Here is a 72,089-nt window from a genome sequence, read left to right on the forward strand (position 1 = left end):
TAAATTTATATATTATTAATTTATCGATAAAATAAAACTGCTATAAATTAATAAAATTTCATGGTCCCGACCTTATTAATTTATAGAGGTTTTACTATATTTTGCTTTAAGCGAGACTATTAATTTGTTTTTTGTTTTTTTTTTTTTTTGCCTAAGTGCGATCGCTAATTTTAAAATATAAAGAACATAAACCCAATTAAAATAAAGCGCGAGACAAAGAAACAGAGCATATAATAGAAACACAATTGGATAACAATAATATTACAGAACGACACACTTTTACCAACAGTACGATCTTATAAACATAAAATATGATGCAATTTATCAGGAGTTCAATCAAAGTAGTAGCACAAACGACTGGAAATCTAGTTATTGATATCTAGCAAACCTGGATGCGAGTTATTGATATTATGATGCAAATAAACAGAGACTCAGTTATCACATAATAATTATTAGACCTTTCCTAATAATAATTATTATTATGCATCTCTGAGCAACTGATCAGAGACTAGGAGGAGGAGGGACGGGAATGGTCGTTCCAGCCTCAATCTGACCACGACCAATCAGACGCCAATGTCTGTCGACACGGCGGCTTAGAGCCACCTTCTCACCTACGGTGGTGCAGACAGGCACCGTCAGTTGCACTTTCATCATCTTATTCTTCACTCCTAGAACCTTAGCTCCCGTCGACATCGACCCGATGTTCACCATCAGTATCTCTCCCTTGCTTAGCTTTGCCACCTTCATTTGCTTCTCTTTTTCCTTTGTCCTCACCCCAATAAGACGGATCAGAAGCTCGGTACTCACCTCAAGCTCAACATAGACCTCAGGGAGAGAACCCATTTCTCCAAGCACTTGACCAACCAACCTATCAGCACGGGTTAGCATAGGGTCCATTGTTGTCCCAACTCCGATCAGACCTCCCGGCACAGCAAACTGAAGCTCGTTCTGTTCTGCGTACAATGACGTGATACGGGTGTAAATGGGAGCGCATTTGGGGTTTCCAAGCAAATCTTTGTCAACCATACCAGGTCGGATCTCAATCAATTGGTTGACTTTCAAAACACCCTGCAAAGAAAGCAAAAGATCAAATTGGACCCTGCAATACAAACAAAGGGATGACTGCAGAAGCAGAAGCTACCCAAGCCATGATAAAAGTCATTTACTTTGATTTCCTAATGTTTTACCAATTAAATGGAGGACTGCAGAAATGAAAAAACTACACAACTTCCAGAAAGAAGGCACAAGATAATTTATTTGAACACAGTCCAAGGTAGAGAGAATCAAATCAATACCCGGAAGATACTTCCACCTGCCACTCCACCTTTGATATCATCAACCTCATAGCCAGGTTTATTGACATCAAAAGAACGAATGACTATCATCTTTGGCGGTGACACAAAATCCCTTTTAGGGATTGGAATCTTCTTGACGATGTACTCGCACACAGCATCAATGTGTATTTGAGTTGTGCTGAGACAGGAACAATAGGGGCATCCTCGGCATTTGTGTCCTGCAACAGGTTTATAGCTTAATCAAATGATGAAGAAAATATGCTAACTGATTGATGGGAATATTCAAACCTTTATAAATCTCTGAATTGCAGTGTGCTGTTCGATGGCGGATTTTTCTTGAATGAGATCAATCTTGTTCTGAAGGATTATTATATGCTTAAGGTGCATCATGTCGACAGAAGCAAGATGTTCAGCTGTCTGTGGTTGAGGACAGGCCTCATTCGCAGCAATTAAGAGTAGAGCACGATCCATGATGGCTGCCCCATTGAGCATTGTGGCCATGAGGATATCATGTCCCTGTTGAGAAAACATAAAACACCTCCTCAATGGGTTATAGGACAAGTAAAAGTTTATATTTTGTGAGAAGTGTAAAACTCATCATACCGGGCAATCCACAAATGAGACATGCCTCAGTAGCTTCATCTTGCAGTTCTCAAATCCAGGGACATCGCAATTTGGGTTGTCTTCTTTCCCGCTCCCATAAGACCTAGAAATTTCAACAGATAAGTTGCTAGCTAACCCTCATACACCAAAAGAAGCAATCCAGAACAAAACTCACTTGTAGCACATTGGTCTAGGGCACTTGTTATCCTCGCATTTGAAAATCTTGGCATTTGCATATCCAAGTTTAATGGTAATGTTACGCTCCAATTCATTCTTAAAACGGACAGTCTGCAGAAACAATTCATACCAAGTTAGAAGACCCTCGAGTGACAGAAAATAACTTCATTAGAAACAAAAAGTCAATAGTCCACTACCTGCACACCAGATATAGCTTTCACAACCGTAGACTTTCCGTGTGCAACATGTCCGATGGTTCCTGAAATATATCGATCACAGTTATAATTTAGCCAGAGCCTAAACTGAAACTTAAATAAAGCAGAAAAGGTAATTAAAGCAGAAATTACCAATGTTTATCGTTGCCTGGCGGGATATGACCTCGGGAGACAGAGGATGCAGCTCATTTACATCAAGCTTGCTTAAATCTTGTTCAGCTAAACCCTTGCTCCGCCACATTATGACAAAAAGGAACCGCCTTTATCCTGCTAAAACCAGAATCAATCAATCGAACCGTCTCCACCGGTAAGCTAAAGTCGATTCTAAGGTACCTTAGGGTTCTATACAACCATAGTAACGAAAATCCATTGCCTAAATATCAAAAATAAAAAAAAAAACAAAAAAAAATCTGATTTACTTTGAGATCGACAAACCTGATGGCTTGAAGCCGATTGGAGAAATTTGAGAGGATTAAAATCTTTCGCCAAGACAATCAATCCCTCGTCGAGCAGTCGCCGGAAACCAAAGAGAGAAACAACTTTTATCTTTAGGGTTTTATATATACTTACGGGAGGTATTCGTTTAGGATTTAGAAAAAACTTTAATGACTTTAAAAGTTATTTAAAATATATTGTTATTCAATCAAAACTTTTAAAAACTCTTAAAAAATTTAGTGTTATTGGTTGTGGATTTGTAAAAAGTTATCTAAAATCTTGATAAATCTAGTGTTATTGGATTAAGAGTTTTATAAAATCATTAAAAATTTTATGTTATTCAAGTAAAACAAAAGAATCTTGGATTATTAATGAATTCTAATTTTATGTTATTGGTTTAGGATTTTTTATCATTTCCTTCATAACAAAAGTCATGAAAACTCTTTCATCAAATAGAAAGATTTTACAAGATTAGAAAAAACAAATCATCAAGATTTTAAAAAACTTCCTAAACAATCTCTTAGAATCCTTCATTTTTAATTTTCAATTTTCTATGATTCTAACAATCAGCAAGAACATAAAGTCATTAAAATTCTTTCTAAATCCTAAACCAATACCTCTCCCTAAATCCTAAACCAATACCTCCCCCTTAAACACTAATGGCATGAATCGTAAATAACACAAAAGCAACAAAAAGAAAACATTTATATATATATATATATTTTTTTTTATCGGCAAACTTTCATTAAATTAAGCCCAAGATGGGCCGAGAGTTACAAGTGAAAACGGAGCCCAACAAAGTAAAGCCCATTATAAACTTAATAATCTAAAGCCCATTATAAACCTAATAATCTAAGACAAAAAAACAGCAACACACAATTAGGTTTAGAAATTGACACGTATTGGACACGTGTTAATTATGAAGTTGGGGTGGAACAATGATTGAGTCGCGCCGCCTTCCACCGGAACAGAGTCTCCGATCAGACCCAAAATTTTCCAGCCGAAAATTCATCTTTTTCGCTACAGGGATCCATCGATCTTCAGCTTTTTGCTCCGAATCTCACCACTTTCCTTTTGCATCTTACTCCAGGTGTTAAAAACAAAAGCCCCATAAATTTTCAGATCTGTGAAGCACCAAAAAACGGGATATGGCTAGATGTCAGATTAGTCGCAAAACTTTGCTCTCCTAAACTGCTCTTCACCCTCCACAAAATTCCTCCCATCACGAATCCCAAAAATTAGAAGAAACCATCATACACAGCCAATTACGGCCACTAGGAAGGGTATGAGGATTTACTCTCCTTTTCCTTGGATTCAAGCAATCTAATGATCCAAAACTTCTGAATCACCCACTCGGCTTTGATCTCTTTAACTTGAAAGAAATCAATCTAGCTCTGCAAAAAGAAAAGAAAACACAAAACTTAGCCATAAGAGCTAAGAAGAAATCGCATCTGAGCGAGAAATAAAACCGGACTTAGCCGGAGACAAAAAACAGACAACAAAAGTCGTCGGAATAATATACAGTTGCTTTCTCTACTTGAAAGATTTGAGAGAGAGAAGAGAGAGAAAGCTTTCATATTTTGCATGTAAAACAATTGACATTTATATATATATATATATATATATATATTTAACTATAATGACATGTACCGTGAATAACACAAAAACAAAAACAGTCATGGTCTTTTCATGAGCTTTTATGTGATATTTGAGTACTACAAAGCTTTCTTAGAGCATTTCTATTGGGAGATTGGGTACTTTTAAAAAATAAGAACTTTTCAAATTAGAAGATTAATTAAAATTCTCCCTTCCAATAGTAAAATTTTAATTGGATTCTTAATTTTGAAAAAATATTATTTTCAAAATAAAAATAATTTAAGTAAAACATTATTAGTTTGTTTAAACATTTTAGATTTTACAAAAATAAAAAATTATTGCATAAAATTTTTAAAATCTAGTAACTCTAAGACAAAATATCACCAAAGGTAGCATTTTTAAAAGCTAAACAATGAAGCTCCTGGAAATCAAAAATTAACAAAGCTACGGTTAAAGATATCATCAAAGGTAGCATTATCATGATGTTGAGACTGTCATCAAAGAGCATCCATATCAGAGAGTACAACACTTGTCATTTTCATTGTCAAATTTTGAGACTGTTCATTTTCATCAAAGGTAGCATTATCATGATGTTGAGACTTGTCATTTTCATTGTCAAATTTTGTGTTAATTATCATCGTATCTTTTACCGTTTGGTTATTCGTTATACACTTTTTCTTCTTCTTCCTCGTCAACTTCTTCACATTCTTCCACTGAAAAACTTTTTTTAGACTACCACACAACTTGTTAACCCATCAAACTCCAAGAACAAAATCATTTCTTTTCTCATAAATTTGTGAAATTCATGATTACTAGCATAGTCAACACATGCACCCAATTATTCACNAAAACAGACAACAAAAGTCGTCGGAATAATATACAGTTGCTTTCTCTACTTGAAAGATTTGAGAGAGAGAAGAGAGAGAAAGCTTTCATATTTTGCATGTAAAACAATTGACATTTATATATATATATATATATATATATATTTAACTATAATGACATGTACCGTGAATAACACAAAAACAAAAACAGTCATGGTCTTTTCATGAGCTTTTATGTGATATTTGAGTACTACAAAGCTTTCTTAGAGCATTTCTATTGGGAGATTGGGTACTTTTAAAAAATAAGAACTTTTCAAATTAGAAGATTAATTAAAATTCTCCCTTCCAATAGTAAAATTTTAATTGGATTCTTAATTTTGAAAAAATATTATTTTCAAAATAAAAATAATTTAAGTAAAACATTATTAGTTTGTTTAAACATTTTAGATTTTACAAAAATAAAAAATTATTGCATAAAATTTTTAAAATCTAGTAACTCTAAGACAAAATATCACCAAAGGTAGCATTTTTAAAAGCTAAACAATGAAGCTCCTGGAAATCAAAAATTAACAAAGCTACGGTTAAAGATATCATCAAAGGTAGCATTATCATGATGTTGAGACTGTCATCAAAGAGCATCCATATCAGAGAGTACAACACTTGTCATTTTCATTGTCAAATTTTGAGACTGTTCATTTTCATCAAAGGTAGCATTATCATGATGTTGAGACTTGTCATTTTCATTGTCAAATTTTGTGTTAATTATCATCGTATCTTTTACCGTTTGGTTATTCGTTATACACTTTTTCTTCTTCTTCCTCGTCAACTTCTTCACATTCTTCCACTGAAAAACTTTTTTTAGACTACCACACAACTTGTTAACCCATCAAACTCCAAGAACAAAATCATTTCTTTTCTCATAAATTTGTGAAATTCATGATTACTAGCATAGTCAACACATGCACCCAATTATTCACAATTTTATCCATATACTTATTCGGTTTTAGATCCACGCGTTTAGAAACTTCTCAAACCAAAATCCTTCCTTGTTTATAATATTTTAAAAACATAATAAAATATACTAATAATTATTTATTTAATATGAATCGTATGATATATAGAAATATGAGTACACTATAAGAACATATTAATTATAAATAAATAATATCAATTATATTAAATCATCAAATAATATCAACCGTATCATATTATCAAATAACCGTGACCGTATATAACAGTAACCACTTGAACCGTAACCGTATTTAAACGTAACCGTTTAACCGTTTGTTAAACGGTTCTGGTTAAGGTTACAAAAATTTCTAACTATAACCGATGGTTAATAAACCTTAACCGTGACAACCGTAACCCTGGTCATGCCTATGTATAGCTAATAAAACATGTGTGTTTGTCGTCCATCTTTCTTCTTTAAACCTCAAAATTTGACTCAAAAATCAAATTAAGGTCTTGCGATGTCAATCCTTCTTCCTTAGACCCAAAAATAAAAAATTAATGATAGAATATCAAATCATTTATAAAATCATACACAAAAATTGAAAAATATGTTTTACAGCTCATAAGAAATAAAAGCACAAATGTAGATAAATAAGATAATTTATGTTTTGCATCAATATTTATAATATTTTAAACTTTAAAAAGGTTTGAAATATAAAATTTGAACTTTTTAAAAAAATTCAATATTTATAATATTTTAAACTTTTAAAATTTAAAACTTATAATATTTAAAAACTTTTTAAAAGCTAATAACTTTTAAAAGTTCTAATATTTATAATATTAAAACTTTTAAATTTTTTAAATATTATAATATTTTTTTTGAAACTGTTTAAAGTTTTAATTTGATCAAATAAAAAACCAGATCAAACCAAATAAAACTTTTAAACTTGGATGCCTGATAAATCAAGCTTTCCTGCTCATTCGTTGTTGGAAGCATATTAATCTTATTTATACTGGTTCTGAACCATTGTCTTAAAAATCTATAGCCGATATGGGATATTGTGGTTAGTTCTTTGATTTCCATAAATTTAAAATTTTCCTTTTTCTAAAGATTCTGTAAATTTTAAAAATGTTAATGAATGTCATGTCAAATCCTAATTGGTCTTTTAGAAAATATCTTAATATATAAAATTTTGGAGATTTTAAAAAATGTTGATTAATGACATGTCAAATTTCTATTCGTTGTTTAAAATCCTATGTGAACGGCCTTAGGAGCTTATAGCTTCTACTTTTTATTAGTATAGATTTGAGTACTACAAAGCTTTCTTAGAGCATTTCTATTGGGAGATTGGGTACTTTTAAAAAATAAGAACTTTTAAAATTAGAAGATTAATTAAAATTATCCCTTCCAATGGTAAAATTTTAATTGGATTCTTAATTTTGAAAAAATATTATTTTCAAAATAAAAATAATTTAAGTAAAACATTATTAGTTTGTTTAAACATTTTAGATTTTACAAAAATAAAAAATTATTACATAAAATTTTTAAAATCTAGTAACTCTAAGACAAAATATCACCAAAGGTAGCATTTTTAAAAACTAAACAATGAAGCTCTTGGAAATCAAAAATTAACAAAGCTACGGTTAAAGATATCATCAAAGGTAGCATTATCATAATGTTGAGACTGTCATCAAAGAGCATCCATATCAGAGAGTACAAGACTTGTCATTTTCATTGTCAAATTTTGAGACTGTTCATTTTCATCAAAGGTAGCATTATCATGATGTTGAGACTTGTCATTTTCATTTTCAAATTTTGTGTTAATTGTCATCATATCTTTTACTGTTTGGTTCTTCGTTATACACTTTTTCTTTTTCTTCATCGTCAACTTCTTCACATTCTTCTACTGAAAAACCTTTTTTTAGACTACCACACAACTTGTTAACCCATCAAACTCCAAGAACAAAATCATTTCTTTTCTCATAAAATTTGTGAAATTCATGATTACCAGATAGTCAACCCATGCACCCAATTATTGAGAATTTTATCCATATACTTATTCGGTTTTAGATCCACGCGTTTAGAAACTTCTCAAACCAAAATCCTTCCTTGTTTATAATATTTTAAAAACATAATAAAATATACTAATAATTATTTATTTAATATGAATCATATGATATATAGAAATATGAGTACACTATAAGAACATATTAATTATAAATAAATAATATCAATTATATTATATCATCAAATAATATCAACCGTATCATATTATCAAATAACTGTAACCGTATATAACAGTAACCACTTGAACCGTAACCGTATTTAAACGGTTCTGGTTAAGGTTACAAAAACTTCTAACTATAACCGATGGTTAATAAACCTTAACCGTGACAACCGTAACTCTGGTCATGCCTATGTATAACTAATAAAACATGTGTGTTTGTCGTTCATCTTTCTTCTTTAAACCTCAAAATTTGACTCAAACATCAAATTAAGGTCTTGCGATGTCAATCCTTCTTCCTTAGACCCAAAAATAAAAAATTAATGATAGAATATCAACTCATCTATAAAATCATACACAAAAATCGGGTACTTGTTATGCATCTCCTAAATGGTCTCTTCGACAAGTATGACAACATCATCAACGTCATCAAACACAAGACACCCTTCCCAACTTTCTCGACGGCACGCTCAATGCTTATCATGGAGGAGGATCGGCTTGCAAAACAGAGCAAACCAAAACAAAACAACAACGATAGCTCCTCTTCTCCCGCTGTTCTCTACACGGCATCGGAGCACCAACACTTGAAACATCCACCTCACCAAGGTCGAGGAGGCTATAACAACCGTGGTCATGGCATGCGAAACAACCGTGGTAGGGGGCGTCATCACGGTAATCATTCTTGGCAACATCACTCATACGGACCACCACAATGGCCGTATGGACCTCCTCCACAATGGCCACTGCCGTATGGTTTCCCTTCACACCAGTCGCAGTTTCTGATGGCTCCTTCTTACCCACGTCAGCAACCTTTCCCTCCTACCAACGACATCATCGGCCCTGCTCCACAACACCGCTCTCCTACTGAAGCTCATATGATTCAGTCACCGTATCCTCCGCCACAAACCGCATCACCATATCTGCCGTCGGAACTCACTCATGCTCTCAACACAATGATGTTACAGGATCCGAACAGCAGCTCTTGGTACATGGACTCCGCGGCGACGAATCATATCACTGCGAATCTAGGTACTCTTCGTTCTGTTTTTAATACTAGCGCTTCTCCTCCTGTGACAGTCGGTAATGGATCCTTTGCCAAAGTTACTAAGCTCGGTAATGGTATCATTCCCTCCTCCTCTCCTCCTCTCCTACTCAAAAATGTTCTCGTTTGTCCCTCTATTATTAAAAATTTGGTGTCGGTTCGTCGTTTTGTCACTGACAATCTATGTAGCATCGAATTTGATCCTTTTGGCTTTCTTGTTAAGGATCTTCGAACCAAGACTCCTCTTCTCCGATGTGATAGTCAAGGCCCTCTTTATGCGGTGACTCCAACCAACAAACTCACACCACCGCAGGCTTTCATCACCACATCTAGTAGCACTCTCTGGCATCGTCGCTTGGGACATTCCAGGAGCTCTGTTCTACAATCTCTTGCTTCTTCTGGTTTTTTAGTTTTTAATAAAAGCGACATGCCAAATTTGTGTCACGCATGTGAAATTGGCAAAAATGTTCGCCTTCCCTTTTCTGCTTCTTCGTCTATTATTTCTAAACCTTTTGAAATTGTTCACTCGGATATATGGACTTCTCCTGTACGAGTTTTGGAGGAATAAAATACTATGTCATTTTTCTTGATCAGTTTTGTAATTATGTTTGGGTTTACCCTCTCAGGCGCAAAAGTGACATGCTGAGCAAATATATTAATTTCTCTTCCTATGTTCGAACTCAATTTGGCTGTCCCATTCAATCTCTTCAATGTGATAACGGTGGAGAATACAACAATCGACAATTCCTTTCTAACCTTGCAGCCGAAGGCACTAAAATTCGATTCTCATGTCCGTACACCTCTCAGCAGAACGGACGCGCGGAGAGAATGCTTTGTACTCTTAATAACTTAGTACGCACCATTCTTTTCCAAGCTCATATGCCACCAGCATTTTGGGTGGAGGCCCTTCACACGGCTGCTCATACTCTCAACATTCTTCCATCGTCGTCCATCTCCAATGTTATCCCATTCACCACACTCTTCAACAAACCACCCCCATACACTCACCTCCGTGTTTTCGGTTGCTTGTGATATCCTAATCTTCTTCCTCAATCTCAACATAAACTTGCCCCTCGCTCCACGGCATGTGTCTTCCTCGGCTATCCTACTGATCACTGTGGATACCGTTGCTTCGATTTGAACACTCGCTGAATCATCTTCTCGAGACACGTTCATTTCGATGAAGACACATTTCCTTTTCATCAACCTCTAGTCATGACCCCAACTTCTGAACCCGACATCATTTCTCCACCCCCTCCTATCTCTGTTTTACCGCCTCCCACTACTCCGCCTACACCTCCCCTTCCAGCTGACGAGGCCCCTCCTCCGCCTCCTACAACATTACCCACGCATTCTATGGTAACTCGGTGCAAAAACGGCATTGTCAAGCCCCGACAACGTCTTTGTCTTCGCACGTCCGTTGTGTCTCCCCTTCCTTTGACACACGTACAAGCAGCTAAGGATCCTAACTGGAATGGTGCCACGGGAGATGAACATAGCGCTCTTATTAAAAAGAGAACGTGGGACTTGGTTCCGTGGCCAGTTGCTACTAATATTGTGCGTTCTATGTGGCTTTTCAGGCATAAATTTAACGCGGATGGTCAGCTTGTGCGGTACAAAGCATGTCTCGTTGCAAACGGCAAATCTCAACAGCTTGGAGTCGATTGTGATGAGACGTTTAGCCCACTTGTCAAGCCCACCACTATTCGGTCTGTTCTCCATGTCGATGTTGCAAAGGATTGGCCTCTCCATCAACATAACGTAAAAAATGCGTTCTTAAATGGCGACCTTAATGAAACGGTCTACATGCACCAACCTCCGGGTTTCATTGACAAAACGAAGCCCGACCATGTGTGTCTCCTCAGGCGTTCTCTCTATGGGTTAAAACAAGCCCCCAGGCTTGGTACAATCGTTTGGCGGTATTTGCCAAAAATATTGGTTTCATTCAGAGTGTAAGTGATCCGTCATTGTTCATCTACTGTCACAACAACTAGTATGCTTACATCCTGCTCTATGTTGATGATATTGTCCTCACCGATTCTACTTCGCCTTTGTTTCACTCCATCATCGCCGCTCTTCACAAGGAATTTGAGATGACTGATCTTGGGCGGCTCCATTATTTCCTTGGCATCTCGGTCACTCGAACTACATCCGGTTTGCTTCTCCAATAGCAAAACTACGCCGCTGATATCCTTCATTGTGCTAACATGACATATTGCAATCCCTGCTCCACTCCCGTGGACACCAAGTCTAAGCTCACTCCCGATGGTGCACCTGTCTCTGACCCTATGTTGTATCGCAGTCTCGCAGGTGCTCTCCAATATCTCACCTTCACTCGCCCTGACATTGCCTTTGCTGTCCAACATATATGTCTCTTTATGCACGACCCTAGGGAGCCTCATTTTCAAGTCTCAAACGTATTCTCCGCTACATCAAAGGTACCATCTCTCATGGCCTCCAAATTTTCAAATCCTCCATCACTCAACTAACTGCCTATACCGATGCTGATTGGGCTGGTCTCCCATCCACACGTCGTTCTACATCCGGTTATGGCATTTTCTTGGTGATAGTCTTGTCTCCTGGTCATCTAAACGCCAAGTGACTGTTTCTCGTTCAAGTGCAGAGGCCGAGTACCGCGGTGTTGCGAACGTTGTGTCTGAAGCAACTTGGCTCCGCAACCTCCTCTTTGAGATGAAATTTCCCCTGCCTAAAGCTATGATCGTGTACTGTGACAACATTAGTGCCGTTTACTTATTGTCTAATCCGGTCAAGCATCAACGTACGAAGCACATCGAGATTGATCTTCATTTTGTTCGGGAGCGTGTCGTGCTTGGTCAAATCCGTGTTCTTCATGTTCCCACCAGTTTTCAATATGCAGACATCTTCACCAAAGGGCTCCCAACATCACTCTTCACCGACTTCCGCTCCAGTCTCAACGTCCGGAAACCTCCCGATTCGACTGCGGGGGCGTGTTAGTGAATATATGCAAATATATTCTTCCCATTACTGTCATTGTGAATATTCTCATATACGATCATGTGTAATACACTATGTACTCTATATATATTCTTGTCAATAAGATTACTAGGACATCGAGCTTTATTTAAGCTTACACAGATTTTGCTCGATCGTGTTCTTATTTCTTCAGTATGTGGCAGTAGTTAAGCTGGCATAAGAGATCACATAACAAAAGAACAATCAATATCTGTTTTTTAATTCTTGATGAGAAGAGAGAAACAAAAGAACTAACTAATTCCTTGATGACAAGAAGCTTTTTCCAATGCAATTGATTCCCCCATGTGAAAAGGGTCGACCACCAACATTGTCCAAGTGTTGATATCCTACATGCTTGTCACCAAGGCTGTTGATTGGAGAGGGAAACAAAAAAGCACAAGAAAACTTTTCGGAATGTGTATCTAGTAAATCAAAACCAAAAACTACATGAACAATGATAGAGCTAGCTAAGGTTAACAAACAGGAAAAAACCAAAAGCTATCTTTTTGCAAACAAATCAAGAATACCAAAAACACACATTCCTTTGTTTCAACCAATAAACACTCTCTCTACATCTATTTCCCGGAGATGGGTGTCACAATGATCACTCTTTCCTCTAAGTATGGCGTTCCCGTAAGAAAGTCCTAATCAAACAACTTGATAATTATCTCAAGAAGCTCTAACATCGAAATAACTTTGAGCGATGTGCATTACATACCAGAGTTGCTAAACAACTAAAAAAAAAACAAGCATTGCAGCAGCATCGTTTACATTACATGTAACAACACAAGAATACCAGGTAGATAAACTAGAAGAGCAAGCAAAATCATATGTGGGTGATATTGACAGACAACCAAAAGCAGTATTATGATTAGAATTACTAGGAATAAGTCGTTATCTACACCTAATAATCATCGAGATCAACTGTGGAATTACCTTCATAAATGTAATCTCCCAGGAGCCAAGAACCATATGATTGCGTAAACCATTGAAGTTCTCAAAACATATCAATTTTTATAGATTAAGCATCTGTTGGTGGCATAAAAAGCATAATTCAAGAGAAGCAGAGCAATAAAACAGAAAAGAGAGAGAGGTAAGAGAATAAAACAGAGACTTTGATCACATACTACAAACAGATTACCCTATTTACTATCATGCCTATGAACACAGATAGAAACAGATTTTGAGAAACCCTAATTTTCAAAAATCAAAGAACCCTAATTTCTATACCCTTACTAAACAAGAATTCAAAGGATCATAGAAAATAAATTATATGTATAATAGAGATATGTCGTTCCAATTGGTTAATCAAAATCTCTGATTTCCGATTGATTAATCAAAATCTCTGATTTCCGATTGATTGATCAAAACCTCTGATTGCCAGGTTTCGATTTTGTCAAAAAAAATTCTTCGTTTTTTTTTCATTTGTGCTAATGATCACATTTTCAACTTCCACATACCTATTATGATCATCTCATTTCAAAACTGTTATTTGCTATGACTCATCTTGGTTTACATCAATATTTTTGGTATTGTTGTTACCAATATTGATATATCATGGTTTTTACGGTTTTTAACCATGATATAAATGTGCTTTTGGAGTCTTTTGATTTGCTTTTTAGGTTGTTTTTGACTCTTTGTAGGATTAGGTACCTATTGGCACGAATGGAGCATAATGGAGCAAAATAAGAGGATTTGGAGCACATTCTACCATTGAGGCTAAGATGTGAAGTTTGGATACGAGTTTAGAGAGTTGCATCGACCAATGTAGGTGTTGGCATCGATCGATGCATTGTTCACTTGAAGAAAAGTCCGAGTTTCTCAAGTTCTGAAGTTTTGCATAACTGCCCTAAAGTTTTTCCTAATTGCATTATTAAGTCCTTGACGTGTTTTAAGAGATATAAATAGGATTTCAGGGTTTTAGAAACTCTTATGTTTTATTTTCTGCAAACTTTTGAGAGAAAGACACATAGAGCTTTTCGAGAGACAAGTCAGAACTCAACCCTTTTGAGAGAGATTTCAAACTCCCTTACTTCTCTATTCTATTTCTTAATGCAATTCTATATGAATTTCTAAAACTTTATTTCTGTTTTTGTATTTCAATTTAAATACATTAGTATAATTGAAAATTATTAAATTTATTGTCAGCATCTAGAGTTTCTGTGGGTTTGACCCCTAAAGTATTATAACTGCAAAGTTGTTAGTACCATTAGAGTATATTTGAGTATATCAACGATGATTTCAACTGAATATCTTTGGATGATTAAATCAAGAAAACGACCCATTCTGATATCTTCCACCGAGTTAATTGGGATGCAAAAAAGGTAACCTAAGCTCCGTATTTGTGGCGATTTTGTCCACAAATATGGTCTTTTCGGCACCCGCAACTAGACATATTCTACGTCGTCTAACAAGTTTGCATTCATATGCACGATCCAAGTGAAGCACAATTTTTCTAATTGAGTTTACAATTTTTTTGTAAAAAACAATTTTCTTGTCATCTAACGTGGTGCTATATGACATATGCATAATGAAACTTAGTCATTGTCAAGAAATATGAATAAACCAAGAAATTTGGAGCTCACATAATTTTTCTATCCGCATAACCTGGAGAAATTTGGAGTTAACATAATTTTTTATCGGCATAATCTGGAGAGTAAGATGTGTAACTTACAGACCAAGTATTGTGAACCATCAAAAAGTTTGTCTTTATAGTAAACTAGTATGAACCCCGGACTACATCCTAGAAAAATATTAAGTTTGATAAACTTTTATTTTTAGTTAGATGTGATAAAATAATAATTAAAAAAGAGAGAATTGTCTATAAAGGATATTTTTTTAAAAAAAATGTCTAAATGTATTTTATTTTCACAAGTTTGGTCACATAAGGTTTATAATAATTAAAAACCAATTTTGCCCTCAAATTTACATAAATTTAAATAATAAAAATATAAACTCCTAATTATAATAAAATAAAAATTCTAAACATCAAAAACTTTATAGACATCGACGGCGGTGCTTCATTCCTCCTTTTCTCATCTGGGTGAAGCTTCATTCGTCCACCTCTTGATTTGTTTCCTCTTGTTCTCGCGATTCATCATTGAGGTGTTGAGCAGACTTTGACGGGACTTTGGTGACTTCCAAACCAAGAGCTTCGATCTTAGAACGTAGCTCAACCTCTTCTGTGTTTGTCAATGATTCCACCTTCAAGAGGCAAAATCATCAGGGCTGCACCAAAATTAATATGCGTAAATTGATTTTACCAATCGATAGAAAAAATTGAGATTAAAAAAAAAAAAAGAGAAATTGAAATTCGAATGAATAGAAACTGAAAATCAAAATCAAGGAAGAAACGAATTTGACAGATGATAAACGAAATCGAAATCGAAACCTGTTGAAGAAGACCCGAAAGAAGCTGAAAAAGCTGCTCGTCGGGTTTACCCTCATTCACCATATCTCTCTCTCTTCCTCTTCTGGGTTTTATATAATCAGAAATAATCAATATAACGATTTTTTATTTGCTGCTACTAGCTCGATTTCGTTTGCTTCTCATAACCATACTTTGAAATTCGTCTTCATCTTGCAGTGTATCTCATAGTTGTGAAAGAGGAACAAGGATAATCGTTAAGAATTTGCCAGAATATGTGAAAGAGGATCGACTTCGAGATGTCTTTTCACAAAAAGGAGAAATCACAAACGTGGAATTGATGCGTTTAAGGTATATATACTTGTAGATTCACAGCAGCTAATTTGTTTTGTGTGTTTCTGTTGGAATCACTCTATATAGTTACTGTCGTTGCTTTTGCAGTGATGATGGCAGAAGTAGACAATTTGCTTATATTGGATTTCGTAATGAACAAGAAGCTCAAGCTGCTATCACATATTTTAACAACTCTTTCATTGATACGCTTAAAATATTTGTTGAGGTGATTAATTTTCTGGTGTGAATTGTAGAATACACACTCTGAATTTTGTAGAATTTAGAATTTCGGACTACTAAATTATTTAGAACAAAAACTATTCCTGAAATTAGTATAACATTTACAAAATGTTAGAAAACATAATCCGTATTTTTTTCAGAACAGCAGAAAACGTTTTCTAAATGTTTTATACCAAATTTTATCCATCAAAAAAATAACTTATACATTTTTTTGTCAAAAATTATATTACGTCTATTATTGTATATCTACTTATTTTCATATATTTCACTTCTTATAACTTGTTAAATTTAGGTTTATTAATTTGTATGGATATTTTAGGTAAAAATGATCATTTTCAAAAAACAGGTATATATGGACAAATTTTTTTTAGTGATCCTTTATTTCCAATTTTCCCATTAAAAATGAATAAATATTAACAAAATCTAAAAGTTTAAATAGAAAAGACACTGAGTTGATTGGCGTTAAATAGAAAATAAATTAGTTATCTTATTATAGAAAACTTGATGTTAAAGTTACTCATTAAGAAGATCATCAAATATTATATACTGCTATTAATATGGGAAAGCGAGCTATTTCNCCCCCAAGAACTATCATATCTCGCCGGATGGAGCCCGAAACTTTGGACACGATCTATATAGCCATGTCCACTATGACCAACTCCTATTTCTCCCCAAATCAAAAGTTTTACACTTATATCACCCTGAATAGAAAATTGTAGATCTAGTTACACCCAGACCTGGGTTTGTGACGGTTTACTATTTGCTTAACCGTCTAACGAATAACCTAAACCAAATCAGACCAGATTAAACCTTATTTGACCCGAATTTGTCGATTTAACCAGAATATGACCCGAATTTAATCGGTTTAACCTAGTTTTGACCCGACTAAAAAAAATATCTTCCACTCAATCTCGAAAAAATCCTAAATCGAAAAATCCCCAAATCTTGAAGAACCCTAAAAACTGCGATTTCGAGTTCCTTCGAGTTCAGAGACGATGGCGTTAATTGAGAGAGATCCCGGCGGCCAAACGCCTGATTACGACGAAGAAGGTGAAGATAGAGACAAATTTCACATCGAACAGCTAGTAGAGGAGTTTAGCGACAAACCTCCAATCCGCCACGATGTGTACCTAGAGAGTGAAGACAACGATGAAGACGGTCCAACAAGAGCTCGTACGAATATGAGGCGTGGTAATGGGGAGTTGTTCTATAAGCACGCATTTTTCAATGGAGTTGCATTTAAGGAGGCGGTTCTCGATTATGTTCTCAAAACTGGGAGAAATTTGAAGCAGTACAGGTATGATAAAGCGAAAATAGGGTATAAATGTGTTGGTGTTAATGATGAGGATGGATCTAAATATGAGTGGAAGGTTTATGCGTCGATTCTGTCAAATGATAAGATATGGAGGATCAATAAGTTCGTTTATAAGCATATGGATGATCAAAAAGGTTCATAGAAATAAAATGAGTCATGGGATTTGGCCTGGTCTTAAAATGAGTCAGAGTATATGCGGCATTTGGAGAGGATATTTGCTTTTGATTCTCGCGTTTACAGTGATGTAATGAGGACAAATCCAAAGAGTTGGTGTAGGGCATTCCACAAGGTTGGTAATTATTGCGAAGATGTCGACAATAACCCGACTGAGTCCTTTAACAGCTCCATCAACAAGGCAAGAGAGAAGCCTTTTGTTGCCATGTTAGAGGCAATAAGACGACTGGCCATGGTGCAAATTGCAAAGAGGTCTGCCCTATCTAATTCTCACACAGGTAAAACATATATTCTCCTTGTGACTTATGTATTATTTTTTTTGTTTATACTACTCATGTTTTTCACAAATATTTGCAGGGATCTGTACTCCATATGTTGTTAAGTTTCTTGCGGCTGAGCACAAAGTAGCATCTACGGCTAAGGTATTAACAAGCACAAATGGCACATTTGAAGTCATAATCAGTGGAGACTCTCACCGTGTCTGTCTAAAGAAGATGACTTGTATGTGTCAGAAGTGGCAAATTTGTGGCATCCCATGTGAGCATGCATGTGGTCTCATCATTCATAAGACGCTAAAGGCTGAAGACTACGTCTGCCAGTGGTTCCGAACACCTATATGGAGGAGAAATTATGAAGAAGGCCTAACTCCACAAAGAAGTGCAAAGTTTTGGCCTCGTACAAATGGGAATAAAGTGTATGCAGAACCACCTGAAGAAAACCAGACCAAGACTGACAAGAAAAGGAAGAAGGGTGTGAATGAGTCACCTACTAAGAAGCAACCAAAATAGAAGAAAAGAATAATGCATTGTGGCATTTGTGGGGAAGCTAACCATAACTCTAGGTTCCATAAGGCTGAATTTGCCAAGGTATGATGCATTGCTTTGATGGTTTAAATTTCTAACTTTGATGGTTTTACTAAATTTCTATTTTTTTTGCAGCCTTCTCGAGAGCCTTCTCAAGTTGAACCAAGTCAAGGTTCACTAACTCAAGAATGATCAAGTAGCTACTTCTAACTAGGGTGCTAGTTTTGTGGTTGCCTATAATGTATTTTTCGACCACATAAACTCTTGTCTTCCCCTAGATCGCTTAGTTTCTTTTGTCTCAAATGGTGAAATTTGTGGTTGCCTATAATGTATTTTCGACCACATCAACTCTTGCCTTTCTTATCTCTTTTGTATGATCTATTTTAACGTTTATGACATTGAATTTAATCTCTTTGCTCCCTATCTCTTTTGTATTTTGTATGAATGCATAGCTTCATGTTTAACTTCATGTTTAACACAAATGGAGCTTCATGTTTACCACAAAAGGTTTGAAATACAAATTGTCTTAACACAAAAGGTTACAACCAGGAGCATACACCATCTTCAACCAACTACTTTGCTTAGTCAAATCATGACCATACAAACTAACAATATAACACTCATCATCTTCTTATTCCATGATTTGGCTTCACTTAAACCATCTTCAACCTTCTCCAAGACCTCCTTCTCCATCTTCTCATAAACCATCTTCTCAAACTCCAACCTCTCTGTCCTAAGCTCTTTCAGATGTTGCTCAAGTCCAGCATTACTCGAGATCAATGCATCTACCTCATTCAACAAAGCTTCATCGACCCACTTGAATGTGTGTTCATCGTTCCGAAGCTACCAATTTCCCAATAATTAGAACCAACCAAAATCATGAAACAAGAGGATCAAAGCATAACTTTTACCTTATTTGTTGCAGCAAAACTACAACGGTAGTATCTCCGGTAAGGATTCGGATCAGATTTCGAGATCAATGCCACAACAGCTTCCCCGCACCAACATCTCTTTGGCACATCGAACACTCTTCCTCTCGCACGAGAACTGGATGATCCGGTCGAGTTTGTTGATAAATTGCTCATTCTGAAGCTCGAATTCGGTAATGGGCACCCAGAAAAGAAGACAGAAGAAGAAAAATGGCAAGTTGATTGTAGGGTTCGTGATATTTGAAAATTGGGAATTTGTGGGTAAGGAATCTGGTCGTAACTGGGTAGGGATCGGGTCATAATTGGTTTAATATCGGGTTTATATCGTTTGGTCTGCGGTTCACCGGATAAACCGATGCAATTTAGGCTCGGGGTGATATAAGTGTAAAACTTTTGATTTGGGGGGAAATAAGAGTTGGTCATAGTGGACATGGCTATATAGATCGTGTCCAAAGTTCGGGCTCCATCCAGCGAGATATGATAGTTCTTGGGGGGAAATAGCTCGTTTTCCCCTATTAACACATTTATTTCTTGTAGTGTTTGGTCTTGGCAGAGCCACTTGAAGGTTTATAAACAAGATGGATGAAATTAGGGGGATTAACAGACGTAGCAGCAACAACAAGATAGAGCTATCTTCAACTCTTTCCTTTGCTCTTCGTTCAAGCTCAGGGCCAGCTCCAAATCCAATGATATCAACAGACTTCAAAGATGACTTCTTTGATTTAGACTTATACCTACTATCTTTGAACAAACCAAGGCAAGGACTATGCCTATAGACACAAACACCCAAAATCAGTTCCAAAACTGTAATAAACAAGAATATTACAAATCAACAACTTCGTTATGACCATTTCAAGCTGAGATATTAAAACCCAATGATTCTACACTTGTTTCCATTATTGTTCTCAAATTCTTCACATTATTTATAGTATCTTCAGATAAAGCTAAATCAAGAAGTTTCACTAATTTATAATCAAAAACAAGCCCAAACTTAATAGATTGTACGAGCTTGCTGGGACAAGGCACATGCTATTCCAGCTTGCTGGAACAAGGTGCATGTTGTTCCTATTGAAAGGATTATCCAACAAGGATTAGGTGATGATGTGGAATTGGCGCGAACTGAAGTGATGACTAAGAGGAGATCACGGAGCACATTCTGGCTGAGAGGAGGATATTCTCTTGAAGATTTGGAGGTATCCAAGATCGTGACATCTAACCTAGAAGATCCATGAAGACTCGTGACTATAAAAGGGAGTTGAGTGTAATCAGCTAGGGTCAGCCGTTTTGAAATGAAAAAGATTGTGAGAAGCTTTTTCTTGAGAGAGAGTAGGTTTACTCTGTTAACGGCGAACTAGAAAGATAAGAGATAGTGGTTCTTGAGATCTATTATAGTTAGTGGTAAAAATCTCATGTGACAAGCTTAAGTATTTTAGTTGTTGTGTAAACCCAATTTAGTGAGTCGTAATATAATTAATCAAGTTTCTAATAAAGTAAAAAGCTCAGAGGTTCTGAGTTTTTGGTTATAGATCCCCAGTTCATCCCCTTTTCAATTGGTATCAGAGCGGGCATCTGAACCAAGTTGTATCTTAACAACAGGTGAGGATCATGCGGAAGGGATGGACTCTACCAAAGAGTATGCTGTCGTTGGAAGATCAATCATGCTTAAGAAAGCAAACTACGGTCACTGGAAAGTGAAAGTGCGAGCACTTATTCGTGGACTTGGAAAAGAGGCATGGATTGCAACTAACTTAGGATGTACGCCATCTGTAACAAAGACTGAAGATGGAAAGGTTGTCCTGAAACCTGAGGATAGGTGGACTGACACAGAGGAAGGAAAAGCCACATCAAACTCAAAGGCGTTATCTCTTATCTTTAACGCTGTTAACGACAACCAATTTAAGCGCATTTTGAACTGTGAATCTTCTAAAGAAGCTTGGGGTAATTTGGCTTAAGGCATATGAGGGTAAGAGCAGTGTGAAGCGTTCAAGGATTGACATGCTGGCATCAAAGTTCGAGAACCTCACTATGTAGGAATCTGAAACTATAGAGGAATTTAGTGGGAAACTGAGTGCAATTGCAAGTGAAGCACATAATATGGGAAAGAAATACAAGGACAAAAAACTTGCAAAGAAACTGCTTAATTGTCTTCTAGTGAGGTTTGAGAGTAAGAGGACTGCAATAGGAACTTCTTTGGAGACTGATAAAATTGAGTTTGAAGAAGTTGTGGGAATGCTGCAGGCTTACGAGCTGGAGATCACAACTGGAAAAAAAAAACACTTCCAAGGGAGTAGCCTTCACAGTATCTAGTGAGAAACAAGAGATTCAGACTTTGAAAGTGGAGATGAGGATGTTAGCAAAAAATTTACCAGAGCTTTAAGAAGGGTTGAAAAGGAAACTTGGTGAGCAGTCAAGGAAGTGGACGTGACAGAGACAGAAAAAGGAGTGGGAAGAAAAATGATATTCATTGTCATTAATGTCATGGATACGGTCACATGAGTGTTGAATGTTCATCTCCAAAGTTTGATTGTGTAAGATCAGTTGCTAGAAAAGATAAGTCGTACATTGTAGAAAGTGAGAGTGAATCCGAAGAAGATGATTCATTAAAAAATGCAGTGAGTTTGTGGCTTTTATGGGAAGTCTGGAGAGTGAAGATCCACAGACAGCGAGTCAGACACAACCATCGAGGGATGTGTGTCTGAGAAAGAGTAAGATGCTGCAAAAATAGACGTTGACTGTGAATTCAGAAAATTGTATGATGAATGGTTGGCTCTTGGAAAGGAGAAGTTGTCTTGGTTGGAAGAGAAAATCGAGCTTCAAGATCTGAATGAGAAGCTGACAAGGGAACTTACTACATAATTAGAGAACAATAGAGTTCTTGCTCAAGAGTTAAGCGAAACCAAGAAAAAGATTTACATGATGAATAGCGGAACAACGAATCTTGAAAACATACTAGTTGCAGGGAGAGTTGGTCAGTCAAATTTTGGTCTAGGCTATCATGGTGGAGAATCAAGTGGGAATACTAAGTTTGTGAAGGATCAGAATGTCAACTCTTATCTCAGTTACTCCCAAACAGTGAACAAACCAAGGTTTGTTCCAGCAAGACAAACTGTTGCAAGGCATATCAATCATCATCAAAGGACTATCAAGGGTTATGAGTGTTATTATTGTGGACGTCATGAGCATATCAGAAGGTACTGCTACAGATATGCAGCTAGGATTAAACAATTGTTGAAACAGGGAAAATGCTATCCACATGGAAGAAGAGAGATGCAAGTGTATATTGCCAAATCAGAACTGTTTTGTCATGTGGCAGACACCTCATCCTAAGCAATGGCAACCAAACCTTGGTATTTCGACAGCGGTGCCTCTAGACACATGACATGGAATCAGGCAAATATAATTAGCTACTGAGAGGTCAGAGAGAGCAAAGTCACCTTTGGAGGAGGAGCAAAAGGCAAGATCAGGGGTATAGGTAACTTAACTGACGCTGAAAAGCCACCGCTTACAAATGTATATTTTGTAGAAGGTTTGACAATAAATCTAATCAGTGTGAGTCAGCTATGTGATGAAGGTCTGACTGTAAGTTTCAACAAAGTAAAGTGTTGGGAAAATGATGAGGATAACCGAACTGCACTTTCAGGAATCCAAATTGGTAACAATTGCTATATGTGGGAGGAAGCGAAGAACTGCTTCAGAGCTGAGAAAGATGATCCAGTCTTATGGCATCAACGGCTAGGACACATGAATGCAAGAAGTCTTTCAAAGCTGGTCAGAAAAGACATGGTCAGAGGAGTTCCTGATCATGACCAATTTATATGCGTATGTGCGCGTTGCCAAGAAAAAAAAATGTATATAAATTTATATGCGTATGTATAACGTCTCACTACAATAAATATAAGCATATACAAAATGTGCTTTGTGTTTTTATATTCGTCTATATATGTTCTGTTCAACGTTCTTTAAAAAAGAAAAAAAAAACAGAGGAGCTATAAATATTGAGTGAAAGTATCTTAATTACTTTGATTTTTCTCATTTATGTTTCAATTTTGGTCTCTGATTCTGTATGTTCTTACATTAAAGGAAAACCTGAGTGTTGAAGCTGATGAACGAGTCAAGGTCGGAAAACACGATAAGAACATGGAGCATATACAAAACCAAGGATGCGTCAGGGCCATCGATGAATGCGATTTGGTTTGGGTTTGTGGCGACTGCAATATTGATTTTAGTGCTCATCATATTGGCAATCCTGGAACATCTCTTCAGGTCCGATCATTCTTCTTCTTACGATGGCTCTGCGGCTCTGCTCAGTTTCGGAAACATGCTGAAAAATCTTCTATGGTAAAAATCTTTTATCTATTTTTATGTGCCTTATTCTTACATTAATTTATCTCATTTTTACTATCAAAGATTTTATTTTCCTCAAAAGAATTGAAGGACACCAAAAAGATTTTTAGTACTCTATATGTGATCTTACTTTGATTGATTTATGCTTTAATGAAAAGAAAAAAGTAACATGTGTAAGTTGTTTACAAACCCACAACATTGACGTCAAACGCCATGTTATTATCAAGTATAAGTAATTGCATAAGCATAACCAAAATGTGTAAAATGGCAGGTTCCGGTTAGTACGTCAGATGTGTCCGTGGTGATGCCAGGAGAAAAGCTGCCGTCGTACATAGCTCTTCCGACGCCATTTCCTTGCCGGAGATAAGGCATTCACTGGCCTCCCCACCTCTAATTAATATATCAAACTCTCTCTTAGCTTAGTCGTTGTTTCATAATTATTCTGACTTGTTTCATTTTAGCTACATAAAAGTTTACTCATACGAAGCCAATTTCTTCAGTCAAAGCTCTTGATGTTGACTAATAACTATATGTTGAGTTATTACAATATATGGTATCACTTATCAGGCTATCAGCCGCCTCACTCCACCCTTATTTTTTCTTTTCTCTTTTCCGGCGACATCCATCATGGCAGCTGATTCAAACACATGATCTCCCTTTTAACATCAGTCCCGACAACCAAACTCTTCCGAATATAAACTATGTCACAAAGCGTACTCGGTACTCCCAGAAATTATCTTATGTGAAGTCTCCAAGTGCATGCATGCCCTTCTCAATGGTCATGCTCTCTCTTCGACCACATGACGGTTTGCAGATTACTTTGTCACCAATGATTACAGTGGATGGTATTTAAATTCCATATCCAGACTACACAATCTAAACCCTCACTCTTTAGGCATTCACAATCATTTAAGGATCCTACTATAAATGATCGTACACTAAGAGGTAGATTCTCGCATAGGAAGTGGAATGATCGCACGCAACGGTCCAAAGTCAACAACCGGCTGAAGAATTTAAAGGGGCATCAAAATAACCAATAAAATGATGGGTTCTCTCATTGTCAAAAGACTAAATTATTGAAAAATTGTAAAAATCTTTAATAAGAATAAATTCAGTGATTAACAAGTTTTAATTCTCGTGAAAATATAATATATCATTTTATACTCTAAGAAGTAAAAAAACCTTAACAATTGAATTTAGACCAAATTATCAGAAATGTTGATACAGCTAGACAATTATTAATTGGTTTAGATAACCGGACCATTCGTTGGTTGAGAGTAGCGGTTAACAAAATTCAAGACCTTAAAAAGATGCATAAGGCTTGTTAATATATGATATTAACTGGTATATATAAGATATGGGTCTCTCCACTAATTGCCAATTGATTTTAAGTTAAAAGCCATAATCTAATATGGTATCAGAGGCCGGTCCGCACAAGCTCAACTCAATCCACAATCGGTCTGGCTTAATAGTTGATCCGCCGATTCATGCCCGAACATTCCGAGAGTGATGCCTAGAATAACCATCATCTCGAGAGAGCGTATTAGGAATACAATATCTCACATTAGAAGTTAAGTATGATCGTAAGTGGTATATATATGATATGAGTTTCTCCACTCATTGCCAATTGGTTTTAAGTTGGAAGTCTATAATCAAATATGAACAAATATATATTAAAGATGGTTTGAGATATTTTAAGAGAAAATAATTAGGGTGTGAATGGTTGCAGCGGTTGGGGCAGACAAATCCGTCTGCAGACTGGACCGCTTTTTATTTACCATTCAGAAAATGTAGTCCGCAGTGGTACGGTCTAAATAAAGCAGAGACAAGACCGCTGCGGACCAACTGCGGACCGCTTTTGCCTACAAATAGAGTTGGTCCGCAGCGGTCTGTAGTCTGCCTTAAAAATGGAGCGGTCCAGACCGCATATAGATTTGGCCGCCCTGTCCGCAGTTACCATTCATACTAAGTGAATAGTTAGCTTAGTAATCGTCTAAGAGTTTGAATGAACTTAATTTTGAATTATTCACAAAAATAAAAAAAAAATAAAAATGGAGTATATGGAAACTTCTACTCGAATAAGAGGTTTCTACACCCAAAAGGAATGAAAACTCTTTTTCACTCACAATTCACTTTTACCAAATCGTAAAGAAGAAAAAACGACAGCGACGACAGCTTTGATGGTGAATTTCTTTGGCATGTTCTTCCGATTAATCGACAGCGGTGAGTTTCTTTTTTTCATTCTTTTCTCATATGGGCGAAGCTTCTTCCTTTATTCGTCCTCCTCCTGATTTGTTTTTCTCTTATTCTTGCGACTCATATTTTTATTTGCTCCCATGGTTTTCTTTGATCCTATCACTCAATATCGTTTGCTTCTCTTCACATCATTTGAAATTCAGCTTGATATTACAGTGTAAATCACTCCAAATTTCTCATTTTGTATAGATTTAGAAGTTGCATGTAGATTTGGTAATCGCTTTTGAATTCCTGTAACGAAATTGAGTTATCAGAGATGAGAGGAATAAAATGTTGCAAGGTTTGTCTTGGTTCATCTAATTTTATCATAGTTTGTGTCAAGAGTTTTGAAATCCCGATAGATTGAGTTGGTTTATCGCTAAGCTTTGTATAAAATTGTCAATTTTGTTAGATTTAAAATTTAGTATTTAATCGCTTATGAACTGCTCTTGGTTTCTTTTTTGGTTTGATAGTTATTTGATTGTAATATGTTTTATGTTTCACATGTTAGATGTACTTCGAATATTAGCTTGTTGAATATGGATGACAAAGCTGGATCAATCGGACTGATATTAGGTTCTTATATAATTTTTGAATATATGTTTTTCCCGTGATGGGAACTTTTCTCTCTTATTTCTAACAACTCTTATAGTTGTGTTTGGTTTAATTTTTGTTAATTGTTTTGTTCAGGCGTTGAAAAGGAGTATCCTAAACGCCTTTTCAGATATGGTGATGAACCACAATTGAAGCAGATAAACAAAAGCTGCAGAATGTCTATCATGAAAAGAATCAAGGATGCTTTGCCAACCGAGTACGAGAAATTGAAGAGTGATCCTGTTTTTGCAAATGTTTTTGCCATCTACGAAAATGATTTAGGATACTCTACGCGTTTGATCCACATCATCATGTGTAGGCAGTTGATCACATATAAGAAACATGAACTATGGTTTGTGTTTGTAAGGAAGCCATTGAGATTTTCAATGCAAGAATATTATTCAGTCACTGGATTCAAATACGAGGATGATTTCAGCTTAGATTTGAAGACTTGGAAAGAAGACAGTTGGAAAGAGGACAAAGGTTTTTGGGCTAGATTATTGAAGAGAGATGGGGAGATGAACATTAAGAGGCTGATAGATGTGCATCTACTAGAAGCTCCCAAGTGGGAATATGGAGACAATATAAGATTTGTATATGTTTGTGTCATAGCTGGTTTGGTGATAGCTAAGGACGAGAAGAAGAAGATCCCTCTCTCATACATCAAACTTCTGATGGATCTTGATAAGTTGAGAGCTTATCCTTGGGGTTTACATTCGTTTGACTATCTTGTGACCTCGATCATGGACACAGGGAAGGTGATGTGAGCGCAGGACAAGAGCTCGACCAAGACGACCGAGAGACGCCGATCATGACCGAGGCACAAGACCGAGACGCATCGGAGGCAGCCGAGACGCAAGCAACAAGCGCGGCCAAGGCACCAGCGATCCTCCCAGGAGCCACGACACGATCAAGGAGCTCAGCAAAGGCGACCAAGCAGCAGATCAACCTCTTCGTTCGATCATTCGTCCAGCATCAACCGACCCATGAAGACCTTGAAGGTTCAGTTCGAATGGTCTTCACTCTTACCCAAGAGTGAAGACAACCAAAGTCACTTAAGCGAAGATGTGTACTCTTTTTCCTCACTCCGGGTTTTTTCCATTGGGTTTACCGGAGGAGCTTTTAACGAGGCATTGAGATTGGTGCAAAACATCCTAAGGCTAAGGCGTTTCCCGCGTTAAGGCCAAAGACGGATCTTTCTTCCCTTTACTTTGCATTTTAATTCGAACTTGGAATATTCCCTTTTGAACGTTGAGATTGTTAAGTTTGAAAGTCATAATGGGCGACGTGTTCCATTTGCAAGGAGAACACGTCAAAGGAAAAATGTGCGGACCAATATGAGTCCGCGTGTCCCTAAGCCCTCTCTTGACCTAAGTATTTAAACCTCTCTTAAGCTCTTTGTAGTTTTTCAGACTTGAATGAAATTAAACCTTCCTCAAAGAGTGATTCTTTGATCTTGTCTCATCTGCTTTCTATAGCTCAATCCGGGATTGTCTATTGAAAGAGTGATTCTTTCCGTATCGCACCGTCTCGTTCCGTCTCATGCTCCCCGAGTCGTCCCGTTTGTTCCGCAACGAGCCGCATCGATCCGTCTGAGCAACCCAACAAGTCCTTTCCGTGCATCTTTCATTTCCCTCATGCGCTTGCTTCTATATCCCGTTTCCACGAGTCATTTACTTAGTCAAGCCCAACGAATCAGCCCTGACCGAGGAAAGTCATCGCTGATTCAGACGTCTCGAGAGCAGCCTTCCCTGACCGAGCCGGCGTAACGGAGTGACCGAGTTGCGTACCGATACGCGCTCACATCAGAAGGATTTGAGGAAGACCAACAGTTATATCCTTAATGGTTTCTCATTTGCACTTCAAGTATGGGTTATGGAAGCAATTCTATTGATTGGAGAATTGTTGGGAGAGAAGATTAACAAGGAATTCACAAACGGTCCTAGATGTTCTAACTGGAAGGTGCGCAGCAAAAGTGTCTTATCAAGACACTATCTTCATAGAGAAATCGATTGGACCAAAGGTTAGTAATTTCCTTTCACTATTCTTTTTTAATTGTTATGGTCATAATCTGGTAGTGTTTTTTTACTGTTTCTTAACCAACATTTGTGTAAATGTGTTTTTTTTGTAGGATATCGTTTATCCATACATTTCCATCTCAAGAAATTATGACATATTCGACTCATTAGATTTCCTTAGGCCTGATGAGATCAATGATGTGGAAGTTAAAAACATAAATGATTTTGTCCGATCTGGTTCTGATTTTAGAGACCATGTGTGGGGACATGTTGAAACTGATGATGTTGATGAAGAGAAGATAGAGGAGTGTAACATCCGCGAACCGGAATTCCGGTTTAGGGGATGCATTGGTCGATGCAAGGTTGGTTCTGTGCGGACGAGTTTAAGTTAAACGTTGCATTTTGGGGTTAGGGAAACCCTGAAAACGTGTATAAAAGGGAGTTTTGTCGTATTGTGGCGGAGGTTTGGCCGTTTCTGCAGAGAGCGAAAGAGAGAAAGAGTTTTGTGAGTGTTCTTGGAGTTTGAGGTTGTTCCAGTAGAGATCTGTAGCTAGGATCGTTGTAGGAGCTTCTTAGGAGCGTTTTCCTTCTTGTGTAAGGTTCAGAATCGTCTTGGCAAAGGTTAGTGCATGACCTGGCTTATCTAAGCTGGAGATTTCTTTGATCTGCTTGTTTGTGTGTTTTATTGGCTTGTTGTTATGTCGTTTCGTCGCAGGACGCTTTGGGAAGCTTTTTGTGGCAATAGGTTTGTGTTCTTGGTGGTTTAGGAACGGAAATCCAGCGAGAAGCTTCGGGGGAAAACGATGCTCGGCATGTACGTCGGTCGATGCAATGTGAGGATGACACAAATTGACCTAATAGCATCGGTCGATGCAATGTGGAGGCGTCGGTCGATGCAATTATGGATTTCTTGCTATGTCGAGCATGCGTCGGTTGATGCTGCAATGTGCGTGTTGGTCGATGCAAGTGAACCTTGTATCGGTCGATGTAACCCCAGTTGGTGTCTGTCAATTTGTCTATGTTCATATGTAGACCAGATATATTGGCGAAAATCTTGCAGGACTTTAGTGATGTTATGAAGAGATTCCTTCTTGCCATCAAAGAAGACCATTATATCATCTGCAAATGCAAGATGAGTGACTTGAGGAGCCGATGCTGATGGGTGGTGTCCAATGAGGTTGTTGATGTAGCTACGATTCAGTAACTGTGTGAAAACTCCATCGCTAAAGTGAATTGATAAGGAGAGATAGAGTCCACTTGCCTTAGATCCTTAGCTCCCTTGAAGTAGCCACAAATTCACCATTTACTGACACAGAAAAACTTGGAGTGGTGATGCATTCTTTGATGAGGTTTACAAAATGTGATGGGAAATTGAGAGCCTTTAGCACATTGATGATGAAATCCCAGTGCACTGAGTCGAAAGCCTTTTTAAGATCAACCTTTAGGATGCCTCTAGCCGTGATGTTCTTTCGATTGTAGCCTTGAACTAGTTCCGTTGCAAGAAGCACATGTTCAACAAGCAATCTTCCTGGAATGAAAGCAGATTGTGAGTTTGCGACGAGGTCAGAGAGCACACTCTTGAGATGGTTTGCAAGTAACTTGGACACTACTTTGTAAATGGTGTTGCAGCATGCGATGGGCCTAAACTCGGATATTCTTGAAGCATTTGGAGTTTTTGGAATAAGAGTCAGAATGGTTGAGTTCCATTGCTTCAAAATCTGGCTGGAATGATAGAATTCCAAAACCGCATCAACCAAGTCTAAACCAACCGTGTTCCATTGCGTGGTAAAGAACTCTGCACAATATCCATCAGGCCCAGGGCTTTATTTTTTGGCAGAGAGAATAGCGCATCTTTGATTTTCTCCGGGGTTAATGGGCTAGACAGAACCTGAATAGCCGACTCGGAGCAACGTTGAGGGACAATAACTGCTAGTTCTGCAACAGTTGGGGAATGAGTTTGATCATTGCTACCAAACAAACTCCGGAAGTACTCCACTACAAGCTGCTGAACTCCCTGTTTGGAGTCAACGATCTAGTCGTTCTCATCAGTGAGGAATAGTACCTGATTGAAATTTTGGCGAGATAGCATCACTCTATGAAAGAACTGTGTGCATTTATCCCCCTCTACAAGCAAGCAAATACGAGATTTTTGTTAAAGAAGAAAATATTTTGTTAACAAAATCATAGGATAAGGATTGATTTTTGTGTACAACTTTTTATATCACTTCTTCGATTCTCGAAGCGTGGACTTTATATACGTCCAGGCTGTCCAGCGGACATTTTAAACACGTGAAACTTGATAGACAAGCAACATAATCAATCGCACATGCACTTTCAATACGTCTCGTTACAAATTCCGTATGCGTCAAGCAACAGAATATTGAAAATTTAATGAAAATCACCCGAAAACAAAAAAAATGATAACGAAAAAGATTGTATTTCATCATATAATCAGTAATTTCATTCATTACATGGGTGTGTTTTCTACAATTTTACCAAAGACCAAATAACCAAATAACTCACAGTCACACGTACACTGTTATGCATGTATAGCATCACCATACGTCCATACCACATACACCTCCAAGTACATGTACAAATGACTGTCATCTCTCATAGATATGTAGTTTTGGATAAATTCGATAAATTTGGTTTTTCAAAGTAGTTGTGTGTACGTAGTGTGGTGATGAGTTGACAAAGTAAAATTTGAAATTCTTTTACAACTTCTTTTGGTGTTACCCCTCTTAAACAACAAAAACAATTTTTTTCTTAAATAATCTAGACCAATTAAAAACTAACAATAAAGTTAAAAAAAGTTGGAGTGAACCAAAAAAAAAAGATTTAGGAGGTAGTTATTGTCCGTACCAACCAGTGTCTCAACCAACTTGAATAAATTTATATAGTATATATTTTCAATCGACGAGAGAGCAGTAGCATAAAGAGGGCACATCTGTCGTAGAATCATGCATCCCTAAATCCTCAAACCAATATAATCCAAAGGTAGAAAGAATGAAATAAGTTAACATGGTAGAGGTTTATGAATTACTGACTGTGATAGTTTCAATCATAGTGGTCAAGCTATTTCATTGGATTTATCTGTGGAGCAATCCAAAAAAAAATGGAAAATTACCTCCGGGGTCAATGGGTTTTCCGATCATTGGAGAGACTTTTGAGTTCATGAAACTTCATGACGCTCGTCAACTTCCAACATTCATCAAGGAGAGGATCCTTAGGTACCTTTGCTAATTTCTCCAGCATGCATATGTATGTATGTTTCAACATTCATTTTTACATTACTCATAAGTGTTGCGTTGTCTTTTACGGGAAAAAATAGATATGGACCAGTTTTTCGGACAAGCTTATTTGGAGGAAAAGCTATAATCTCAATAGATATTGAATTGAATGTGGAGATAGCAAAGGCAAATTATCTCCCTGGTATCACGAAAAGCATATTACGACTATTTGGGGAAAACAACTTGTTTAATTTGTCCAGAGCAAAGAGTCACATAAACATGTTCGAAACTTGACATTCCAATTGTTGGGTCCACAAGGTTTAAAACTGAGGATGGTTGAAGACGTCGATCTTTTGGCTCGCACATACATGGAGGAAGGAGCTAGGAACGGCTTCCTTAACGTCAAGGAAACATCAAGCAAGGTAAAAAAATAAAAATCTATTCATATAATACAGTTTGTAACCCTTTGCATTATTACTTATACTGGATTACTTAATGTATCATCTCATCAAAATTTATAGATTTTAATCGAATGCCTTGCAAAGAAAGTTATGGGCGAAATGGAACCAGAGGCGGCAACAACTCGCACTATGTTGGAGATATTTTCCAAGGGAGTGGTTTCAATTCTCTTGGAACATTCCTGGGACTGGTGTCTATCGAATGATGAAGGTACATATTTTTCAGTTCATATAACCCTTATAGCACTATATATGTGAAAATGATTTGGTTGTAAAGGAATCAAAACGAAAATCTGTTTTTTGACAGGCAAGAAAGCTGATGATGAAGTTAATAAAAGAGACGGTATTAAAGAAGAGAGCATCAGGAGAAGAATTTGGGGAGTTTTTCAAGATCATATTTGGAGAAACGAAAAGCGGAGCGGATACTATGATCATAGAGAATGCGATCGAATACATATACACTTTCTTTTTGATTGCTAATGAAACAACGCCAGGAATCCTTGCTGCTACAGTAAAACTCATAAACGATCACCCTAAAGTCAAGCAAGAGTTGAAGAGAGAGCATGAGGGAATTCTTCGAGGGGAGAATGGCAAGGAGGTTGGCCTAACTTGGGAAGACTATAAATCAATGACTTTCACCCAGATGGTGGGTATATGCCACAATCACACATTAATTAACATATCAGTACACTCATTGTCTATTAGTTTGATATAGATAGTAGTTCAAAAAAATATGGTGTTTTATTTCAGGTTATAAATGAGTCGCTTAGGATAACAAGCACAGCGCCAACAGTTCTTAGAATAACCGATCATGACTTTCATTTTGGTGATTACACAATTCCAGCTGGTTGGATCTTCATGGGCTATGCTAATGTCCATTTCAATCCAGAGAAGTACGATGACCCTTTAAGATTTAATCCATGGGGTTGGAAGGTGAGTTATTTAACTTCATCTTTTAACTTATTCAAATTTTTTTATAGAATTTTCAGCATAGAATAAACACTAAAATTTTAGAGGAAAGACTTGGGCTCAATCCTCTCCAAGACTTAGAGTCCCTTTGGCGCTGGTTCTAGACTATGCGTAGGAGCTGAGTTCGCTAAGCTTCAGATGGCCATTTTTATCCATCATTTGTTTAGATATAGGTTCATTCTTATCACTAATGCTTTAATTTATTTTTTAACAATTCAAAGCTTTTTTACTTACCTGTATTTCTATGTACCCATGGTTTGAAGGTGGTCAATGAAAAAAAAAACTACCGTACTTCGAAGGTTTATGCTTATGTTTCCATGTGGATCTGATGTTCAAATCTCAGAAGAATCCAAAGAGGATAACTCTGATGGTTATTAGAGTGGTGGTTATATTCTTAATTAAGGTTGTTGGCTCGAATGCTTAAATGGATAAAAATCATCTTGGAAGAGAGTGTATTTTTCTACTGGATTAATAATGTGTTTAGCATTGTGTCTAGTATATGTCGACATATTGTAGCGGTTTCATTTCTTCACAACAAAGAGAACTTTTGTCATTGTGACGGATGCCATTTGGTCAGATCGTCACAAACTCATATTCGCTTTCTTATAAAGCCAACTAAAAGATGAATTTATGGCGAAAAGAAGATAGTTTTCATGCTTTTATCCCTTGGTTCTTAGGAAAAACATTTGGATCTAAAAATTAAAGGGTCTTTTAGTGAAAATTCCTCCTTTATTTTTATATCTTTTTGCTCATTTCTTCTTGTATTTCATTTGTGCTTCATAAGTAATTAATCTCTTTAGTGTATGATGGCCAATGGGCGTGGTAGAATTAATTCTTGATGTATTACTGTATTAGTTTCATTTGAACTGCACAAGCAGCTACATTTTTAGATTGAGTAATCAATAGTTATCTGGTGTTTTCAAAATGCTAGTTTGTACAAGCCTGGAAACAACCAGAGCCATGAACCGTATTATAGCCTATTAATTAGGAACTAAGAAAAAAAATAATTAAAACAGTGAAGGAAATCTACTATTAAACCATATATAATACAAACAAGATATAATATCATGAAAGAGTTTTTGTAATTGGACGACAAATCAAACGATTAATAAACCATATATAATACAAACAAGATCAAGGTCATGAACACATGAAATTGAAATGACTTGTTCACTTTATTCGGATCACAATGAAACGTAAAGCCAAGAACTTAGTAAATCCAGCGTAAACAATTTTTGATGTATATTGAGGTGCGATTGGTAGTAGTCTTGTTTAGGTCACGACCGGGGGATTTAAGATGGCATAAGCAAGCAAATCTTGGTCATCGACGAATACAGACATGTCTTGCTCAGGTAAGCTTATCCATGCTTCTACACCATCACCTTCTTTTGAATCAATCAACATGACATATCCCATGTTGTTGTAAATGTTACTTGACGGGTAACCCATCCAGACGGGGCAACCCAATCCAAAGTAAACCTTGTAGAACGGTTTTCTGCACCAGCTAGACATTATGCACATGTCTATATCCAGTGACTCGTACTCACCTACCTCTATCAAACTCAACAAACTCTGACCAAGTGTATTGCTTTGGAGATTCTCTCTAATTATCTCATTGACTCCTTCTTTGGCCTTCCTGAATGAGGCCACGATTTCGGGGATCTCCAACTCCATATCCACGTCTTTCTTGAGAGCGAAAACTGTTTGTAGGTTGCCGATCGCGTCTTGAGGCAAAACAGTAGATGGAATCCTAAGCCTCAAGTCCAAGGCCTGACACATCACCGCTTGTCTTGGAGTCTTGGACTTTCCAAGTGAGAACGTGAGGATTTCCTGGTACATTTCCAGAGAAGTGACATGATAGCTTCAACACGAGTAGGCACAGGGATGGTCTCGCTAGCAGCCTTGTGCCTAAGCTTAACAATCTTAGAGGGTTCGAAGACGAATCTTTTCGTGACAACACATTTACGTGTATAATTGGAATCCGTTGATGGGAACTGTGAATATATGTTATGATGAGGAGGATAAATGGTCGTTTCAGCAAACTCAACAGAACTTCCCGCCACATTTGACTTCCCATTGTCCGTGGTGGTAGCCCAATCGTTAACAAATATCACCAATGAGGTTGCGTCACGGATTTTGTGAGAGACAGAGACAGAAACCGCCACTCCTGATCCAGACCCGAAGAAAGTATTAGCTCATATATATCATAGTTTATAAATGTATATTAGGATGGTTAAGTCTCCTTTAGCTTATCCTTCTAGTATACTAATTGTACAATATATATACTCTTGTATCACAACTATGATTCATTAATGAGAAAATATCTTTTCACCAAAGTTTACATGGTATCAGAGCAAAATTAATCTCTCATTCTTTCTTCCGCATAACAAACTTTTTCAAACACCATTGATGACGATTCTGAGCTTCGTCTTCGTTCTCATCTTCAGTTCGAGCTGATTCTTTCTTGATTGAGCTTTGTTTTTCATCTCTCTTTATCTCGAATCTATCTTCTAGAACTCTGATTTGTTCCCTTTGTTTTCCGATGAGTGCTTCGAATCTTCAGATCCTTTCATCTTTTGTTGCGAATCTTATTGCGATTGTGTTGATTATGTTCTCTTCTTTGATTACCGAGTCCTTTTGGGGTTAATCACTTTTATCTTGGTTGATTGAGCTTAGGTTGTTGCCTATTATCGCACAATCTTGTTTTAGATCTGAATCATGACTCATACGGTTACAAATTCAGTGCCAACGAATCCGGCGGATCAGTATGAGAATCTGTTTTTCTTGCACAGCTCAGATCATGCGGGGATGAGCATCGTATCCGATCGTCTCACGTTTGAAGCTGATTTCTGCTCTTGGCGAAGGTCAGTTCGAGTAGCTCTTAATCTTAGAAATAAACTTGGTTTCATAGATGGAACGATCAAGAAACCGCCTCACGATCATCGTGATTTTGGTTCTTGGTCTCGTTGCAATGACATTGTATCTACTTGGATCATTAACTCTATTGATAAAAAAATTGGAGCAAGTTTGTTGTTCATATCTACCGCAGAGGGTATTTGGAAGAATCTAATGTCTCGATTCAAGCAAGATGATGCTCCGAGAGTTTTTGAGATAGAGCAGAAGCTAAGTTCCATTCAACAAGGATCGTTGGATGTTACTTCTTACTATACTCTTTTGGTGACCTTATGGGAAGAGTACAAAAACTATGTGGAGTTGCCAGTTTGTACTTGTGCAAAATGTGAGTGCAATGCAGCTGCTTTGTGGGAAAAGCTTCAGGAACGAAGTCGAGTTACCAAGTTCTTGATGGGACTAAATGCATCATATGAGTCTACTCGGCGACATATCCTGATGTTGAAGCCAATTCCAAGTATTGAAGAAGCTTTTGATATGGTCACTTCGGATGAAAGGCAAAAGGCCATCACACCTACATCCAATAGTATGATTTTTCAAGCTATTGCTCCCATTGAGGTTCCTATCTTGGTTCAATCTCAAGTTTCAGCTCTTCAACAGATGTCATATACTGGAATCTATGATAATGCAACATTTGCGGTTCAGAATCAGAATCATTATCGACCAAGAGGCCCGCGACCTGTTTGTACTCATTGTGGCCAAACTAGGCATGTTATTCAGAAATGCTTTAAGCTGTATGGATATCCGCCAGGCTATATTCCTGGTTTCAAGAGCAGTTTTGCTAACTACCAAGGAGGTCAAGGAGGTCAAAAAACAGCATGCCGTCTACCAGAGGACACACATATGTTACTCCTCGTCCTATGACGCATGCTGTGGCAAATGTAATGACCGAGACTTCTCCCATGCCATCTACGAATGTTGCGGTTAATCTTGATGTCAGCACGATGAGTAGTGATCAGATTACTTCTTTGATTCAGCAACTTAATGCTCAAGTTAAGCTTTCAGAGACTCCAGCTTCATCTTCATAGGCTTCGCCTATTACAGAGCATGGTGCCATGGCAATTCAATCATCTTCTGGTATCAATTCTTTTCCAACTATTTTTCCTTCTACTTCACTAAGATTTGAAAATAATCGATTTACCTTTCAACATCAATGTCTTTCTTCTTTGTCTAAAGCCATTCCTCATGGTAGTTGGATTATTGACACTGGTGCCACTAGTCATGTGTGCTCTGATTTGAACTATTTTAACGACACAGTGACAGTTACTGGAGTTACATTCTCTTTACTGAATGAAGCTAGAGTGGATATCACACACTGTGGCACAGTTCATCTATCACATTCACTCATTACATGATGTTTTGCATGTTCCATCTTTCAAATTCAATCTCATTTACATTAGTAGTCTCTTACAACATAATTGTGGCTCTGTTCATTTTTAACCCTGATTCTTGCTATCTTCAGGAGTCTATTCAGGGCTTGATGATTGGTAAGGGATTACTTCTTCACAACCTATACATCTTGCAACCTGAAGCATCTTCATCTACACCTGCACACATCTCTTCAGCTACATCACTTCCGCATTTCTCTGGAACCTTGAAGGTCGATGGACATCTCTGGCATCAACGCCTTGGACATCCATCTTCTGACAAGTTAAAAGTTCTTTCTGGTACTTTGTCCTTCCCTATGTCTTCTTTAGTTGATCAGAGTCATTGTTTGGTTTGTCCTTTAGCTAAACAAAAACGTCTTCCTTTTTATTCAAAAAATCATTTGTCTTCTCACCCGTTTGTTCTAGTCCACTTAGATGTTTAGGGTCCCTTTTCAACAGAGTCTGTAGAAGGTTTCAAATATTTTTTAACGATAGTTGATGATTGTACACGAGCTGTTTGGGTTTACCTTCTACGAAATAAAAGTGAAGTTACTACTGTTTTTCCTGCTTTTATCAAATATGTTCTTACTCAATATAAATCGCATATTAAGGCTATCCGAACTGACAATGCTCCTGAACTAGCTTTTACTAACCTTGTTAAAGAACCTGGCATGGTTCATCAGTTTTCTTGTGCTTATACTCCTCAACAGAACTCTGTTGTTGAGCGCAAACACCAACATTTACTTAATGTAGCAAGAGCCTTATCGTTTCAGTCTAATGTGCCTTTAGTGTATTGGAGTGATTGTTTGCTTACTGCTGTATTTTTAATCAATAGAACTCCTTCTACTTTACTAAAAAGTGTAACTCCTTTTGAATTGTTGAATCACAAACCACCTGATTATAATTTTCTAAAGTCATTTGGTTGTTTGTGCTATGTCTCTACTTTACCACAAGATCGACACAAATTTAGTCCTTGGGCAGATCGTTGTGTGTTTTTAGGATACTCTTTTGGTTACAAAGGATATTTTACACCTAGATAGTAATGTCATTTCTATTTCACGCAACATCGTCTTTCATGAGAACATTTTTCCTTTCCAATTAGAACATGCTCCTATGCATTCGGCTGATATGTTTGATAATGTCATCTTGCCTTCATCACTTCCTCCTGACATAGATCATTATCATCATCCTATGCATTCTCCATTAGCATCATCATCCACTTTGCCATCTCATCAACCACCATCACCCATATCCACTTCTGGTGATCATCGTTTAGTCTCTGAGACTGTACCTGCAGAAACGACTACTGTTTCATCATCAAATGTCAGACCAAAGCGAACATCTAAGGTGCCAGGTTATCTTTCTGACTATCATTGTTCTCTTACTCAAATTTCTCCATTATCTTTACCCATCAAAAGAACCACTCCATATCCTATTTCTTCCTATATTACTTACACAAATTTCAAACCTCTCTATCAAGAATATATTCTCTCGATTTCCATCGAAACAGAACCAAAAATTTTTCAACAGGCCATTGCTTCTGTATATTGGACGAAAGCCATGAATGTGTAAATGGAGTCTATGAAGGCTGCTGGTACGTTTGATGTTGTCTCATTGCCACCAGGTAAAAATGTGGTGGGTTGTAAATGGGTATATATCATCAAGTATTATGCCGATGGTTCCATAGAGCGATATAAAGCTCGTCTGGTTGCAGAGGGTTTCACACAACAGGAGGGTGTAGATTACTTTGATACCTTTTCTCCGGTTGCATGTTTGGCAAGTGTGAAGCTTCTTTTGGATTTGGCAGCTAAGAAGGGTTGGAGTTTAACTCAAATGGATGTCACTACTGCTTTATTGCATAGTGACTTAGATGAGGAAATATATATGAGTTTACCTCAAGGATACACACCACCTCCTGATACTTCTTTTCCTCCTAATGCAGTGTGTAAGCTCAATAAGTCTATATATGGCTTGAAACAAGCTTCAAGACAATGGTACAAATGCTTTTCAAAGGCACTCCTTGCTGATGGTTTCAATTAGTCTGATGCTGAGAACACGATGTTTGTCAAGGAGCAAGGTACGTCTTACACTGCCTTAATGGTTTACTTTAATGACATTCTTATTGCCAGCAACAATGACATGGCGGTTGCTGCAGTCAAAGCTACTTTAGCTAACCAATTTAAGATCAAGGATCTTGGTCCTGCAAATTTTTTTCTGGGATTGGAGATAGCCAGGAATTCGACGGGTATATCAGTATGCCAGAGGAAGTACTGTTTAGACTTGTTGGCTGATGCAGGTTTGTTAGGATGTAAACCAAAGTCTGTTCCGATGGATCCAAAGGAGAAACTTACTAAAGACACTGGTGTTCTTTTATCGGATGGGCGACCGTACAGAGAGTTAATTGGCAGGTTACTCTACTTGTGCATTACACGTCCTGACATCACGTGTGCTGTTCATTGGCTAAGTCAGTTTCTCTCATGTCCTACTGATGTCCATTTTCAAGCTGCTCGCAACGTCCTCAAATATCTGAAAAACAGTCCTGGTCAAGGTCTCTTCTATTCAGCTACTTCAGAAATTTGCTTAAATGGCTTTGCTGATGCTGACTGGGGTACTTGCAAAGACTCGAAGATCGGTTTCTGGTATGTGTATCTTTCTCGGTACTTCTTTGATATCCTGGAAATCAAAGAAACAGGACGTCGTGAGCTCTAGTAGTACGGAAGCAGAGTACAGAAGCATGGTGCAGACTACCAAGGAATAACTCTGGTTTCAACAGATGCTTCATGATCTGCGTGTCACACCTGTGCGCAAGCTAAGCCGTTCTGTGACAACAAATCCGCTTTACACATCGCGAGCAATGATGTGTTTCATGAGCGAACCAAGCACGTCGAGATAGATTTTCACACTACTCGTGATCAGGTTAAGAAAGGCTTTCTCAAACTTTTTCATCTCAGTTCTGAAAACCAGCTTGCTGACATTCTTAGGAAGCCTCTTCAACCTGGACCATTTCATCATCTCCTCCGGCGCATGTCGATTTCAAGCCTTTATTCCTCCACAGAAATATCGGCTTGAGGGAGATTTATACAAATCTCTTGATTGAGCGAAGTAGGTCTCAAGAGAATAATTGAATTCCCTTGATAGAGCTACAAACCAGTTCTTACGCTGCGCCAGGTTGGTATCAGAGCTTCGCTACGATCCGTAACTATGCCGCGACCANCATTTTATGTTTTCCTTTTCTAAGTAAACTTCTATTTTAGCTAGCCTTACGTGTCTAGGGTTGGTGTCTCAAGGTCGGTTGTGATCTTGCCTATATAAGCTTTTCATCGTCTCTTTTAATAAGCAGTTTTTGATAATTAATAAACGAGATTTTTCTCTCAACCCTTGTCTTGATTCGATTAGTTTCATCAAAACAGGAAGTCGGTCTCAAGAGATTTGCACAAATCTCTTGATTGAGCGAAGCAAGTCTCAAGAGAATAACTTAATTCCCTTGATTGAGCTACAACCAGTTCTTACCATGCCGCGACCAAAGAAAGAAGTCCAGCCAAGTGAGGGAGAGCTTAATCGCCAAGCCATCGCAGAACTTCGAGCTCAAGTTCAGAGCTTAGCAACGGCGGTTCAAGCGATGAGTTTGCGTACAACGGCTCCGGAGGAAGACAAAATTTTTGAAGAAGATGACAAAACAGAGTTTGACGAGAATCCTTTTGGTGAAGAAAAGGTGAAGCTTCTTCGTCAAAACGGAGAAGATGATAATGATGTGAGGTGGGAATCTGGCTTTAAGCTGGAGATTCCAGAGTTTCATGGAGGTTCTTCACCCGAGGAACTTTTGGATTGGTTTGTCACCNCGCCAAGCCATCGCAGAACTTCGAGCTCAAGTTCAGAGCTTAGCAACGGCGGTTCAAGCGATGAGTTTGCGTACAACGGCTCCGGAGGAAGACAAAATTTTTGAAGAAGATGACAAAACAGAGTTTGACGAGAATCCTTTTGGTGAAGAAAAGGTGAAGCTTCTTCGTCAAAACGGAGAAGATGATAATGATGTGAGGTGGGAATCTGGCTTTAAGCTGGAGATTCCAGAGTTTCATGGAGGTTCTTCACCCGAGGAACTTTTGGATTGGTTTGTCACCGTGGAGGAAATTCTGGAGTTTAAACGTGTACCCTTAGAACGTTGTGTGCCTTTAATTGCGATCCGTTTTCGACAACGAGCTGAATTAAAAACAACTCGTTTCCGTCAAGGGAAAAAAAAAATCACATCATGGGGCAAGCTTCGTAAGCACATGCAACAAAAAATTTTGCCATTCAATTACGAGCAACTATTGTTCCAAAAGTTGCAGAATTTACGTCAAGGTCCTCGTACGGTTGAAGAATATGCCACTGAATTTTTCCTATTAATAAATCGTGTGGAAGTTAAAGATTCTGAACAACAATTGATCGCTCGTTTCATTGGAGGACTTCGTCAACAGATACAACACACACTCAACCTGTTTCATCCTCTTTCTCTTGCCGAAGCTCATTAGCAAGCCATCACCATTGAAACACAGACCAAAGGCAATTATTCGGGTTGGAGTTCGTCCCGTCTGAATTTCAACCTTCCCCTGCTACTCCTTTTGCTCCGGAAATCACTGTTCCTGTTCCAGCTAAGGAGACCGCTATTGTTCCTGTTGACACGAACCGACCAGTCCGTACGGGAACTCTCCGTTGTTTTGCTTGCGGAGAACTGGGGCATCGCCAGTCTGCTTGTCCGACACGCAATCGCAGAGGACTCCTGCTTGATGATACTGGGCGTGATGTTGAAGTAATTTATGATGAGTATGAGGAGGATCAAGTTGTTACCGAGGAGTTAGAAGCAGATTCCAGTCAACTTTTGATGTTACGTCGTTCTTGCTTAGCACCACGTAGCCAATCGGAGGCTCCGCAACGTCATAATCTCTTTCATTCACGGTGTACGATTGGTGGTAAGGTTTGTAATTTCATAATTGATTCGGGTAGTTGTAAGGATGTTATAGCAGAGTCTGCAGTTAAAAAGCTGAGTATTCCCGATGAGCCACATCATGTCCCTTATAAGTTGGCTTGGTTACAAAAGGGCAATGACGTGAGTGTCACACGACGTGCACTTGTGACGTTCTCGGTTGGTGAAGCTTATAAAGACAAGCTTTACTGCGATGTGGTTCCTATGGATGCTTGTCATTTATTGTTGGGTCGGCCTTGGGAATTTGATCGAAAGGTTTTGCATGATGGGTTTCTTAACACCTACAGTTTCAGCTTTCAAAACCGCAGCTTTGTTTTGAAACCTTCGTTGCCTACTCAAGTATCATCCCCCTCTAGCTCAATCTTAATTTTACAAAAGCGTCCCTTTGAAGCTGAAATGTGTGATGCAGGTATTGTTCTTGTCATGCTGTCGACTCATGGGACTATTCCAACGGAACGTGTTATTCCTTCAGTGTTTCAAGACGTGATTCATGAGTTCGCCGATGTCTTCCCCGATGACTTACCACCCGGCCTTCCTCCTCTTCGTGACATTCAACATCGTATTGATTTAGTACCTGATGCAGCTCTTCCTAATCGCAGTCATTATCGCATGAGCCCAAGTGAACACGAGGAGCTACGTAAACAAGTTGAGGACTTGGTTTCTAAGGGTTTTTTGCGGGAAAGCTTGAGTCCTTGTGCCGTACCTGCTCTCCTTATCCCAAAAAAAGATGGTTCATGGAGGATGTGTGTTGATAGCCGCGCCATTAATAAAATCACGGTACGCTATCGTTTTCCTATTCCTCAACTTGATGACTTACTTGATCAGATCGGTGCAGCGACTGTTTTCTCCAAGCTCGATTTAAAAAGTGGGTATCATCAAATTCGCATACGTCCGGGTGATGAGTGGAAAACGGCGTTTAAGACACGAGAAGGGCTTTTCGAATGGCTTGTCATGCCCTTTGGTTTGTCAAATGCTCCTAGTACCTTTATGCGTGTCATGAACCAAGCTCTCCGCCCATTCATTGGTAAATTTGTGGTGGTTTACTTTGATGATATATTGATTTTTAGCTTGTCTCTTGATGATCACATCCGTCATTTGCGTGAAGTTCTCTTGGTTCTACGTCGTGATAAATTCTTTGCTACGATGAAAAAGTGTGAATTTGGTTCACGTCAAGTCCATTTATTGGGCTATATAGTGTCTGGCGACGGATTAGCTGTGGATCCTAGCAAAGTCTCTGCGATACAGTCTTGGCCTGAGCCTAAGACATTGTCGGAAACGCGTAGCTTTCATGGCTTAGCTTGATTTTATCGGCGTTTCGTCCCACACTTTAGTAGTGTGATGGCCCCAATTACAAGTTGTATTCGAGATGGTACCTTTGCCTGGACTCCGGAAGCATCTATGGTATTTTCTTTGATCAAAGATACGCTCAGTTCGGCTCCAATTTTAGCACTTCCTGATTTCACTATGGTCTTTGAGCTTCATTGTGATGCTTCAAAATTTGGGATTGGCGCTGTCTTAAGCCAACGTACTCGTCCCATCGCTTTCTTTAGCGAGAAGTTGGCTGGTGCGCGTTTACGTTATAGCACCTATGACATTGAATTTTATGCAGTTGTTCAAGCTGTTAAACACTGGCGCCATTATCGTTTTCATAAGGAGTTTGTTCTTTATACCGATCATGATGCTTTGAAGCATCTTAGCAGCCAAGACAAAATTTCTTCTCGTCATGCTTCATGGGTAGCCTACTTGCAACAATTTACTTTTGTTATTAAGCACACTTCGGGCATTTCTAATAGAGTTGCTGATGCTCTTAGTCGGCGACACTCGGTGCTTGCAGTTTTACACGTCTCTGTACCGGGATTTAGTACGTTTGCTGATCTCTATGTTTCTGATCCCTTCTTTGGGCGTTTTATGGAAGATGTTAATGCTGGCCGCTCTTCTGCTTACTCCTTACATGATGAGTTTCTTTTTCGTGATTCCCGTTTATGTATTCCGGATTGCAGCCTTCGTGTACAGCTTATTTCGGAGAAACATAATGAGGGTCATGTGGGTCGTGATCGTACTCTACACCTCGTTTCTTCATCTTATTTTTGGCCGTCTCTCCGTCGCGATGTGGAACGTTGTGTGATATGTCAGACGTCCAAGGGTCAAGCTACAAACGCGGGTCTCTATCTTCCTTTGCCTGTGCCTACACAACCATGGACCGATATTAGTATGGATTTTGTCATGGGTTTACCGCGAACTCAACGAGGTTTTGACTCTATTTTTGTGGTGGTTGACCGTTTTTCTAAGATGGTTCATTTTATTCCCTGCAAGTGTACTACCGATGCTGTTCAAGTTGCTACACTTTTCTTTCGTGAGATTTATCGTCTTCATGGACTTCCATCTTCTATTGTCTCGGATCGTGATTCCCACTTTCTTAGCCATTTTTGGAGGTCTTTGTGGAAGATGCTGAACACTAGCCTTGATATGATTTCCGCATATCACCCACAAAGTGATGGCCAGACTGAAGTCATTAACCGGTCACTGGGTAATTTACTTCGCTGTTTGGTGGGTGAATCTATTCGGTCGTGGGATTCAAAGTTGCCCCAAGCAGAATTTGCTCACAATCACGCACGTAATCGAAGTTCCGGGTTTAGTCCTTTTCAGGTCATCTACGGTATTATTCCTCGGGGTCCAAGTGATTTATCTACACTTCCAGACCGAACTCGTCTTCACGGAGATGCTACAACTTTTGTGGAGGCCATTCAAGCAGTTCATGTTGAAACTAAGCAACATTTGGAAGCCTCGACTGCACAATATAAACAAGCAGTTGATGTCCACCGTCATAGGCTCATTTTTGAAGTTGGTGATCTTGTTTGGGCTGTTCTTACAAAGGATTGTATGCCTGCGCGTGCTTACAACAAACTCAAGGCAAAGAAGATTGGACCGTTGGAAGTTCTTGAACGTATCAATGACAATGCTTACCGTTTGCGTTTACCTACAGATCTCAACACTTCGGATGTCTTCAATGTCAAGTATTTGTCTCGTTTTCTTCCTGTGGATCATGTACTCGATTCAGGGTCGAATCTTTCAAACCCGGAGGGACCTGATGTAGCGACATCTTCATAACTTCTTACTCAAGAATCAAGGATTTATTGGTGCTTTAGTATTTCCATTTTATGTTTTCCTTTTCTAAGTAAACTTCTATTTTAGTTAGCTTTACGTGTCTAGGGTTGGTGTTTCAAGGTCGGTTGTGACCTCGCCTATATAAGCTTTTCTTTATCTCTTTTGATAGGCAGCTTTTGAAAATTAATAAACGAGACTTGTCTCTGCATCCCTTGTCTTGATTCGATTAGTTTCATCAAAACAGGAAGTCGGTCTCAAGAGATTTATACAAATCTCTTGATTGAGCGAAGTAGGTCTCAAGAGAATAATTGAATTCCCTTGATAGAGCTACAAACCAGTTCTTACGCTGCGCCACACTCATTAACGACCACTCCCCAGGAGAATCTATAGGGACTAACTTCGGGAAGAATCCCTCAAGAGAGTCGGTGTCTAGGTTTCTCAGGAAATGAGGGAGAAGGAGATCGTTGCGTGCTTTGCTGAACACGGCTCCTTCGTCGTTACAGCTGACGGAAACACCTTCTATTCGTCCAGAAGCGTGACAGAGTCTCCACCAGAGAGCTTTTCAGTTTTCCCGAGAAAGTCTCCGTGACGTAATCGCCAGCTTCGTAGAAGAAGACTGTCGACACGTAGACTGCAGGATCATAGAGATCAAGGATGGAGAGCTGATGGTGATCACGAGGTGATGGTGAAGCAGGCTTTATCTCTTCTCTCCCCGCCACCTCTAGCTTCGCTTCCATCGTATTCTCTCTAAGACCTTAAAATATGACAAGGGGTAATTGAATGTAAGAAACTATAATGGATCAAAGATGTCCTTTTAAACTAGTAGACTAGGTGATACCCCGTGCTACAGCACAAGATTATATATTTTGTTAGTTACTTTCTTGTAATTTGTATTTTTGTAATGTAGTTTTTTATTTTGACTTATTTTCTTTGTTTATATGGTGTTTATTTATATATTTGGGGTTATACAGTAAATTGGAAATCCTAATAGAGTAAGTAGTTTGTAGAATGTAGCTTTTCACGGAAACAGACACACCACAATATTGGATAGTAGTTTTGTAAGAGAATTGACACTCCGCAATATCGGATAGTAGTTTTTTAAGAGGATAGACACACCACAATATCAGATAGTAGTTTTGTAAGCGGGATGAGTTTTTCTTTATTTTGGTTTATCGTCAAAAGAGAAAAGAGGAGAAGTAGCTTGCTAAATTTTAGTGTGAGATATTTCAATGGTTAGGAAACTATTGTATTTTTATTGAGATTAGGTATATTTAAGTTATCATTTAGAAGTTAATATTTGATATATCAAATCTCAGCAAAATTGTAAAAAACCAATTTAATTTATAGTTTGATAAAAACACCTGTTTTAACGGATTTAACTCAAACTTTTTTATATTTTAAAACTTTTAAGAGTAGAAATATTAATATTAATTAAATATTTTATAGACTTTAAATAGATTATAATATTTAAATTTTTTGATAAAGTTCAAATATTTATAATAATTTAAACATTCTATAAAAATTTAAATATTTATAATATCTTAAACTTTTTAAAAAAACGTAAATATATTATAATATGTTTACTTTTTAAAAGTTTAAATATGCTCAAATATAGAACCAAATTAAACTGTTAAATTTGAATACCTGATAAATCAAGCTTCCTGATCATTTGCACTCAAAACATCGGACAGTCCTCTCAGGGAGATCTGATTTCTGCTCCCTATCCTGAATTAGAAGAAATTCACCTCAAAATCCGGGATATGGGATCACTCCTCCACCGGGCTGTGAGCACGGCTCCGGAGATCGATAGGATGTTCGAGGCCATGCAGCGGACCCCGTTTACCAAACAAATCTTGGAAGCGGACGTTCTGGCCGTAAAACTAAGGCTTCCAACCTACGAAGAAACGAAGGATCCAATGCAGCACATGAATTCATTCATGGCTACCGTATCCAAAGCCAAATTCACCGAGGAACAGAAGGACGCTGGTCAGTGGCAGCTGTTCATCAAAAATTTAACGCGTTAACCTAGTTCTCTCAACTCCCGGCGAACTCGATCGATAGTTTCGCTCAGCTGTCAACAGCCTTCTTGCGGAACTATCGGGTCTTCATAAAGCGCGGTACTTCCAGCGCCGAATTATGGGAGATAGTTCAGGAGTCCAGCGAACCTCTGCGACAATATCTCACTGGGTTCAAGGAAAAGTATGCCAGCATCTCGGTTACCGAAGACGTCGCGATCGCCGCCTTCAAAAAAGAACTCACTCCCGGGTCGCCTTTACAAGTAGATCTCAATAGCCGGGAGGCCAAGGATTTGGATGATGCGCTTCATCGGGGACCCCTTTTTGCATACATCGAAGAGGACGAGGAGAAGCAAATCGCAAAAGCCCCTCCAACACGTCCGGTCTCAGCAAAAAAAAAAAGTCAAGACGGTTACCAGGAGCCTCGCAAGCATCACGATCCAAGGGATCCCAAGCGTGGAGTAGTCAATGTGATCTCCAAAGATGAAGGACAGGACAACACACCTCCAGACGCACAAGCAGAATTGTATTGCGATTTCCACATGTTTGGAGGCCATTCCACAGCCGAGTGTAAACAGCTGTCCAATTACCTATTCAAAAAGTATTTATCCGACGAGATCAAAGCCGTCTATCAGCCTAAAGCCTTCCACGGTGGTCGTGGAGGAAGAGGTCGCGGAGGAAGATCCGGAAGATCCAACCTTGGGCGAGGTCAGAAGGGCAACAATCTTCCAAATAACGCGCCAAACGAGCAGCAACACCCACCTCCTGTCGCGCAACAGAATAATCCAGCACCAGTGGAAGGACTCTCGGGACCGCCGAAGCGCCAAAAAGGACAGCAATCTGAGGGCACAAACTCCCCGCCTCGGGGACGTATCTCCATGATTATCGGTCAGACCGAAGAATGCAAGGATTCCTTCCGTGCTCTGAAAAAGCGAGCACGCCAAATCTGTAGTGTTCAGGCGATCTCAGTGCTGCTCAGTGCTGACCCCATCACGTTCACAACCGAGGATGCCAAAGGAATCCAGCATCCTCATAAGATCCTCAAGTCGTAGAAGTCACAATGTGCAAATTCGACGTGGAGCGGGTTCTAGTGGACACCGGCATCACGATCAACGTTTTGTTCTGGAAGACGTTGGAGAAAATGGGCGTGACACCAGAGCAAGTCAAACCGGAGACCAGGACACTGACCGGATACGATGGCGTGGCGAAAATGTCAATGGGTGACGTGAAGTTGCAAGTCCGCGCTGGCAGAGTAACTCTCAAGACTAAGTTCGTGGTCATAGACGCACCGCCAATTTACAACGCCATTTTAGGTTCACCTTGGATCTACTCGATGCAAGCGATCCCTTCCACCTATCATCTCTGTGTAAAATTTCCAAACGCTACTGGGATATACACACTCTATGGCGATCAAAAGATGGCCAGGACCTGCTCTGTCATTGAGAAAAAGCAACGGCGGAAAGAGAAAGCATAGTAATTACATAGCCGGGATCACATGATCGATCTCGATAAGCCAGAGCAGGATCGGCTAAAGGCCACAGGATGCCGAATTATCTAGATCAATATAGATGATACAGGATCCCTCTAAGACGGTTGGAATTGGAGCCGAACTCGAAGATCGGATCATGACCGAATTGATAGCTTTCCTGAAATCCAGATCCTCGACGTTTGCCTGGTCCACTAAAGATATGGTCGGTATCGACCCGTCGGTTACTTGCCATAAACTGAACATTGACCCCACATTCAAACTATTTCGGCAAAAGCACCGACGTCTCGGATCCGATCGGGCGAAGGCAGTGCAAGACGAAGTCGAGTGACTTCTTAAAGCCAGATAATGGTATTACAATACCTTGATTGGCTCGCGAATCCAGTGGTGGCCAAGAAAAAGAACGGCAATGGAGAGTCTGCGTCGATTTCACCGACCTTAACAAAGCATGTCCCTAGGATTGCTTTCCCCTACCGCATATCGATCGACTCGTAGAAGCCATTGCGGGGAACCAGCTACTCTCGTTCATGGATGCATTTTCAGAATACAATCAAATTGCAATGACCCCAACCGATCGCGAGAAGACCGCATTCATTACGGATAGAGGGACTTACTGCTACAAAGTAATGCCGTTTGGGATAAAGAACGCGGGGGCGACTTACCAGCGCCTGGTTAACATGATGTTCACCAACCTAATAGGAAAGACGATGGAATTCTACATTGACGACATGCTAGTCAAATCCTTGATAGCAGAGCAGCATGTCCAGCACCTCGCCGAATGTTTTGACATCTTGGATCGATTCCAGATGAAGCTAAACCCGACCAAATGCACATTGGGCGTAACCGGGCGAGGAATCAAAGCAAACCCGAAGCAAATCAAAGCAGTACTAGGACTCCCATCTCCGACCAATCAGCGAGAGGTTCAGCGCCTAACAGGTCAGATAGCCGTTCTAAATCGGTTCTTTGCTCGATCTACGGACAAATATCTTCCGTTCTATAACCTCCTCCAGGGAAATAAGGATTTTCACTGGAACGATGCCTGCAAGATCCCCTTTTGATAACCCAAAGAATACTTGACCAGCCAGCCAGTACTCGTCAAGCCTGACGAGGGGGATACATTATATCTCTACATCTCTGTCTCCAGTTCGGCAGTTAGCGGGGTGCTAGTCCGAGATGATCGCGGCAACCAGAGACCAGTCTTTTACGTAAGCAAGTCTCTCAATGACGCGGAAACACGTTGTCCGATCTTGGAGAAGCTGGCCCTTGCCTTAGTCGCCGCTGCTCTGAAGCTCCAGGCTTATTTCCAGTCGCATTCCATCATCGTTTATACCGATCAACCGCTCCAAACTGTTCTCCATAGCCCTCTCCAGTCCGGTCGAATCGCAAAATGGGCAATCGAGTTGAGCGAGTACGACATCGAATATCGTTCTCGCCCAAGTTTAAAATCTCAAGTCTTAGCGGAATTCATAACAGAGCTATCTCCCGAACTTGAAGAAGCCATACCCAAAAAGGAGCGCAGGACATTGTTCGTTGATGGTTCTTCTTCCAATCGAGGATCCGGCGTTGGGATTATCTCCGATCTCCGACTGGCGAAGACCCCGAGCAGGCTCTGAAACTCAGTTTCAAGGCGTCGAACAACGACTCACAGCTAGTGGTCAGCCAGTTCAGCGGTGAATACGATGTGGCCGGATTGCGATTAGCACAAGGACTCACAGCTAGTGGTCAGCTAGTTCAGCGGTGAATACGACCCCAAAAACGAACGTATGGGGGCATATCGCCAATTGATCTGAACCCTCTCAGAACAGTTCACCTCGTTTTAGCTAATCAAAGTTCTGAGGAGCGAAAACACGTTGGCTGATTCTCTCGCTGCCTTGGCGAACTGTTCCGATCGAGTGCATTGAAACGCCTAGTATCGATATGGCAAGTATGATTCTCGCCATCAACGACGACACGGTGCCGATGAGCTAGTCGACGATACGGCGGATGTAGTGCAACCACCAGACGATTGGCAGCTCGAGATCAAGATGTACATCGCGGATGGAAAAATCCCGGAAGATCGCTGCCAAGCTCAACGGTTAAAGGCCCGATGCGCGCATTACGTCATGTTAAGGGACAACCTCTTCCGATGGAGAAAAGGCAGAACGGATAATGACTGAAGTTCACGAAGGTGATAGTGGCAACCATTCCGGAGGACGTGCACTTGCGTTGAAAATCAAAAAAGACAGCCATTATTGGCCGACTATGGTCGCTGATTGCGAGGCGTTCTCGGCGAAGTGCAAAGCTTGCCAATGTCACGGGCCGATGAAACATGTTCCACCCGAGTTGCTAAACACGGTCACTGCGCCATATCCGTTCATGCGCTGGGTAATGGACCTCGTCAGGCCATTACCTCTGTCGAAGTCAAAGCGTTTCCTTTTGGTCTTAACCGACTATTTCACCAAATGGGCAGAGCCTGAATCATTTCAAAAGGTACAATCGCTAGATGTGACCAACTTCATTTGGAAGGACATCATTAGTCGCCAAGGACTCCCATATGAGATCGTCACCGACAATGGAACACAGTTCACTTCGCTGATCACCCGACGTTTTCTGAACAAATGGCAGATTCATTTGAGCACCTCGACTCCCGATATCCTCAGGGGAACGGTCAAGCCGAGGCCACAAACAAGACCATAATAAATGGGCTGAAGAAACATATCGGGCAAAGGAAAGGAGCTTGGGCGGATCAACTCGATGGCGTGTTGTGGTCCTATCTAACTACTCCAAGGCGAGCTACAGGACAGTCCCCTTTCTCGTTGGCTTATGGCATCGAGGCATTGGCTCCAGCGGAGGCAGGTGTGCCAACACTTCGTCGTGCCATGTAGGTCGATAATTCCGATCTTAATGACAACATGATGCTCGATCACATCTACTTCGCCGAGGAATTGCGCGATCAGGCTTTGGTCCGAATCCAGAATTATCAGAACGATGCAGCTAAATACTACAACAAAACTGTTCTTCAGCGGTGTTTCTGCGAGGGCGACCTGGTGCTACGAGAAGTCTACGAGAATACCAAGTAGATAAATGCCGGTAAACTCGGCGCTCGTTGGGAGGGGCCATACCTTATCTCAAAAGCAGTTCGCCCCAGATTCTATGAACTCTTAAATTTTGGAGGGTACGCAAGTCAAAAACTCTTGGAATGCGGCTCATCTTAAGTGCTATTACTACTAAGTCGCCAATTTGCCCTCCATTTTGAAATCGCTTGTACTATGAACTCTTGGAATGCGGCTCATCTTGGGTACATAGGCAGCTTCTAAATCTTTTTGTTAAGACTTAGCGGGCGCAGCTGGGAAGATAATAACATTTCTTTTAAAAAGAAGTCTTTATTCATTTCAAATCAAGTACAAAGTCTACTCGGCACTTCGCCAAATAAAAGGAGCAATCTTTTACTTCGGCACATCGCCAATATATATATATATATATATATATATATAAAGCAACAAAATGGCAAAATTTAAAAGAGTTTGTTTCGATGACTTGTGGAGAACCGATCTCTCTGGACGGATGAAATCACTGGCCTTCTGATCTCAGGGAGCCGGTCCGTAATGACATTTCTGTCCTGCTGTGATCTCAACCTCCTCGATGGTTCACAAACGCAGAGCTTGAGAGGTCGGACTCCAGTGGTTCTTCCATGATCAGACCGTCGAGGTAAGCTCGCCAGCTTTGACGTTCTCGCCTTAGCTCTTCCAGTCGGACCATCGGGACTTTGTCACCTCTCGCCCCATCTCTTCAAGGAACGCACAAGGACCCTCTATGGTGTTACTCTCCCGGAAAGAATGATCTGTAGATCCCAGATAGAGAATGTATTGCCTTAGCCTCTCTATGCGACTCTTGTAGACGGGAATCTTCGTGATGTGCAGATGTTCTGATTCACCTAGATGTTCGTAATCACCTTTTAGTAGATCAGGCAACACGACCATGGCGACCTGTTCTTCACATCGAGCATGTTCGGCGAGCAGTCGGTCCATACGCCAGTTTGCCAAAAAGAAGCCATCAGTGATAAGCTCGTCAAGAACCGTAATGGTTCCTTCCAAGCGGCAGAGTCCGAAGATAAGATCGTACTTCTGACGAAAGGTTCTGATGTACGAGCTTATCCTTTGACAGCAGGCTCGGTACACACCAGTTTCTTTTTGTAACGGACTCTCTTCGGGGTCCCCCATGTCAGATCCAATAATAGCAAGCTCGCGAGATTGACACGAAATCGTCCCTTCTAAGAGGGGGGCAACATCTAATGCTTCGGGATCAAAACCAATGACTCTGGCGGCAGTTAATTCTCGAGCTCGCCTCAACCATGCAGATCGAGTTGTTATAGGCATGCCTTGCAATCTGTCTTTCTGAAATTTGGATGTGAGTTGCTCAGCGTACCCCTTTCCTCCTATTTATAGTGAGAAGGGGGGAGATAAATGCTGCGTCCCGAAAATCTCGCACTAATCAGATCGTAAAGGGTTACGCGCTGCGTCCCGAGATTTTCCCCGCCAATCAGATTGCATTGTGAAACCGCGTTCGCATTTAATGCTACGGTTATGATTCGGGAATGAGCAAAAAATAAAAAAGACTACTTAGTCTATCCAGTTCGGAACCGAACTGATCAAGCTCCTAGCCAGATGATCGATTTGCGTTATAACGCGGTAACTCTCCGGCGAGAGAATAAGCCGAACCCAAAGAATTCTTTTGAATTGTTTCGCAAGTTCCGGTTCGGACGGATATATAAGCCGAATTCAGAGTTTTAAATTTCGTCGTCCGACTTCTGAAGTGGAACAAAGCGCATGTACGCTTGGGTTAAATTACCCAATAAGGATTACTCGGTCTAAGCCGGCAGACGTCCCGCCTCGTGTAAATTCCGAATAGAGTGAAAACTTTATTTATTGCAAACACAATTTGTCCAAATGCGACAACATTATTAATAAATTCAAAAACTGAATGGCTCAAATCGCCAATTACAAATACCTCAGTTATCCTGAACTTGGGCGAGTCCCGCTGCAATCTTTTGAGTATCTATCCTGAGTCGTTTCAGCATGGGCCATAGTAGCTGAAGTCCTATCTTCTCCCAGTCTTCATGGCGGGATTCTAGTGCCCTGATCTTCTACTCGGCCTCGTCAAGACGACTTATGGTTCTTTTTCTCTTCGACTTCAAGGTGGCGATCTTGGCCTCCAGGACAGCTAGACGATCGTCGATCTCATGTTTCTTCAAGCGATGATAATAAAGTTTGTGGCATTGCTCTCGATGTACAGTTTCGATCTGCAAAGTAAGGATCTTCAATTAGTACTGACGTTTAACAAGGAATAATACAAATAAGGTTCGAAAGCATTACCTGACCCACAAAGGCATGAGCTGCAGCAGCCTCCACATTATCGGCACGGTTGTTCATATAGAACGGTTTGATTTCGGAAGGCACAAACTCGCCACTCAAGGAAAAACTCGGGTCGTTCATAGTTTAGTTCGTCGAGTAATAGCACTCGTTGCAGTACGCAACTAAACACTCATGCATAGCTGCCACCCTGCCTAATCCATTTTCGATCCAGAATCTTGGATGGGACTCGAGCACCTTGTGCTTAAGTAGCAGGTCGTTCTGCGACTGTTCTACCACGGCAAGCCGATTATGATATTCGGTATGACGTTCTTCGACGAAAGTCTCTAAGTCCGACCTTGCTTCTTGCTTAACGCAAAACATCATCATCCACGGAGCCCGGATATTTGGATAGTAGGACATCCCCCTCTCAATAGCTTCTGAATTTGAGAATGTTGGAACATCTTTTCCGACTTCAACCTCGGGATCAACACTGCCTACAGAGCTTGGCATTTTGGAATTACTTTGTCCGATAAAAATTATGATCAATTAAGGAGCAGGGCTAGTATATTTATAATGATCCCAAGAGAGTGTTTTCCAATTGTGAAAAAACTAACATTTCTCCTCAAGCAGGGTCTCATCTTCGGACATAAAGGAAATATTATATGCAAGCACAAAAGGGAAATTTCCAAGAAGATAAAAGTACTGTAAAACCGGCCGCAAAACGGGCAATGTCATTACAAAGGTCTCAAAAGAAAGCCGGATTCAAAAGAGTTCATAAAGTAAAAAGAAAAACTGCAGCCAGGAGTCTACGGTCAGATTTCTGAAGGATCAGATAGATCAGCTTGGAAGACACCGGCATTGGATCCATGCTGATGCCAAACAGAGTCCGGAGCTGTCGTTCCAGGGTGAAGGAGTCCGAAGCTGAGTTGATCTAGAGACATGGTGAGATCCCTTCGTCCAGCTCAATGAATTCCAATGCCTCGAAATCGCTCAAAGCTTTCGCCCGCCTCTCCTCAATTTCAACGACCAAGTCATCAGGGATTGACACACTCTTCCCTAAGAGGTACTTCACGGTTTCATCAACTCTGTGTGCTTGATTGAGGATGTCTTCCTTCGGACGAGCTATCTTCTCTTGTTTGACTAGATAGGCCTTTACCTTATCCAGACAACGCTGAGCCTTCTTCGTGGTACCCTCGACTTTTGCTAGTCGGTCTTGGCGAAGTCGACTTGTCTCCGATTCAAACTTTGTTCTCAGGTCGTCGAGCCCCCTCTTAAGCTCGGAATTCTCTTCCTCCAGCGCTTTCTCCCGTTACTCCAGCTCGGAAACTTTCGCTTCAAGAAGCTTGTTGTTCCCTTCTTTGTCAGCAACCACGACGTCCAGCTCCTTGATTCTTCCCTCTTTAAGCTTATCCGCAGTTCAGAGTTTTTCGAGGCCTTCCTTCATTTTATCAAAATCAGACTCTGCAGATGACATTAATTTAACTCGCCTGTCATTTACCAACGCCAGAGAGCTGGCGTAAGCAGCGGTCTGCATTCGAACGAGGTTAACTAGAGGGAATCAAGAAAAATAACACTAAGTTCTGAAGTAAAAAAAATAATAAAAGGTGCGAGTTAAACCTGAAGTGCAGATTGGGCGACCTTGAGGAATTCATCTGGGAACTCCAGTTCGTCCACCGGCGGCAAGATGACTGAAGACACCTTCAGATTCCTGCAGAGTTCCCCGGCAGCTGCCTGGTTGCAAACAAGATGACCATCCCCGAAGTAGTCAAAGGCAAATTGGTCGGATTGATTGTTTGACTATTTGACACGAAAACGATCATAGGATTCGAGTCCGGCATCGTCCGCAGAACGTTTTCGATTTGGTTCCTGGTCGGAGTTTTTGCCTTTGCCTTTATCCTTGTTATATTTCCTGGATTTCTTCTTTTTCGCACCGCTACTCAGCTCAGGAGTGGGTTGCTCGGGGATAACAGATTCGTCTTGTTGGGGCTGAAGCGAATCATTAAGAACTGAATTTTTATGGCCTGGATCAGGGGCGATCTGACTATCGTCAAAGTTTTTAATATCGACGAACTTGTTTCCCGTTTGCTCTAACTCGGGATCAATGACAGGCTCATTGTTCGGATTTATGGATTTAAGCATACCAGCATCGACAATTGTGGTCGTTGGGACCTTGGACGATTGACCTAGCTCACTAGCGAAACTCGAAAACTTAGTTTTGGCCTTGCCCATAGCTTCTTCAACGCGACGTCAGGTAATACAATCCCACCTACGACAACCTCCTGCAAAGAGTGCGTCCCTGACTAGTTGGAATTCAGGAGCTGATTTCAGAGCTGAAATGGGGCGAGCTGCAAAATCAAGAAAAATTAAGATCAGGTCAGAAAATGAGTGTCCGATATAACAATACAAAGAACGTGACGGTACCGGGCGAATTGTTCCACACTCTTAGACGACTGCATCTCGGGTTCTCGAAAGAATGATCGTCTACTCGGACGAAGAAATAACGAGCTGCCGATTTCTTGAAATTACTGACTTTCTCACCGGGGAGAAAGTTATGTGTCAACTTCGTATTGACCATCCATGAAGGGTTCCCTTGAGAGTTTTTGAAATTTGTTAACTGCTCAAAGCATTAAACTCTGACGTACATTCCAGCTTCGGCTGCAATAGTGAGAGCAGCGACGAAATTGCAAATGCTGCCAGGAGAGAGTTGGCAAATTGGGATTAGGCGTCGATGGGTGTACCGAGTAAGCATGCTAGGAAGAGGAAACCATAACCGGCACTTAGAGAAGAAACCCTCGTATAAACAAATAAACCCTTTGGGCGGGCTCCATGGACGTTGGTGCTCTCCCGGGATGATGATGTAGACACCACAATCTTTTAGACCGCATGAATTCAACATCGTGCGAACAGATTCAACACTACTAAGCGCCTTTTCGCCACCAATCCGACCTCGATGATCAAGACGAGGAAGGATATCTTCTATCATGACCCTGCCTGATACGAACTGAGATTCCTCTTCATTCAGATCGTCCGAAGGCAGATCGGAAATTACCATGATTCTTGCGGTTCTCCTCATCAGTCAAGGACGGAATCTCTAAGGTAGAGGTTTCGTCCAATCTGGTTCCTGAAGAATATTCGGCATTTCCTTCTGATCTAGTGGACAGCTCGCCGCGGTCCGATCGGATGGACTTAGGAAGCTTTTGTCTGGAATTTTTGCGGATCAGTGGATCGCTTTTCATACCAGACGAGGAAGCCATGGCCGAAGTGTTGGTCATTGCAGATCGCCGAAGAGTGCGGAAGAGAATTCACAAATATATATATATATATATATATATATATATAAAACCAAATGTAGAAAGAAGAGAGAGAATAGAGCAAATACCTTCAACAGTTTGGCGAAAAGTGAAAATGAAAAGAGGAGTTGGGTATTTATAGAAGCGAGTGGGCGGCAACTCTACGCGGAGTCATTATGACCTACTCAACCTACGCGACGTTTCAGCTTCCGAGCTGACTGAAGCAACGCGTCCGACACATGTCACGATAACAATGGATGACGAAACGGCGCGGAGATCTGGGTAATTAGATTCGATTTTCCTTATGATTTAGATCGGATATTCTTTTCCCAATCTCTTATTTAGTCTTAGCCATAGTTCTTCCTCTTATAATTCGATTTGTGCTAGCAATTACTCTCTGTGGGATCGATCCTAAAATACTACACTGATTAACTGTGCACTTTCAGTCGTTGTGTAGTCTTTTCAGGTAAAAGATTTGGAGTGAAATTCTACACACATCAAAGATTTTTGGCAACGTTGATGGATCTATTACAGGAAAAGTACAATATGGAGATGATTCCCAAATTGACATCAATGGAAAAGGATCAATCTCCAAATCATACTTTTCCTGTGACAGATCCATCAATCTTATTGAAGTACCGACAATCCCCTGTCATATGGTTACTAGCTATGTTTTCAAGATACCATATGTTCTCTTCACCAGTGTTGGTTTCATAATCGCTTAGTTTGTAGTGCTTTTCATTCAGGTACACTACCTCGTGCATCATGAGCTCATTCGCGTGTTGTGAACCAGAATTTTCAATTTCTTAGGCTTCTTGTAACTTGAGCAACGATTGAAACAGTTTGATGTATCATAAGCTCATCCGCATGTTGTGAATCAAAATTTTCAACATATTGGGCTTCTATTAGCTTGAGCAAACGATCATGATAGTTTGATGCAAAATGTCCCAACTTGTCACACCTAAGGTAGTAGTCCCTTTCAAGTATTTTAAACATTGACTTATAGCATCACCGTGTGGAGCTGTGGGACTGTGCATGTATCTAATTAGAACAGTCACACAATAGGATATATTTGGTCTTGTATGAAGCAAGTACTAAACATAACCAACAAACTTTTTAAAAATAGTAGCATCAATCTCTCTATCTCCCTCGGGTTTTGATAGTTGCAAACCTTCTTCCATAGGTGTAGAAACCAAATTACAGTCCTTTTGTCCTGCTTCTTCCAATATCTTGAGTGCATATCGTCGCTGGTTTAGTGTTATGCCTTCGTCATGCTGATCTACTTCAATTTCAAAGTAGTATGTGAGCTTTCCGAGACCACTCATCTCAAACATAGAGGCCATCTCCTCTTTGAACCTATTAATGCCGTATAGATCAGTGCATGTGACAAATAAGTCATTGACATATACTTCTATAAAAAGATGACCTCCTTGTTCCTACTTTTGATAAACATATGACTCCTTAGAACACTTGATAAAATGCAACTCTGTAAGAATACGACATAAGGAGGTCAATTGGTGACAGCTTGTCCTGTGGGAAGGTTGTTAAAGGGTGGGGACCAGGGTTCGAGGAACGGCTGGCGCACCAATAACCTATTGGTGAATTTGGATATCCACAGTGAAGTGTTAGGATCGATGCCCTGCAGGACCAGCTTGGAGTCCGTTGGAACAGCTAGCAGGGGGCTAGCAGGTTCCACGGACGATCCGTTGGGGCAGCTAGCAAGGGGCTAGCAGATTCCACGAACAATCCGTTGAGGCAGCTAGCAGGGAGCTAGTGGAATCCACGGGACGGGTTGTCACAAAAACTGGAAAAAAAACCCGGCTTAAATCCAAAAACCATGGTTAAACCGGATCAGCAAATCTTTGGAACCCAATTTTTCATGCTAACATGAAACTGTTATTTATTGGACAAAACGTGTAATTCTTTTTTTATATAATCTGATGTGGGAATCTACCTAACATTTCTAAAATCAATGTTAGTTTTGTTTTCTCTTTTTTTCCTGTTATGTGTGTCTTATTGATTGTCTAATTAAAAAGAAAATAATATTTTTCAACATGACTCCGGAATTTCCATTAAATATTTGAAGTACGTATAAATGATCCATGTATGCTATAGTTTAAAATTAATGAACCTCTTCTTGAAAATTCAACTTTGTTTAATTTAATTTTCTATTATTCAATTAGCCTGTTCATACTTCATAGTATATGTTTGATCCATGTATGCTCTATGAATGATAAATTATACATATATGCTTCTAATTGTTTAGGACTATGACTTTTAATTTTCAATGGATTATAGAGATTAGTATTTCTTTGGCTTTTCAAAATTTGATCAGACGTTGCAACATTAGGCGCATATAACCGCTTTGATCAAGGTGTTGTGAAGTCGGTTGTTTCTTGACTATAAGTCAACATAAGCTGCTGATAATCTCATGGATATAACATATAAGAATCCATCGTAAATTTTAAGATAGATGTAAGTAATTCTATTATATGATACTAATACCTGATGGCCAGAGACGATTGTACCCTGGGTTACCATTTCCAAAGAATCTTCAAGAGCATCTTCAGATAAGAGACCATTCTTTAACAGCACTTTTGAAACTCTATACAAATCCTTCCCATCAAAAATGTTTTTTTGCAGTTACAGCTATGAGGAAGGTAAAAGTTTTACCAACCAAAGTCTGAATTTGTGCACGCAGGTTTTCTGGGTCCTCAATCTAGAGCAGTTATACATTTCATTAGACATATATCCATAACCTGAAAACAGTAACATTTATATTACGTCATGATAGTACCTCTTTAAGACAGCCACCAAGAACAGACGTGGCGGGTTCACCAATGATATCTTGAGCAACACTATCAAACAGTAGACATTTAGTTTCTCCAGTGCTGTCGAGTACTTTAGCGTAGAGCATGTATCTGGTCACATGTTAACGACAAGTAAACAATCTACCATCGAAGGGAGAACTGACCATAACACTACTTACTTTGCAATAACGCTACTGACTACACACTTGCACGTTTCACACCAAAATTTTGGTTTAGCTTCCCTTTGGCTCATGGTATTCTCACCAACATGTAGTGGAGTCACTTTCTTGTTGCAGTTACGACAATTAATATAGTACCAAGCCCAATCCGTATCTATTGCGTAAATTGTGCAGTGAAGTCTAACTTTACCTACCTAAGCTCGAGAAAATGAAACATATTTATCTTACCTGAATATAATGGCTTGTAGAGGTTTTTATTAGTAAAGACATACCTCAAAAGTAGCTAAAAGGTCAGAAATTGTTTTTATGGGGTGTTCGAGACACTTATCATCATTAATCGCATTCACAAGTTGGAGCCGTGGGGGATTCAAACGAATAGTAAGAGTCAGACCATCTTTAGGGAGACTGTAAATCAAAAAAACACAAAGCAGTAGAATTAGTTAAGATATAATATTTTAAAGGTTTCAGGGAATAAGAAATGTAGTGGGAAACTCACAATGCAGTAAAGACATCTACTTCTGGAAATGGCGGATTAACATATACTTGCGAAGCATTGTATGCATTGGACACACTTTTTGTACCTTAAATATATAAAGTGTATAATTTAAACATTATTCGAGACTCTGATAGTTATACTCTATATGTTGTATTGCAGGAGAAGAGAACTATACCGTTGTAAGTTTTTATTTTAGCAAAACGGAGTAGACAAATAACCATGATGCCATCAGCCTCAGCACAAGCTCTGTAAACTTGGTCTGCAAATTCTCCCCACAAGGTACATGGCAGTCTCTCATCACTGTCTCATAGTATTAATGGAAGTTAGTGTTATATAATAGATACCAAACTTAATAGTTAAAAAATCTTTCACCTTTGATCCCTCAATTCAAAATCCAGCTTCGTAATAGGCTTGCTGTTAGCCTCCAGAGATTCAATCTCTCCAATGTTCACAATCTGGCCCATGACATCTAAAAAATACATATCCGTTAGAATTGACACATTACTATACGTATCTTTGATTTAAACAGTGGTTAGTAATTTACTTGCCTATCAACATGTGGTTTTTTTGTTCACCGCTCATAATTTTCTGGAAATCAGCCAAGGATAAGTAGCTTGAATCATAAACAAGGTCACTAGGAGTTACCACTGTTCCGTTAATAAATGCCATCTATATAGATGGTTTGTTGGTCGGAACTGACCATAAGTATTAGTCAGCTGGAAATGCTCAATGAACTTCCACTCACCAACAGCCAGTTTATTGGCATAGCGGTTCACCAAGTCCTTTTTTAGCGTAGCATGGATCTTAACACCCTGTAAATATTAGAAAGATTAAAACAGATGTGTAATGATTTAAACAATATTCGTCAGGCTCAAATTTGTAGGTGATAACCTTTTCATCGGAGAAAGTACATTCAAGAGTCTCGCTAGTAGATGGGCGCCATGAATGGAGAACTTTCACCTGAATTTTCCAAGAGGTTTTGTAAGGACACACATCTCTCAAGTAAGCGAATGAAGCAGCCATTTCAGAGTATAGTAGCTGTGGGATTTTTTAGGCAATTAAGTTTTCTTTTGGATGTGGTGGTGTTTGTATTGGGTAGAGAATGACACATATATATACTTTCCAAGGTTGTAGGTAGGGTTTTCTCATTCGTAAGTTGAGAGTATATCCATGAGTTTTTGTTTGTTTTGATTAAGGGAATAAGCTTAATGCATATCCTCATTTTGATTCTAGTTATGATTTGATTTATGTAATTTCATCATCAGCAATATACAGATCCAGTCGAATTAATATACGTATAAGAAATTTACCATATTGTGTTTGCGATTAAAATTATATTAATTATATGTTGCTTAAAATAAAACTGTAATAGGTGCAACTGTAATTATTTCTATATTTTAGGGAAGATCCGATATCTGTAATCCCAATAATAAACTTTTAGGGATTTTGCAATTGTATATGTATAGTCCTACACTTTAGGGAATATCCGATTTCAGTAATAATAATAATAATCGGTTTAAATTGTATAAGAAAAACTCAAAGATCCGATTTCAGTAATCTGGTTTAAATTTGGCAAAAAAAACCCAACCCGTGAGACAAAAAGAGATGCACAAATTTATACTTCAAAAATGTTAAGATAGATATTTTAACGAAAATGCACAATCTCAAACAAGCATTTAGCTTAGAAACAAACCAACCCTAAATATTCCAATGGCTGCTTTATTTTTGTTTATTGGTTCTTGATAAGTCCACGTCTTAATTGTTTTTGTAGATGACTCATTGCTTCAGATTTTTAGCAACTATACTAAATAATTTTTTCTTTTCTTTCTAGATGGCCAAATCGTTAAGATTGGGGAGTGGAATTGCTTAAAGAGAACAACAATACAACTAATAAATCGATAGTTATTTAAGAGTTGAAAAGTGAGTTTTCTCACTGCAAGAAAACCGGCCATTCCCGACTACATTTTACGACTATTATTCAGTCGCTAAATTTAGCGACTATTTAATCACTAAATTACGATTATGTTACGACTAAATAAAAACGATCATAATGTAATCAGTAAATCATGACAACACTCATTAGTCGTCAAAATAGTCGCCATTTAACGACTACCTTACAACTCATATATAGAATTATAAATGCAGTCGTAGCTTTGTTGTTATATAGTCTCTCATTTACGACTAATTCGGTAGACACATTCAAGTCACCAATTAAGCGACTATTATGCGAAAATTTCGGCGGGTCGTACAGGTTGTCGCTTAGTAGTCGTTATTTGGCGACTACTAAAAATCACATTTATTTCGTTTGGGGGTTGGTGTGGGGGTTGGTATAATTGTATTATGCGACTGATTTTTGTTAGTCGCTTGGTAGTCGCCAAAATTGCCTCTATATATACGAGCTTCACCACTTCTTCTCTCCTCACTCGATCAAAACAAACACATTTGTGCAAAGGACAAAGAAAAAATCTTGAAAAATATAATAATATATATATATATATATATATATATATATTGATTATTCTTATATAATGGCTGGCAATTACAATTATGGTAATTCTCGAGAGTAGATGTATAAGAAGTTCGATGAAGTGACGGGCAATTTTTCGGCGGAGTTTACAACGGGGATGGAGCAATTCATGGCATTTGCAAATAGTCAATCCCTAGCACAGAATAATGGGGGTATGTTCCACTGTCCTTGTAGTCGTTGTAAGAACGATAAATTTATGTCGGGAAAAAGAATTTGGAATCATCTTTTTAGCAATGGATTTATGCCTGATTATTATATTTGGTATAAACATGGGGAAGAAATCAATATGGATATAGGAACAAGTTATGTTGGTAGTGATCAAGAAGTGGATAATGTAGATGTGGGTAATGTAGTAGAAAATCCATATGTGGATATGGTGAATGATGCATTTCGTTATAATGTGGGTTTTGATGATAACTATCATAAGGGTAGTTCCCAAAATGTAGAAGAACCAACACGTAATCATTCAAAGAAATTCTACGACTTGTTAGAAGGCGCAAAAAATCCATTATACGATGGTTGCCATGAAGGTCACTCACAATTATCGTTAGCTGCTCGAGTCATGCAAAATAAGGCGGAGTATAATATGAGTGAAAAGTTAGTGGATTCGGTGTGCGAAATATTGAATGAGTATTTACCAGAAGGAAACCAGGCAACGGGTTCACATTACGAGACGGAAAAATTAATGCGCAATTTAGGTCTCCCATATTATACAATTGATGTTTGTATTAACAATTGTATGATATTCTGGAAAGATGACGAAAAGGAAAAGACTTGTCTGTTTTGTGGTGCTCAAAGATGGAAGCCAAAGGATCCTCGACGTAGAACCAAAGTACCATACAGTCGTATGTGGTATCTACCTATTGCTGATAGATTGAAGAGGATGTACCAGAGCCACAAGACTGCGGCGGCGATGAGATGGCATGCTGAGCACAAATCTAAGGAGGGAGAAATGTGTCATCCTTCAGATGCAGCGGAGTGGAAATATTTTCAAGAACAAAATCCTCGATTTGCAGAAGAACCCCGTAACGTTTATCTTGGATTATGCACTGATGGGTTCAATCCGTTTGGCGTGTCTCGTAATCATTCATTGTGGCCTGTGATCTTGACTCCATACAATCTACCCCCTGGTATGTGCATGAACGAAGAGTTCTTGTTTCTTACAATTTTGAATTCTGGGCCAAATCATCCGCGAGCTAGTCTGGATATCTTCCTCCAACCTTTGATTGAGGAGTTAAAAGAGTTGTGGTCTACTGGAGTCGATGCATACGATGTTTCCTTGAATGAAAATTTTAATCTAAAGGCAGCGCTAATGTGGACGATAAGTGACTTTCCGACGTATGGAATTTTATCAGGATGGACAACCCATGGTAAATTGTCTTGTCCAGTTTGCATGGAATATATAAAGANAAAATAAGGCGGAGTATAATATGAGTGAAAAGTTAGTGGATTCGATGTGAGAAATGTTGAATGAGTATTTACCAGAAGGAAATCAGGCAACCGATTCACATTACGAGACAGAAAAATTAATGCGCAATTTAGGTCTCCTATATTATACAATTGATGTTTGTATTAACAATTGTACGATCTTCTGGAAAGATGACGAAAAGGAAAAGACTTGTCTGTTTTGTGGTGCTCAAAGATGGAAGCCTAAGGATCTCGACGTAGAATCAAAGTACCATACAGTCGTATGTGGTATCTACCTATTGCTCATAGATTGAAGAGGATGTACCAGAGCCATAATACTGCAGCAGCGATGAGATGGCATGCTGAGCACAAATCAAAGGAGGGAGAAATGTTTCATCCTTCAGATGCGGCAGAGTGGAAATATTTTCAAGAACAAAATCCTCGATTTGCAGAAGAACCCTGTAACGTTTATCTTGGATTATGCACTGATGGGTTCAATCCGTTTGGCATATCTCGTAATCATTCATTGTAGCCGGTGATCTTGACTCCATACAATCTACCCCCTGGTATGTGCATGAACGAAGAGTTCTTGTTTCTTACAATTTTGAATTATGGGCCTAATCATCCGCGAGCTAGTCTAGATATCTTCTCCCAACCTTTGATTGAGTAGTTAAAAGAGTTGTGGTCTACTGGAGTCGATGCATACGATGTGTCCTTGAATGAAAATTTTAATCTAAAGGCAGCGCTAATGTGGACGATAAGTGACTTTCCGACGTATGGAATTTTATCAGGATGGACAACCCATGGTAAATTGTCTTGTCCAGTTTGCATGGAATATATAAAGACGTTTTATCTCCCTAATGGAAGGAAGACGTGTTGGTTTGATTGTCATCGAAGATTTCTTCCTCACGGTCATCCATTAAGGAGGAATAAGAAAGACTTCCTCAAGCGAAAAGAAGCTTCGAGAGAGTATCCACCTCAATCGTTGACCGGTGAGCAAGTTTATTATNGAAAAGACTTGTCTGTTTTGTGGTGCTCAAAGATGGAAGCCTAAGGATCTCGACGTAGAATCAAAGTACCATACAGTCGTATGTGGTATCTACCTATTGCTCATAGATTGAAGAGGATGTACCAGAGCCATAATACTGCAGCAGCGATGAGATGGCATGCTGAGCACAAATCAAAGGAGGGAGAAATGTTTCATCCTTCAGATGCGGCGGAGTGGAAATATTTTCAAGAACAAAATCCTCGATTTGCAGAAGAACCCTGTAACGTTTATCTTGGATTATGCACTGATGGGTTCAATCCGTTTGGCATATCTCGTAATCATTCATTGTAGCCGGTGATCTTGACTCCATACAATCTACCCCCTGGTATGTGCATGAACGAAGAGTTCTTGTTTCTTACAATTTTGAATTATGGGCCTAATCATCCGCGAGCTAGTCTAGATATCTTCTCCCAACCTTTGATTGAGTAGTTAAAAGAGTTGTGGTCTACTGGAGTCGATGCATACGATGTGTCCTTGAATGAAAATTTTAATCTAAAGGCAGCGCTAATGTGGACGATAAGTGACTTTCCGACGTATGGAATTTTATCAGGATGGACAACCCATGGTAAATTGTCTTGTCCAGTTTGCATGGAATATATAAAGACGTTTTATCTCCCTAATGGAAGGAAGACGTGTTGGTTTGATTGTCATCGAAGATTTCTTCCTCACGGTCATCCATTAAGGAGGAATAAGAAAGACTTCCTCAAGCGAAAAGAAGCTTCGAGAGAGTATCCACCTCAATCGTTGACCGGTGAGCAAGTTTATTATGAACGTTTGGATGAAGTAAAACCACCAAAAACCAAGGACGTTGGTGGAAATGGTCATGAAAAAAAGACTGCTGGCTATGGGAAGCAACACAACTGGCATAAGTTAAGCATATTATGGGAGCTGCCTTACTGGAGGGACCTCAATCTTTGACACAATATTTATGTGATGCATACAGAGAAGAACTTTTTGGATAACATCATGTATACTCTTATGAGTGTGAAGGGTAAATAAAATGACAACATCATGTCAAGATTGGATATTACAAATTTANTGCACTGATGGGTTCAATCCGTTTGGCATATCTCGTAATCATTCATTGTAGCCGGTGATCTTGACTCCATACAATCTACCCCCTGGTATGTGCATGAACGAAGAGTTCTTGTTTCTTACAATTTTGAATTATGGGCCTAATCATCCGCGAGCTAGTCTAGATATCTTCTCCCAACCTTTGATTGAGTAGTTAAAAGAGTTGTGGTCTACTGGAGTCGATGCATACGATGTGTCCTTGAATGAAAATTTTAATCTAAAGGCAGCGCTAATGTGGACGATAAGTGACTTTCCGACGTATGGAATTTTATCAGGATGGACAACCCATGGTAAATTGTCTTGTCCAGTTTGCATGGAATATATAAAGACGTTTTATCTCCCTAATGGAAGGAAGACGTGTTGGTTTGATTGTCATCGAAGATTTCTTCCTCACGGTCATCCATTAAGGAGGAATAAGAAAGACTTCCTCAAGCGAAAAGAAGCTTCGAGAGAGTATCCACCTCAATCGTTGACCGGTGAGCAAGTTTATTATGAACGTTTGGATGAAGTAAAACCACCAAAAACCAAGGACGTTGGTGGAAATGGTCATGAAAAAAAGACTGCTGGCTATGGGAAGCAACACAACTGGCATAAGTTAAGCATATTATGGGAGCTGCCTTACTGGAGGGACCTCAATCTTTGACACAATATTTATGTGATGCATACAGAGAAGAACTTTTTGGATAACATCATGTATACTCTTATGAGTGTGAAGGGTAAATAAAATGACAACATCATGTCAAGATTGGATATTACAAATTTATGTTCTAGGCCACAGTTACATGTTGATAGTGATGGTAAAGCTCCTTTCCCACCCTACACTTTGATAGAAGAAGCGAGAACAAGTTTACTAGAATGTGTCAAACATTTGGTGAAATTTCCTGATGGCTATTCTCAGACCTAGCTAGTTGCGCTGATATGGAAAATGGAAAGTATTCAGGCTTGAAAAGTCATGATTGCCATGTTATTATGGAACGACTACTTCCATTTATCTTTGCAGAACTCCTAGACCGGAACGTCCACCTTGCATTATCAGGTATTAATTAATTTCATATATGCCTATATTTATGAAGTCATTTAATAGTAATTTTAAAGTAATTAACTCCAATATTTTGCATTGTATATTGTAGGGCTTGGAGCATTTTTCCGAAACTTATGTGCGAGAACTTTGCATAAAAGTCGCATACAAATTCTAAAACAGAACATAATTCTGATCCTATGCAATTTAGAAAATATCTTTCCACCATCATTTTTTGACGTGATGGAGCATCTGCCTATACATCTCCCCTATGAAAGTCAATTACTATTCTCATTCGGTCAGGTTAACACGATTTGATCAAGGTGAGGCCCATGAATATCATGTCCCTGGAGTACCTCCTATATTTACTCACATCGGCCGTCCAAGTGGAGAAATGAATGAAATATGGCTGTCGGAAAGAGACTATCAATGCGCACATGCATATGTTTTACGGAATTTTGACTATTTTCAGCCAATTGAGAGGTATATAATTAAGCGATTAAGTAAAATAAACTTTATTATATATATAATCCACACAAAAGAAATCTCATATATTTGTGTTGGTATTATATATATAGTATGTTCGAGGATTTTATTGGTGCAAAATATCCAGGACTTTCGGAAAAAGAACTCTCCACCAAAAGAGCTAACGAATATCATTTATGGGTTAAAGAATATGTATGTCTTTATATAATCCTTATTAAAAATATTTTTATTCTATATTATAAATAATTCTAATATATATATATATATATATATTATTGTGACATATATGCAGGTTTCTTACTGGAACGCCACAAATCCATTTCCTACCTAGATTGGAGATAGTGCATGGACCTTTGAACAAGGTCAAAACATGGCCAATGTATTTTACAAGAGGCTACTTGTTTCATACACGTGATCATGGTGTTGGACGAAAGACTTGTAACTATGGAGTTTGTGTTAAAGGTGAAAATTACATCGATGCATCCGATGCAGCGGATTTCTACGAGACCTTAACTGATATCATAGAACTCGAGTATGAGGGGATGGTCAATTTGAGAATCACATTTTTTAAGTGTAAGTGGTATGATCCTGTTATGGGTAGAGGCACTCGGATGAGCAATGGTGGCGTCGTAGACGTTCTTTCATCGAGAAAATATAATAAATACGAACCATTTATTCTAGGTACGTATATATATATATATATATATAGATATTATTTTTTAATGGCGATAATATATATATGTTTAACTCATATTTGTGTTGATATTCCTAAACAGCCTCCCAGGCGCATCAAGTTTGCTATATTCTCTACCCATACACAAAGAAACCAAGGAAGGAATGGCTCAATGTTTTAAAAGTTAATCTGATGGAAAACATTGCAGGAGAATATGAGAACAAAAAACCGACTCTTTTGCAAACAGAAAATGATGATGTTGTATTGGTGACTACTATTGAAGATATGGTTTTCGATAATTTAGAAGAAAAAAATGAACCAATAAATCTTGATTATGATGTCGGAGATGCAGAACCAGAAGATGAATTTCAATGTAATTTATCTTCAGACGATGAACTAGATGAAGACGAAGATCCTCCTAACTAATTATGCTTGTGTAAAATTTGTATCAATTTGGATAATTATGCTTGTATCAAATATTTTTAATAATTATGTTTGTATTAAAATAGATAATTATGTGTTTATATTAAATTGTAAATTATGCTTCTATCAAACTGAGTAAATATGTTTATATCAAATTGGTGATAGATACATCTATATATATAAGTATATATTGTGACTGTTTAGCTGTTATTTAGTGACTAAAAATTAAACTTTTAGTTTAATTAATATTGTGACTAATTAGCGACTAATTAGCGATTAATTAGCGACTAAATGTAGAAAATATGAATTAATTTGACCCGGGAAACCAATTAATCTCTAAAGGGAAACTAAATTAACCCAAATTAACCCGGGAAACCAATCTTAATTCCATAAATTTTCGATTTACCCCCAAAACCAAAAAATTTGGTATACCCGGGAAACCGAAATCCCTAATTTTTATCCCCCTTTTACCAAATCCCTAATTTTCTATCTCATTACCCTAATAGCTAGATAAACTCGATACTCTCTCCACTTTAATTTCTCTCCTCTTCGAATCTCTGATACTCTCCTCTTCGATTTCTTTCTGGAATCCTTCACTCTGAATCCTCTTCCATTTCTCTACTCTATCCACGATACTCTACTCTATCTCCAATCTCTTCTTTCCCGATTCTCTTCTTCACGATGGCTCAACACAATCTGCAACGAAGTCTGCAACTAAGGCTCAAACTAAGGCTCCAACGAAAGCTCCAGTTAAGCAAGGAAGAAAGAGGAAGATGGTTTCTAATGTATTCCAAAGAACCGAAGGGTCGACCCCCGTCAAGGAAGCGAGAGGACCAAACCCTCTACAGATTCAATACAACTTTACGCCAGCAGCAGATTTACCCCATCCTCAATCACCCCAAGAGCAAGACCGCGTTTTCCCTAGACACTCACCATCAGCAGCACCACAGATCCGCAACTATCCACCGCCACAGACGCTTTTCCGGACCTTGGTGAACCAACAACATCAGACTCAACAGCTTCTTTCATCAGATGAGGTCCACAACAATCCGCGACAGTGTGGTGCTGATCCTCCACTACAGGACGCTCCACCGTCTCCAGCTAATAACTCTCAAGCTTAGAGCCGTCCATCATCTCACGGTGACAACTATCATGAATATTCTGAGGCTTCAAATCCGGAGCTCCAGGAGGACACGATTATCACTCTAAAAGCCCTGCTTAGAGTGCCAAACCGTGAGAAGTTTACCACCGTCCTCTCCCCCACATTGATGCCAAACACGACCTGGTATTAATATTGTCTTCTACTTGATTGTTAAGTAAAATATTTTTTTGATGTTTTGTGATGGTCTGTGATGCTCTATGATGGAGTCTGTTTTGATGTCTGTTTTGAATATTGATGTCTGTTTTGATTGATGTCATATAAGACCAAACACCGACTACTTCCATTTAGAACATTGATGTCTGTTTTGATTGTTCTTAATAGGTTATGTTTTGTGTTGGTCTTATATATATGTATAAGTACTGTTGGATCATACTCAATCTTTGACATCTATTAAATGTTTTTGCAGGTTTACTCGCGACTGGTAAGGAAGATTACTAAAATTTTTACATGTCCATACTACAGCTGGACATGTGTGCCTTGGGACAGACAATAGAGATGGTTCATCGAGTTTGTTGTACAGTTTTTTTCTCTCTTAACCTTTTCACATATAGGTGTACTTGTTGAGTTTCCACTAACATCATTATATTCTCTTTGCTATGTAGAAAACACACACATGGGATCCTTTGATTACTGGGACAGTTCAAGAGTTTTTCGAGCTCATCTGCCAACGTCGGATGAAAGACATGATTAGCAATGTCAAGACGAGTGGAGAGCGACCAACATGGATCGGAGATACTATTTGGCGAACAATGGTTGAGAATTGGGAGACTGAAGAAGCACAACAAAGGAGTCTCACATACTCTAAAGCTCGTTTGTCTGATCGTGGTGGTCATGGTCCTCACGTCCACTTATCAGGGCCAAAGTCTTATCAACAAATCCATACCGGAATGGTTAATAACTTTTACATACCCATAAATTTTGTTTTTCTTTACATTTGGAGCTTTAAATGATGTC

The 72,089-nt window shown here is 39.0% G+C and overlaps 2 protein-coding genes and 4 pseudogenes across 2 annotated transcripts; 3 read left to right on the forward strand and 3 right to left on the reverse strand.

Annotated features, from left to right (window-relative positions):
* LOC104723732 lies at positions 295-2,830 on the reverse strand (annotated as a pseudogene).
* On the reverse strand, positions 19,175-19,674 carry LOC104728102 (uncharacterized protein At4g04775-like). The gene is made up of 2 exons (XM_010447130.1): positions 19,501-19,674; positions 19,175-19,432 (listed from the first exon to the last, which is right to left on the reverse strand). Exons 1-2 carry the CDS (start codon positions 19,672-19,674, stop codon positions 19,175-19,177), a joined length of 432 nt encoding a protein of 143 aa, XP_010445432.1.
* LOC104723734 lies at positions 23,576-24,256 on the forward strand (annotated as a pseudogene).
* On the forward strand, positions 31,734-33,781 carry LOC104723735 (annotated as a pseudogene).
* On the reverse strand, positions 34,642-46,448 carry LOC104728103 (annotated as a pseudogene).
* LOC104728104 lies at positions 48,787-49,200 on the forward strand. Its single transcript, XM_010447133.1, has one exon. The coding sequence runs from the start codon at positions 48,787-48,789 to the stop codon at positions 49,198-49,200; it is 414 nt and encodes a 137-aa protein (XP_010445435.1).

This window comes from Camelina sativa, chromosome 11 (assembly GCF_000633955.1).
Source record: "Camelina sativa cultivar DH55 chromosome 11, Cs, whole genome shotgun sequence".
NCBI classification, from domain to species: Eukaryota; Viridiplantae; Streptophyta; class Magnoliopsida; order Brassicales; family Brassicaceae; genus Camelina; species Camelina sativa.

Excerpts from the sequence above, each read along its gene's own strand:
- LOC104728102 (XM_010447130.1), bottom strand. The coding sequence starts at position 19,674 with ATGAGCAATTTATCAACAAACTCGACCGGATCATCCAGTTCTCGTGCG. Across the intron at positions 19,433-19,500 it reads GTTTTGCTGCAACAAATAAG|CTTCGGAACGATGAACACAC; the intron begins GTAAAAGTTATG and ends GGAAATTGGTAG.
- LOC104728104 (XM_010447133.1), top strand. The coding sequence starts at position 48,787 with ATGTGCAAATTCGACGTGGAGCGGGTTCTAGTGGACACCGGCATCACG.